The sequence below is a fragment of the Boleophthalmus pectinirostris genome, unplaced genomic scaffold, assembly GCF_026225935.1.
Source record: "Boleophthalmus pectinirostris isolate CB_2022bp ecotype Guang Dong unplaced genomic scaffold, ASM2622593v1 HiC_scaffold_10, whole genome shotgun sequence".
NCBI classification, from domain to species: domain Eukaryota; kingdom Metazoa; phylum Chordata; class Actinopteri; order Gobiiformes; family Gobiidae; genus Boleophthalmus; species Boleophthalmus pectinirostris.
The window spans coordinates 14,020,067-14,083,699 of NW_026570971.1; the positions used below are offsets into that span (position 1 = coordinate 14,020,067).

A 63,633-nucleotide genomic window follows, 5' to 3' on the forward strand; every position below is an offset into this window, starting at 1 on the left:
TGAGTTATTGTACAATTGTAGAGAGTATTAACTGTTACATAAGGGTGAGTTATTGTACAGTTGTAGGGAGTATTATCTGTCCCTCTATAGTCTGGTGCAGTGGATGAGCAGGAGTGTCCATGATAGAGAGAATGATGGAGAGAAAGCCCCACTCACGGTAAAAATCTGCGTTTCATCTCCACGGAGACAGGCTGGTGAAAAGTTATACAGTACACCTCTAATCATGCAGCATTTTCCTGATGGCTGTCACTCACAAATACAAAAATAAAATCCTTGCAGCCAACTTCATGTGAGGAACAAAGATCAGAACTGTAACAAACGAGCCAAAGAGTTACACACTGGGTACAAGTACGAATAACAATAGACACCAGAGCAATTATCTAGCATCAATTAACATGCAATGGTGTGATACAGTAAGACCAGGAGATGGATGAACCCTATTAACGTAGCCGCCCCTAGCTAACAGACTCGGCTCACTTAGTTAACTTGCAGCTGGCGGCTCTTCTCCAAATCGCTGCTATCAGTTTGTGTTGTGATAATGCCTGGCTCGTGTACATTCGTCTTTGAGTACCGGCGGCGCATCACTTCTAAAAGACCCCTTCTTCCTTTTACGTCTTTGATCGCTACATCTTCCCCCCGCTAGGTTGAAAAGGTTACAGGCTGCTTATATGTTAGAGATGCAAACATAAAGCGGTGAAAGACAACCGGGAGATAGCAGCATCGTCGGTAACCATGGTAACAGGACAGGAATAACACGGCATTAGACGCGAGCGAGGCTGGGATGTGCGGCGCGCAGTCACTTCACTCACTTTCTCTTCTCTTCCCTCTCTCGTTTCCCGGCATTCCTCTCTTTCAGGTTATAAGTCACGTCCGTCCGCCTTGACGACCTCAGCCTACTGTTGCCATGGAGATAACGACCCCGCGATCTCCATTAGTGAAATTTAGTTAGCGTCTCTGCATCTTCGCAAACACGCTCCTGTCTCAGCAGATGGGAAAATCCACAAATATCGTTTAACTCCCGCTGGTGTGACAGAGATATAAGTGGATTTGCTTTTGTTTTCTGTCTTGTAACATAAAAGGGGTTCAGTTAGAAATGCTCTGATCAATGAAGCAAGGAACCAATTAAGAATGTACAGTTGCCTTCAAAGAGCTAGGTTCAGGCAGCAAGATTAAAGAACACATTTTTTGCTATATCCTCCTGACTACCAGAGAAAAAAATATATTCCAATTTAAATTTTTTTTAGTTTCCCCAGTTATTTAGAAGAGTGACTATACTGAAAACTTTTTTTTTCTTTTTCAAGTTTTTATCTTGAAAAATACAGCATGTTCACTATAGCGGACATCAGAACTTTATTGATGTACAAATTTAACAATTTCCATAGAATTAAATTCCATAGAGAGTAACTGAACTCCGGATTTATGTCCCTCAACAACCTCAATACAGATGTGTAGTGCATTTATTTTGGAACATTGCACTTTGAACTTTTTCTGGTTTACTTTGTGTGATATTTGAGGAAGCAATTCCCCTTTTTTGAAACACACAGAAAGACTTGACACTTAGTGCACATCACATAGGTTTTGCTGTTACAGCCAGATCTACGACACCTTGATGCATGTGGTTCATCCACCATTTTTGCAAGATGTAGCGCTCCATAGTGTCTTTGAAGCCCAATACATTTGAATGTTTGGAAACCCAAACAGGCCATGTAGATGGAGCACCCAAAGAAAGTCTTCAACTCTCCAGGGGTAGTGTTTAGTGATGTTCCAGAATGAAGGACTTCACGTTGGTTTGTGCACATAGCCATTTTTTCAAACACAGAGTGTTTAAACTTTTCCATTGCTTTTAACTCTGATAGTGTTCTCAGTACTGCAATCTTTCATGGCAAATTTGTTAGCTATTTGTGTAGGTTTTTGTTGAGTCTAAATAACTCTAAATCTAAACTAAGTCTATATATTTAAAAAAAAGGACAATAAAAAATATTGTAAATAAGATGTTAAATTTGTAAGTAAAGAAAATACAAAATTATGAAAAAGAAAAATTAAATGTTATTGTGACAGTGGAGTTTCTGTCATGGACATTTTTATTATATTTAAAAAAGCTAAAAAAAAAAGTGAGACATTGTTTGTGAACGTTGGGGGCTTGGTGGTGGGTTGTGTGAGGTCGGGAGCACCATGTTGGAGTCGATCAGTCACACTGTAAAGTACAGGCAGCGGGGAATTAACAAGTCTTGAATACCAAGAATGGATAAATGTGGAAGTACAAGTGTAAAACTTACTGATGGCCGTGGGCAGCTCAGAGCGGCTGTGGTGGCATCCTCTGGGTGGTGTCTGCCAAAAGCTCTCCGACTGGCTTCACCCGGCTTATATTGGTTCCAGGTGAGTTATTTTCTGAGAGAAATGGCGGGTATTTATATAATTTAATGTTTATGCTTTTATTAAGATGTGTCTATTATTTGTGGATATTTATTTTAGTGTATGAATTATGTTTCATTGTAAAAGGGGTAGGACTAATTGGTCACCTGAATGATTGGTAGTGGACAGCCAATGGGAATCTGTGGGCCCTTTTAAAAGTGAGACCAATTTTATTGTTGTGTTATTCGAATAAAAAGCTGCCATGTAAAGAAACCATCCTAGGTTGGCTCCTGGCTCCTCCAAAACCGCTTGACCACCCACAGTTATGTTCAATCACTACCTTAACATAGTAATGTATATCTACACTACAGCATCTCTTTTTCAGCATTATGTTTTCAATAAATATGCTGCTATGTTGTCTTTCAAAATATCCACAGACAAACAAGTTACCGGTGCGATTCCAGCTCACACAGATGAATGGCATTGTTGTGTTCACGGGCAAGACACTTAATGCCCCTTGCCCCAAGTGTCTGTGTACACTGGTGTGTGTGTGAATGGGTGAGTGGTTCCTTGATGTAAAGTGCTTTGAGTGCCTTGAAGGTGGAAAAGTGACCATTTACCATTTTCTTAAAGGGACAGTCCGGAATTTTGGACATAGGACCTCATTTCCAAGTGAGTCAGAGTGTTGGAGACGTGTGGAGCATAGATGGAGCATGTATATATGAGTGGACATAGCTAACACACTAGCTGCCGCGTGCCAAATAGAAAGTGCGCCAAGAGGCTCTTCTCGCTCCTTCTAACTCTGGCTCCCATTGACTTACATAAGAATCTGTTGGCAGTCAATAAATATGCTGCTATGTTGTCTTTTAAAATATCCCAATCCCCACTTGAGCCAGCAGAGGGCACCAGAAAACCAATACAATTAAATGGAAAGTTATAAACCAACTTTACATACTCTAAAGACTTTTTCTATAGCCTACATACACATTAGCATTTTGTTTTGTTTTGTTTTGTTTTGTTTTTTTCTGATGTCCTGACTGTGAGTGGGCTTGCATCTCGATAAAACCTGACTTTTATTTGGCCAGGAGGTGGGCCTGTGCTGTTTCCACAGAGTCATGCAGGTGACTTGCCACCGACAGATGGTTACACACTGAGCCTGTAAGAGGAAGTATTACACTTCTACGGGGTATTAATTGCTAACACATTATATATGTAGATCACCATGTTGCCTTGTAAATGCCACAACTAAAAGCAACATATTTCAAATCAAAGTTGTTGTCAGAGCGCTATTACAACACAATCAGCATGGATTTTGCTAATAAAACTACTGCACATCGCATCAAATTTGTGAAGTTGTAATGTATTTCTTTGGATAGTGCTTTTGTATATTTTATGGAAAATATTTGAGCTGGGGTGATGTAATCTTTGGACAGAATCGTAAAGCTGACCATCAGGAGGGCCTAGGAGAGCTCACTATATTATTCTAACATTCATGGATGACATATAAAACCTCTTCAAGCTTTTTTTTTTTTTTTTTTTGATGAGGGAACAACATAACATGAATAAAAGCTGCAAAAAGTCGATTTAAAATAATACAATGCCAATACGCCAATATTAAATCATTACATAGGTTGTTAGTTTATCTCCTTGAAAGACTTGCAGAATAAAGCATTGATCACTTGGGCACTCCAGTTCTCTTCCTTTCCATACTGAGGTGAAGGTGGCTGTCTGGATTTGAGTACAAGAGGATTAGAAGAACTGCTGTCTGCCAAGTTTTGACAAGCCAGCAGAAAAAAACTAATCACACAGGAGCCCATTCAGCAGGAGGCGAGTTGATGTAACACAGCTGAAATATAGAAGAAAAAGCACAAGAGTGGATGGAAATAGTGACCGGCGCATTGAACTAGTAGCTCTGCATGGGCCAGACAGCAAGTAATGGAGTAGAATCAATAAGGAACAATTAAATGGCTCAGTACTTGTAAACAGCTTCACAAGAGTCCCCCAGGGTTCTATTCTGGGACCTATATTAATTTGATTGAGCTGAGAGTTGGAAAGGATGGTGCACCTAGAGCTTTGTATAGTAAGCTGAATATAATGTACGTGTATGTGAAGATATTTATCACAGCTATGTTTATTAAGGTTGTCCATTTTACCCAAAGATACATTTACAACCCAAGCTATAGAACTAATTAAATGGGAACAGCTATATTAATGGAAGAATGTGGGCCTTCCCAAGTTATCTAACTGCTTTGTGCTATATTTTCCATGTAAAGAGTTAATTTCATAATCAGTGGATGTAAATATAGCAAATATGAAAGGGACAGTTTGGAATTTTGGACATAGGGCCTCATTTCCTAGTGAGCCAGAGTGTTGGAGATGTGTGGAGACACTTTTTTAAATATTCCATCCAGTCCTTGAATTTGCAGAGGTCACTCGTACTAGGCTAGTAGTTAGCTTGTCACTAAAAACTTACCCACTCCTCAAAGCACCCAAAGCAAATCTATTATTACACCAGACTGTCGATGTAGATGTTTGTGTTGATAGAATGATTTTAGAAGTAAAACCAACCTTGCATTTGAAGGATTTATGTCTGAGCAGCAGCAGCGAGTTGTACTTCCGGATAGAAAGTTTGGCAGCGGCGGACTGATATATGAGAAAATAGTCCCTCAACGTGCTACAATTCATGCGATGCAAGGTTAGTTTTATTTCAAACATTATTCTATCAACACAGACATTCACATCGACAGTCTGGTGTAATAATAGATTTGCTTCAGGTGTTTTGTGCAGTGGGTAAGACTGTTTTTAGTGACAGGCTAACTATGGCCATTGACATGCACTAGCCTAGCACCAATGACCTCTGCAAATACAAGGACTGGATGGAATATTTAAAAAAGTGTCTCCACACGTCTCCAACACTCTGGCTCTCTAGGAAATGAGGCCCTATGTCCAAAATTCCAGACTGTCCCTTTAAGGCTCAGAGACATTCCTAAACCTAACCTTTATCTGACTGTTAAAAATATATATATGTGTGTGTGTTTGTGTGTGTGCGTGGGTGTGTGTGGGTGTCAAAAATCTTTTGCAAGCATAAAAAAAGAGGATGTTTGGCATAATTGAATTTGGGGGAAGAAAAGTGCTATCCTGATGCATCAAGGGAAAGTCAAAGAAAAACAGAATACGTTTTTATTATAATTTTAGGTCTAATTTAAGATTTGTCTTGTCAAAAAGTCTGGCAGCACTGGTGAATAGAAAAAGTGGGTTGCCAGAATATTAAGTCCTGCCCCTGAACGAAATGCCAAATTTTTAGGGAGTCCTGGCATAATAAAAAAAACTATTAAAAAAACATGTTTTCAAAAATGACTGCATAAAAGATTCTAGCTGAATAAAGGTGACAAAAGTGATGTTTATTAAGTTGTAAAATTATCAACAAGTATACAACATCTCATTCTCATTCCATGCAAACAACTAAATCAAGAGGTGGTCTGAGCCTCCACAGAGATACCAAATTCAAAGGGATCATTAACAGAATAGACATTGCACTGTGAGTTTGATTTCGTGCTTTTCACTTTTGCACTGGGCCTGTGTGGTTCGTGCATAATACATTGCAGGAGAGGACGGTCAGCTATTTTAGAGAGGGCCAGTACACAGAGGACACAGAGGCTGATGGAGATGGGCTTTCCATTGTAAAAGGGACTCAGGAGTTATGGCTGTGATTTCATTGTGACCTCATACCCAGGGTTATGCTGTTAAATGTCATCAGATTATTGTTGCCTCCTGAAATATTGGAGCACCTTCCTATCAGGTTTGAACTCTGCTCTCTTTTAAGCAGTCAGTTCCACAGACAAACAAGTTACCAGTGCGATTCCAGCTCCCACAGATGAATGGTGTCGTTGTGTCCACGGGCAAGACGCTTAATGCCCCTTGCCCCCAGTGTCTGTGTACACTGGTGTGTGTGTGTGAATGGGTGAGAGGTGATTTGATGTTAAGTGCTTTGAGTGCCTCGAAGGTGGAAAAGTGCTATAAACAATGTGACCATTTACGATTTTCTTAAAGGGACAGTCCGGAATTTTGGACATAGGACCTCATTTGCAAGTGAGCCAGAGTGTTGGAGACGTGTGTAGCATAGACCGTATATATGAGTGGACATAGCTAACACACTAGCTGCCGCGTGCCAAATAGAAAGTGCGCCAAGAGACTCTTCCGGCCCCTTCTAACTCTGGCTCCCATTGACTCACATAAGAATCTGTTGGCCCCTCGCTCGGTAACTGTTGCTGTGAGCTTCGTTTTTTTGGTCTTAAAATGTTTGTATTAACCGCTCTACATGATCCTGATGTTTTGTTTTTTTTTTTTGCTATTTTGTCTGTCAAAAAAATCCTTTTCATAACAGAGACTGGCTCCTGATTCGCTCCTGTAACCGTTAGAGTCGCAAGTCTCAGCTGAGCGGCACTGAACGCTATGGGTGATGTCACATTCTCTTAGTAAACTTCTGTTATACAGTCTATGGTGTGGAGACACTTTTTAAATATTCCATCTAGTCCTTGTATTTGCAGAGATCACTGGTGCTAGGCTAGTGCATGTCAATGGCCATAGTCATCCTGCCACTAAAAACAGTCTTATCCACTGCACAAAACACCTAAAGCAAATCTATTATTACATCAGACTGTTGATGTGAATGTCTGTGTTGACAGAATAATGTTTGAAATAAAACTAACCTTGCATCGCATGAATTGTCGCATGTTGAGGGACTATTTTCTGAGTAACGGCAGAATTTTACTTTGCTGGTAAGATAAGTACCAGGTGATATCAGTCCACCTCTGCCAAGCTTTCTATCAGGAAGTACAACTCACTGCTGCTCAGACATCATTTCTTCAAATGTAAGGTTGGTTTTATTTCTAAAATTATTCTATCAACACAGACATTTACATCGACAATCTGGTGTAATAATAGATTTTCTTCGGGTGTTTTGTGGAGTGGGTAAGAAGTTTTTAGTGGCAGGATAACTATGACCATTAACATGTGCTAGCCTAACATCAGTGACCTCTGCAAATACAAGGACTGAATGGAATATTTAAAAAAGTGTCTCCACATGTCTCCAACACTCAGGCTTACTAGGAAATTATGTCCCATGTCCAAAATTCCAGACTGTCCCTTTAATATGATGCATTTTGAATAACTCATGTACTGTGCTATAAACTTGTCTTGCCTGATCATTATCTTGCACTTGAAACCTTGAAAAATATCCTTTCTTATTGTGAGCTCTCCACAGACCTGCGCCTGAGCCAGAGCTTGTGGTGCTTCCTGCTTGTCTCCATAGAGATACTAGTTTTAATGCCGTAATGTGGCCTATTGCTAAACCTAAGCAATAACATCCCTGTGGACACAAGTCACACCTTTCATCAGGTGAAGGTGAGACATCTATACACTGACTTTGGGACGTTGTAGTTGTATAAATAAAACAGAACGGACCTTGCTACTAATATAAAAATGTGCCTTTTGGATATTTCATCTCACAAAACCACATCATGTATACAGGATTTCTACGCCTGAGCCCCTTTAAGTATATCAATGTATTAAATCTGCAAACAAACAATAAAACATCACATTTCATCTCTTGTCTTCATTCCTTTGTATTGATCCAAGTTTAAAATCCCACTGCCCTTACCTGCACCATTACTGATGACCTTGATACCATTGAACGCAGCACAATAGGGCGAAGCCTGCAGCACAGAGGCCGCTCTAAAGGATAATTGATCACACAGCTCAATTATTCTCACAAATTCTCTTCTGTGCTACCCATGCATTGTAGATCACTTTCTCCACTCACTATTAGAATCGTATTACCAGTTGTTCTGAAGCGTGTGCCGTTTAGCTTAGGATTCTGCACCACTAGCTCTTAGCGCTAATCATTCATACTCAATCAATACCTCTCTCCAGCCAACCCAGTTAATCAAAGGGCACATATTATGCTTTTATCTGATCTATGTTATAATAATCTTGTTTCCTCATCACAAACAGACCTGGAGGTTGTTTGATTCATGCATGTTTCACACACCAAAAAAACTGCATATTTAGGCTGTGTTCTTCTCTCAAACTTAAAATATTCTGTTCCACTTTGTCATTTCAGTATAAAAATACACAGAAACAAAGCACTGCACTTAGGCCCAGGTCAACAGCAGCATAAATAATAGTAAGAATAAAAAGTTTAAAATGTTGTATGTCAAATACAGTCTTAAAAAAAAACAGCCTCCACCCGCCCCCATTTTCTAAAGTGCGTTCCAAGTCAGTGCTATCTTGTAAGCGGTGATAAATGAAGTGCTCCACTGTGTTTTTAAACTCTATACACTAGGGGTGTGCAAAAATATCGAAATATTGATATATAGGATATATAGCGTATCCTTCAATGTGGTGATACAGTATCGACGTCGTGGGCTGCTGTATCGATATATTGCCAAGAGCATTTTCTGGTATATTTTACTAAATTATTTTGTTTAGTTTTCTTGCTTGTTTAGAGGAAGCCTGTTGCAACAGCCTGTTGTCGTGGCCTATATATTGAGGTATGTATCGTATCGTGGCCTATATATCGAGGTATGTGTCGTATCATGGCCTATATGCCTAGGTAGGTATCGTACCGTGGCCTATATATCGAGGTATGGATCATATTGTGGCCTGTATATCGAGGTATGTATCGTATCGTGGCCTGTATATCGAGGTATGTATCGTAATCGTGCCTGTATATCGAGGTATGTATCGTATCGTGGCCTGTATATCGAGGTATGTATCGTATCGTGGCCTGTATATCGAGGTATGTATCGTATCGTGGCCTATATATCGAGGTATGTATCCCATCGTGGCCTATATATCAAGGTATGTATCGTATCGTGGCTTATATATCGAGGTATGCATCATATCACGGCATGTATTGTATTGCGGCCTATATATATCGAGGTATTTATCGTACTGTGGCCTATACATCAAGGTATGCATCGTATCGCAACTTCTTAATGATACTCACCCCACTATACACCTTCACTAGAATCATACAACATACACGTCGCACAAATGCCTGTCTCTTCTGAACAAAAGGTAAAAGGTAACAGTTAAGTTGTAAACTATTGCTTCATGACATCACAAGGTGGAACAGAGCATTTTGAGCTTTGGAGATGTAGACAGACTAATAATAAAGGATTACTCAGGCATGTGTGAATGAAAAATCACAACTCCGGGTCTGTTTTTGATGAGGTAACAGCATTATAACATGGTTAAAGCTCATAAAAGTAAAACGTATTATATATATGGGAGCTTTAAAAGACTTTAACATGGTCAGTACACCCTCGAATCTTATAAGCTAACATTTTGTCCTTACACTTTTCTAATAAGACTCTTGGGGAGTATTGAGGCTGTGTGGAGGGTGCTTGAAATGTAGCCAGAAATCCCCTCGAGACTGGAGCAGGATCATGGTTCACCCTGAAGGAAAGTGCCAGGTAATGTTCCCTACTATAGTGGAAGACAGCTCCTCTCTCTCCATGCATCACAATTGGTTCCATTTACAAGAGTGGATCGTACTGTCTTTTGCAGTTTTTCTGATTTTTTTGGGGTGTGCTAGAAATAGTTACGAATCTTGCTTCCCTGCAGTGTGCCGAGATTAAAGAGAATTTTGTCTAACTTTTGTAGCACCTGCCTGGACTTTTGTGCAAGCTTGTTCTTCTGTAAAAGTTAATGTTTCACCCCCGAAATGAACGACAAGACTCGCGTTCATTTTAGCTTTTGGGCAAATTTAATTTTAGATTTCGGTTCATGTGTTAACAAGTATGTTTCGTTTTTCTGCCTCTTTTTCTAACAACGAAGAAGAAAATGCTTTTCCCATAAATCCTTTAGTCTCACATTCTTAAAGTAACAGTACAGTAAATACCCTGTTATTATATAGGTACAATGAAATCATAGAACAAAGAATATTATCAATGAAGTATGTATTTATATCAAATGAAAATTATTTTAGCTATTCAAATGAAACATGAATTTAGTCTTATGAATTTTATAACAGAAATATTGCATTTTAATTTTCAGGGCACTACATTAACATAAATGTGCGTTTGAGTCTTTGAGTTTCTATAGTTTTGTCTCTCAAACTTCATATAAATGCACTCTCTTCACCTTCCTTCAATTTGCCAGTTAACATCTCCACCGCAACAGCATAGCCCTCTTCTTCATCTCCTCCTCTTCACCACGACCATGCCATAGAATTAAAGAATACATTATACAAGTACATTTCTGTAGCTTTAATTTGCGTTTTTGGTCACACTTTATAAACTACACTAAGTCTGGTAAAGGTTTATGGAATTAAAAACTGTTCAGATTTTCGCCTGTGACGCAACAATCTAGACAAAATGCGAAAACACAGCAGTTTTAGTTCTCAAAGAAGACTATTTCAGATGAATGGGTTAATGAAACAATCGTAAAAGGGGCAAAATACAACTCTAGATATGCTTTGCCTTTACAGTCTTTTGCTGTTTTTCACAATTTTTGGAGGGGTGAACAAGAAATAGGTATGATTCCTACTCCACCGAGATCAAAGAGAATTTTGTATAACTTTTGTAGCACCTGCTTGGACTTTTGCTCAAGCGTGTTCTGTGCTGTAGAGACCAAAAGCTTACATAAATGCTTTTTCTGAGAGTTTTCTGTATTTAAATGAATCGTCAAATTTTTTTTTTAATGTTTGGGACCTGCTTCTGACACAAAAACGTAACATCTTTTTACGTTTAAAAAGCCGGCGGTCCCCAGACGGTCACAGGTCCTCTTTTGAGCTTAATTACTCCGGAACACGGAGGAGAAGGTAAATAGAATCAGTCTACAGAGCATGCATCTCATCTCGCAAAGAAGCAAGACAAAAGACGAGAGGAGACAAAAGTTAGCTGTATTCAGAAAAAAGTATTTGAACCAGGAGAGATGTAAACAGACAAATGAAAGAGAGAGGTGGTGAAGGGGAGGGGATGGAGAGGCGGGGGTGGGAGAAGGGAGGGTGGTTCTAATACAAAAAACATTCATTCATTTTCAGTGGAAGAATACTTTGAAATGTATCTAGTTACAGAATACTGATTAGCTGCAGTAAAATGTATTTTGCAATGTATTGTGACGCATGGAGCACTGTATCCTGAATACTTCTAATACTTTTACATTGAGTTGCATTTAAATTATAGTGTCCAAATGCTATATAGTAATAATAACATTATGTTTCACAGAAATTTTGCAGAAACCACATTTTTTCTCATTGAATCTGTGCAGTTTGAAGCCTAAATTACATGATCAAATATCGTAATTTATTCCTTTGATTTTAGAAAAGAAACTGTATTTTAAATAGCACCAAATGAAAAAAGTATTGCACTAGAATACAGTTAATCATAATCCATCCATTTTCTTCCGCTTATCCGGGGCCGGGTCGCAGAGGCAGCAGTCTAAGCAGGGACTCCCAGACTTCCTTCACCCCGGACACTTCCACCAGCTCCTCCGGGGGAACCCCAAGGCTTTCCCAGGTCAGCACAGAGATACAGTCCCTCTAGCGTGTCCTGGGTCTTAAAGCTCATAAGAGTCAATGTTGCGTAATATAAGACCTTTAAAGACAGTATGTCAGGAGATGTATTTACCTTGTTGACAGGTTTCGGCTGCTAGCTGTGAGCCATCTTCAGAACTGTCACCGGTCTTACTGACATGTCATATATCAGCTGTTACTTCCTCAGGGGTGGTCAGCGTGATGGACATGGCCGACTGACCACGCCCCCTGTCCCCCGGTGGTCTCTGGTCCAACATGTCCCGGGTGTGTGATAGGACACCTCCATCATCCATCGTCACGATTGATGTGATGTTATCTGTGCTCGGCTTTCTGCATAAGTGTCCTAGAAAGTGAGGCACAGATCGCATCACCGTTAGAGATGCGCGGATTGCGGTTACAACCGCGGTATCCGCGGTTAATCCGCGGGTCGGGCGGATGACATGACGAAAAATTATATTTTAATTAAATTCGGGTGGGTGGCGGTTTAACTACAAAAAAAAAAAAAAAAAAAAAGAAGTTATTGTTAGCATTGTTACCTACATCTGAAAAGACAAGTGTCATTGTCTATGCTTGTAGTATGAAGTGTACATCATATCCTTAATTAGCCCATTTGACCTCGTTTTTATGTTCTGAAGGTTAAGGTTGTGTCAGGTTATTGATCGCCTAAGGTTTACGAGGCACATATTATATGCAGTTTATTTAATTATGTCTAATTTATTTCAGCTGTTTGCCAACACATAAGTGGCTATAGGGCCATATTTATTTAGTTACGCATATTTTTTCTTGCCTATTTCAATTGGAATATAAAGAGGGCATTGCCTGATTTCAATAAAGGTTCATCTGGATGAGATGATCTGTCTATTTTGTTTCGATATCAGTTATATTTTAAAACACGCAGACATTATAGCGTAGACTGCCACTCGGGGTATTTAAAACTTAAAGAAAGACCAATGGAGTGAGGCTATGACTTTGAAATAACATCGGGTAATGGCAGAATGTTCAGAATGTAACAACATCCAACACGAAGGCAAGTAGGTGCAAAAATAACCTAGTCGGAAAACGTTGTCAATTAGCTGTGCAAGAAAACCTGGTAAGTCTGTGGTTGTTAAGGACAATTAAGAATGCGAACATACACGCTGAGCGAATTTTGGAATGAATGAGCTATAGAGTTTGCATTTTTATCGAGGCTCCTTAGTTTGTTTGCTGTATGATTGTTCTAAAATCTAAAAGCAATCGGCAGATGGCGGGCGGGTGCGGTTTTGAAAACCTTCGGTGCAAAATGGACAGCGGGCGGATGATGAGTTTTGTGTCGCGGTTGCGAATGAAAAAATAGCCCATCCGCGCATCTCTAATCACCGTTACAACAGAGCCTATCTCCTCTCACACACATAGAACATGTTAGCAGCCAAAACATGTCAGTACATGCAAAGACATCCCCTAATGTATTGTTTTTAAAGGTCCTATATTACACAAAATTTACTCTTTTGAGGTTTAATCCATTTTAGAATGCTGTTACCTCTTCAGAAACATGCCTAGAGTTGTGTTTGTTTCATTGATTCATTCACACTCATTATTCTGTCTACATTTCCAAAGCTGAAAATGCTCTGTTCCACCCTGTAACAATTGCCTTTTAACATTTGTTTGATTGGCAATTCCAGGGCTAAAATGATCCAATTGATTCTGGTTAAGGCATATGGAGTTTAAAAACACAATGGAGCACTTCCTGTATTACTACAGGACATCGCAACATAAACTGTTTTCTATTTGAGAAAAGAACTCAGCCTAAATATGCAGGATTTGTGTGTGAAAGATGTGAATCAAACAAAACACAACTCCAGGTACAGTATTCAACAACCAGGCTAGTGCCCCCACTCAATTTCATTTCTCTCCAGCGTCTAGGTCAGGAATCAGAATACACTAGACGGTTTGCAAGAACCCCAGAAGTTGTAGGCCAATCAGCGAAGAGCTGTGAAGCCATGACGTCAAACTCAAGCGTCTGTCTGGGTCCCTTTTGTGGTACAGCACAACAGTAAACAAAGCAGTCGAGATGGATGTAGATGAAGCCATATATTGTGTTGGCAACGAATCCCGAGATTGAGGATTTAAAGTTGGAACAAAGAGAATGTTTGGTGAATTTTATCAAGGGGAAAGATGTTATTGCCCTTCTTCCTATGGGATTTGACGCATTACATACGTCACGACCAAACAGCAATGAGTGGTTAAATAAAAAAAAGTACCTGCCTACCGCCGAGTGAATGAATCTTAATGTTGCAAGGTCAGACGGTTTCCACAAAGTGAAACCGGCTGATGGAACAGGCTACAACATTACAGCATAGATCAGAAACTAGTGAATTATAGGTCCTTTAAAAAAGAACTAAAGTTGTGAAGGCTGCTGTTGTAGAGAAGGAGCAGATGGGGATTATGGTACAAAAATGAAATGGCAAAATGAATGGCAGAGAGAGTGCACGTATATGAGGTTGAGAGATAGAAAGATGTGATTCTCTGACAGTGACAGGTGACAGGAAATACTTTATTTGTTGATTTGATTTCAATCCTCTTGATTCCTTGCTTCCATGACTCCTCAGCTGTCACTCCAATGCACATAGTAAGAGGTGTCCCGAAGCACATTATGCAATTCAGAGGGGAAGGAAAGCATGATGAAAACAAGGGCGAGAGTTTCAGAGACAGAATAAAGCATAAATATTTGTCTCTCAGTGCGAAAATGGCATTGTTGCTACAAAAAAAGCAGAAGCAAAGAATAAAAAAATGACAAACAAGTAGCCAAATAGAATAAAGTTAAGTTGAAATGAATGATTAAAGGGACAGTCTGGAATTTTGGACATAGGACTTAGGGGTGTAACGATATCCAAGTCTCATGATATGATATCATCACGGTATGAACTGCACAGTACAATATTTATTGTGATATTGTGGGAAAGCTCACGATATGATTGGGAGACTCACGATTAGGGATGTAACAGTATTTTCACAATAATCATCTCACGGTACCATATTTATTGCGATATTTTGTGGAGGTTAACAAAACTTTTAATATGCTTCTTCTGCCATCAGTTAAAGTGTTTCCCAACCTAAGCCTCGGCAGCGAGCCTAACATCAAAATGGTCCCAGAAAAGACAGGATGCGGCTTTATGTCTCAAGAAGACCATTTATCCTTTTTTGGGTCTGAATTTGTCTTTGAATCCGTTGTCTACGAAGGTGATTCTCCCTGTCATTTATACATCCCAAATGTGTATTGGCCGTAAAGAATGTACTGCTGTAGGTTTCTAGGTTGAGGTCCTCTTTGTAGACAGGCCCATCATTCCACATAAGATCATACCCCCCCCACTCTCTTTTCTTTGCCACTGAGCCTTCCTTCCATATCAACAACATTTAATGTATCTTCCAGAAGATGACACTTCATCTCATAATCCTCTTTGCTGCTGGCTGTGAGAGATGGAGAAGCGTTCACTTCGATTAACCACGGCTTGAGGTTCTCATCCAGAAGAATGTCGTATCCATAAAGCTCAAAACAGTGTTTATCATTAATGAAAACTTTTTGCACACTCTGTAAGCTGCGGACAAAGATGTTATCTATGTCTTTGAAAAGGGTCTCAATCTTCTCTCTGCCATGTTTGGCTGTCAGATATCTGCGAAGCTGCTGTACCTGCAACTTGCATCCCTTCTCAGGGTCATAGTCAGGAGCAGTTTTTTGAACAGCTACATTGGTCAGGTGCATATATTTATCATCAGTGCTGCTCAGAGAGAAACGAGTATTTGCGAAGCGTGCAAAGCCATCCCTGTAGAGCCAGGCCTTCAAGGGAATGTATGAGGTGACCAGTACATACACCCTCAGGTCAAATTTTCTTCCATTTATAAGATATGGGTTCTCTATATAGCGCTGTGCAACATAGCTCTCAACTTGAGCTGCATCCTCTGAGCGATTACCATCCTTCTTCCAGTCTGTGATGTCTTTTAATTTCTTAAACAAAAAAATACCTTCCCCTTGAGACTTTGCAGCTGGTTTCATGATCCAGGTGCTGCCAGGGCTTCTTTTAAACTCCTCTACAAAAAGATGATATTCACTGGGAAGTGTGAAAGTACAGGGAAAAAAATCACATTTGGACGCCTCCACGGGGTCTTCCTCTTTTTCAGTGCCTTTTCGATACCTCTTAAGATTTTTCACCATCAAGTTTTTGCGAGTCAGCTCATAATAGTTGTGGAAATGGTTTATTCTTACATGCTTCTCCATGTAAGAATGATCAAAGTTTTCTCTTAGCGAGCCCACATCGCACCAGTTAAAATCCCACTCTCCACCATCTTTGACTTCTACCCATCCTGGTCTCTGCCTCAAGACGTCCTGTATGGTGTTGATCATCAGGCCACATTTGTAGTACACAGGTATTCGTCCTCCTTGCTCCTTTTTGTCACAGTCATATGAGCCTTTGTTTCCAGATACCTTGCCTTTTGACATTCTGGATACAGTTGATAGTTTGCGTAAGTTAATGTAGATTAAGGTTAAATGTGTTTGGAGTTAACGCAGTAGCGCGTTTGTGTGGCGTGTAGATAATCTTTTTACTCTTCTGCCATCAGTTAAGTGTTTCCCAACATAAGCCTAGGCAGCGAGCTTAACATCAAAACGGTCAAAGAAAAGACAGGATGTGGCTTTATGACTCAAGAAGACCACTGGACTGGTTACCATGGCAACATTCCACAGAAAGTTCACAGAAAAGCTTTATGATGTCATCTCCAAAATCGTGTATGGGGGACTGGTCTCTGTTTAGACGTCATTTAAAACTAGACTCCAGAGCGAACACAACGTCTCAGACGAAGCCCAGTATAACTGCACTGTAAACCCAGACACTGAACTAACTCATAAGTTTTTTAAACTCTCCAGTCATAATTTCAAAAAAGAGCTCTGAAAGTGCAAATCATATGAGTTCTAAACATTCATACATGAATTTAGTTCCATCTGGGATAGAATTTATGAGTTTGCCGTTTGTGTCTGTCATAATATTTGAGTTAGCTATGATTTTACGTCATGCCGTCATCGAACGTTCTGTCTGCTGGACGCATGGAGTTGGAAAGGGAGGAGCAGGAAGTCTTCCCAATGCCAACGCTACATTTGTAATTCTCTCCAAGCAAACATGTCTGCCCTGTTTCCTGAAGTAACCAAACTCTCCAGTCTGCACCCAAAGCCTCCCGGTCTGGTTCTACAGTATGGCACAGCTGGATTCAGGACCAATGCCAAAGTCTTGGACCACATCATGTTCAGGATGGGACTGCTGGCCACACTGCGCTCCAAGAAAACTAAAGCCACCATTGGAGTTATGGTTACAGCATCACACAACCCAGAGGAGGATAATGGTGTGAAGCTGGTTGACCCAATGGGAGAGATGGTTACTCCAACTTGGGAGGGCTATGCTACACAACTGGCCAATGCTGAAAATGAAGACTTACTCACAGCTTTGAAGGACATAATAGCAAAGGAGGAAATAAACATGAGCCAAGAAGCAAATGTTTTTGTGGGCAGGGACACCAGGAGCAGCAGTGCCAGTCTGTCAAAAGCTGTCCTGGAGGGCGTCTCTTCTCTTGGTGGTCTCAGTAAAGACTATGGCCTGGTTACGACTCCACAGCTTCATTACATGGTTTGCTGCCAAAATACTCAAGGGAAATATGGAAAAGCTACAGTGGAAGGCTACTACAAGAAGCTTTGTCAGTCAGGCATTCATAAAGCTCATCAAGAATGCATCAAACTGCACTGACGACCAGAAGCATCTTTCCTTGGATGGTGCTAATGGGATTGGAGCTTTGAAGGTTAGGGAGATGGAGAGTCACTTAGCCAAAGAGCTACAGATCTCTCTGTATAATGACGGCAGCAATGGGAAGCTGAATTATCAATGTGGAGCAGATTTTGTGAAAGTACAGCAGAAAGCTCCAACAGGATTTGAGATTAAACCTGGGGAACGCTGCTGTTCTTTTGATGGTGATGCTGACCGCATTGTTTACTACTACAGTGACTCTGAAGGACAGTTCCACTTGCTGGATGGAGATAAAATAGCAACACTTATCAGCACTTTTCTAAAAGAACTGCTCACACAGGCAGGCCTGAATTTGAATATGGCAGTAGTGCAAACTGCATATGCTAATGGAGGCTCAACAAGGTATCTTGAAGAAACTATGAAGTTAACTGTAAAATGCACTAAAACTGGGGTCAAACATCTCCACCATGTAGCACAGGAGTTTGACATAGGCGTGTACTTTGAAGCTAATGGCCATGGAACAGTGCTCTTCAGTAAATCTGCAGAAGACAAAATCCAGCAGCTCATTGACAATCCAAACAGTGATGATGAAAATAAGAGAGCAGCTCTCCTGCTTCAGAACACCATTAATGTTATCAATCAGACTGTAGGAGATGCCATCTCTGACATGCTGCTAATTGAAGCCATATTGGCCATCAAAGGAATGACAGTCCAGCAGTGGGATGCGATCTACACTGATCTACCAAACAGGCAGCTAAAAGTTAAGGTAAAGATTTAAGACTTGGGTAATATTTAACTTTACAGTCCTGTATTACTACATTATTAAGTTTAAGTACAGTGTAAGTCACTGAGCAGAACCTGTAATACTTTCCCTAAAAACAATGTTATTGCAAGCATGCCACACTGTACTTTCTGACCTGTGTTGGTTTTATTTTTTTGTACCATGAATAATCTGGCTACTGTTGTGCACGTTGCAGACCGTAGAGTAATTGACACAACAGATGCAGAGAGGCGAGTAGTGAGCCCGGCAGGTTTGCAGGATGCCATTGATGCCTTGGTGAACAAGTATAGTCTGGCACGCTCTTTCGTCAGACCCTCTGGCACTGAAGACGTGGTCAGAGTCTATGCAGAGGCAGACACTCAGGTTAGAAACCATGTTGAAAGTAAATGTCCAGTAATTATCTGGATCACAAACCACACCTACATGAACACTGATAAGATAATCATTATCTGATTATCTGAGATTTTCATTGAAATGTAAATAGCAAAAAAAGAAAGACAATACAACAAAAAGGTGATATAATGTGAGAAAAGACAATTAAAGTAAAGACAATATGTAAATAATTTGAAAGTATTCAAATTTAATACATTCTTTAAAAATAATAATTGTAGTTTCAATACCAAATACTCCTGTAACTTTGAAAACCCATTCATTAACTGCCATTCACCTGATGTTTTGGATTATCTGCTTTGGTCTGTGCATGTAAACACAGATCTGACTATTGGCTTATCTGAAAATGCTATTTATCTCTGTCCATGTAAATGTACTGAATATTGAATGTCAAATAAGTTGCAGATGTCATTGAATTTAAGTAATAATTTGAAACAATGTGTGTTTTAGGAGAGCACTGATGCCCTTGCACATGAAGTAAGTTTGGCAGTCTACCGTCTCGCTGGAGGTGTGGGTGATGAACCAAAGCCATTGCACTAGAAGTAAATAATTCAAATTCAAATTGGTGCTTATTGCAAATCTACATATCATAACACATCTTCTGTTGTATTTAAGCCTTTTCTGAAGTGCCACATTATTAATGGCATAAGATCTAACATTCTCAGAGATATAAGATTCACTTTTATTAACTCAATCAGATGTTTACATGTGGCAGTTGTCTTAATTGCACTTTTGATTGCAGATTTGAATAAAAAAATGTGAATAATAAAAAATAAAAAAAAAGCATGGAGTTGGAAAATTCAAGATGGCTGGCTGAAGCGGATAAGATTGTGGCGCAAAATTTGTTAAGTATCTACTAGTGATGGGCAGATGAAGCTTCATGAAGCATTGAAGCCTTTCATCCAATTGGTTCACTCTGGTGCAAAGCTTCCTGAAGCTTCATTTGCTCTAGTATAGGACATCTACTGGATGCAAAAAATATCAGTTAACACTCTGACTCATAAATAATGGTTCGTACAGAAAGTGCGTTCATTCTTATTTTAACCTTTATGCTGAAAATATGTTGAGAGATGTGGCCTGGTAAAAATGCAGATGTATACAGGATAAGAACCAGTTTGTAAATTTGTGTTACGCAAACAAGTTCAACAATAGGCATGGGCAGGAGGCAGGTGCAAGGGGCAGGTGCATGAGCTGTTGTCCGGGCTGAGTTTCCTTATGTTGTGTTATCCCATTTTAGCTCAAGATTTCTCAAGTCCTGGTTTAGACCTGGTTCTCCCCTCTCTCCACCCTCGAGACAGTTTATACATGTTGATTATCCTGATTTAGATCTGGTTTAAACCTGGTTCAGACCTGTTTTAGGTCTATTCTCTGTTATTCTGGGTCTAACCCCTGTTTAGCCGGGTTATGTTCTGGTCTAAACTGGGTTCAATCATTTCTTCAGTCCTAGTTTAGCCCCTGGTTTAGTCCTGGTTCACTCCTAATTTATCCTTGGTTCAGTGCTGATTTAGCAACTTGGTTTAGTCCTGGTTTAGGCCTGGTATAACCCTGTTTTAGTCCAGGTTCAGCTCTAATTTATCTTTGGTTCAGCGCTGGTTTATCCTTGGTGTAGCCCTGATTTAGCCCTTGTATAGCCTTGGTTTAGTCCTGGTATAGTCCTGGTTTAGTCTTGGTACAGCCCTGCTTTAGTCCTGGTATAGTCCTGGTTTAGTCTTGGTACAGCCCTGGTTTAGTCCTGGTATAGTCCTGATTTAGCCTTGTATAGCCTTGGTTTAGTCCTGGTATAGTCCTGGTTTAGTCTTGGTACAGCCCTGCTTTAGTCCTGGTATAGTCCTGGTTTAGTCTTGGTACAGCCCTGGTTTAGTCCTGGTATAGTCCTGGTTTAGTCCTTGTATAGCCCTGGTTTAGTCCTGGTATAGTCCTGGTTTATCCTTGTATAGCCTGGTTTAGTCCTGGTATAGTCCTGGTTTAGTCCTTATATAGCCGTGGTTTAATCCTGGTACAGCCCTGGTTTAGTCCTGGTACAGCCCTGGTTTAGACCTGGTTTAGTCCTGGTAAACCCCTGGATTAGTCCTTGTATAGCCTTGGTTTAATCCTGGTACAGCCCTGGTTTAGACCTGGTTTAATCCTGGTACAGCCCTGGTTTAGACCTGGTTTAGTCCTGGTACAGCCCTGGTTTAGCCTTGGCTTAGTCCTGACTTAGTCCAGGTTTAGTTCTCGTTTTATCCTAGGTTAGCCCTGCTTTAGCTCTGTTTTAGTCCTGGTTTCGCCTTGATTTAATCCTTGTTTAGCTCTGGTTTACCCCTCTCCCTCTCTCCTCAGAGCTCACTGCTGATGATGATCCTGGGAGAGCTGGTGCCCTCCGAGGGTAAGATCCGGCACAGCGGTCGGATCTCCTTTTCTCCTCAGACTTCCTGGATCATGCCCGGGACCATCAGGGACAACATCCTGTTCGGACTCACATACGACGAATACCGCTACACCTCCGTCATCAAGGCCTGTCAGCTCGAGGAGGTATGGGCTTCAGTCGATTAGTCAATCAGTTGGTCGATGGTGTCTTAGTCAACTAAAATATGTATTGTTTATTTTATTTAGATTATGGGACAACAGCAGGAAGGAGTTAATTTAGTTTTTTTAGATGTAAAAATGATCAAATTTAGTCTGTTTTATTATAAATACATTGCCTTTTTCCTGCATAAATAGTTGATTTTGCAGGTGTAGTCTTGTGAGTGCAGTTTGGGTCAGATACATAGATACGTAATAGTTTTGAGAGCTTTTGCCACGCCCCCTTTTCTGTGTCAGCCATCCATAGTGGTCCATACTGATACCTGCTCAAATGAGTATCTATCTAGTTTCAGTACTAGTTTTCATATCAATTACAACCAGATTTTTCCTTCTGACACCTTAGAACAGTTCAAAAATAGTCACATTAATAAATGAGTTCCACATGTTTGTTGTATTGCACAGTTTGTCACAGATGCCCCTCTCTCACTGCTGATAGTTTGAGTCCCTTTTACTCAGGTCTTGTGTTTCTCATAAAAGTGTGTGTTGAGAGACAACTCCTGTATCTGAAACTGGAGACTTATCCTCCACAGCAGAACTAAAGTAACTTCAGTTTCCGCAAACATAACTCTGAGGTGTAAATATGGACAGGTTTCATAAAGCACTGGTTACATTTGGATGACCTTTAAACTTTATGAGTTATTAAAAATTAAAGGTACTTACTTTTTTATTTTATCTTAAAAATATGACTAAAACCTCACTTACTTCATGCTGTTCCGAGCATCCAAATTATTCACTGTGATGAGTTTATGAGCACTTTCAGTTGCGAAAACGCTTATAAACTTTGCATTGGTTGCAAAACTTTGCGACCAGCGTGAAGTTTTGCCGGGTAACAGTAAAGCTAGCAAGAAATATCATGCTAACATGAATTTCCTGAGTATCAGACAAAACACTTTATAATTGGATGCAGACATCTTATTTTTAATTTATTTGTTAGTGTTTGTTAATGCGTACATTGTGTCACCAGAACTGCAGAACATTCTGCCATAGACATACATGGAGAACACCAGCTCATTGTGAGGTTACTGTAGTTTTTGAGTAGTATTACTTCATGTTTTCATGTATGAGACTCTTGAACCTGACCTGTATGTCCTGGTCCTGTATAACAGAAGTGAGTGTTGTGAGAACAAACAGAGCTGCGTCACACTGACACGTTCTGTAACCTCCTTCTGTCCTGCATGACAACAACAGATTCAAACTACAACCAAATATCATCAGTTTAATGCAGAAGACTCAAACACACTTTTACACAAATATAAAGACATAATATTACTGTCTGTAAATGTCCACACACACACGTACTGGCACAGCACCTCTAAACCGAAGCACTTAGGTTAAAATTATAGTGGAACTACTAGTAATATGCAAAAATAGACTTTTTATAGCTGTTATAATTGTTTCCCTTCTCATTGAGTTTCTTAATGTTGTATTTTACATAATGCGTGTAATCTTTACACTCCTGTATTCAAAATGTTATTGCTCCAATCAACCCCTGTTTTCACCACCACACGCCCACTGTACTTATTTCGTTCTGCAGTTTGTGTTCTTCATCACATAGCCATTTTGGTACAAATGAGCACAAGTACAGTATGTCTTGTTTATGATTAGGTTAGCCTTGTCTTCGTTGGGAAATTTGTCCTCTGCATTTGACCCAACCTTCAGTGTTTCTGGGTAAACCTGTCAAGAGCAAACATGCAACATGCAAACTCCACACAAAAAAGCTCAAGCCTGGGACTTCTTGCTCTGAGAAGCAGCAGCAGTTGTACCAGTAATAGTATTAGTAGTAGTAGAAATAGTAGTAGTTGTTATTTTACAGTCTTGTCCTGTGTCCTCGTGCTCTTTTGTGCGGTGCGTGTTCAGACAGTGAGCTCGGTGGTTTCTTTTGTCCCGTACAGACTGGAGCATGTGTCTGAACTGTTTATAGACCTTTAAACTGTGTGTTGTGCTCCTCAGACTGCAGACGACAGCAGCAGGTACGGACTGTGTATGTGTGTATGCTAAAATACATGTGTGTTTCCTGCTGTTCCATGTTACAGTTGTGGTCTTTGTGGTCATTTTTAGGTTTGTACTTGCTGTAACCACCAGTCAGTCCAACTTTTTCAGTGTCATACCTGCCAAACAGAGACTTTTCTAGTGGATTCAGTAAATTACCAATACTGGTGCATCCTTGATTAAGTCTAGTTGCTTTGTATTTTATTTCACATCTACAGTTTGTGTGCATGCATATTTGTACTACAGACAAAAACACCTTACAATTTAACTTAAAGATGGGGTATTATGCGAAACTGACTTTTTTTTTTTTGAGCCTTCTACCATGTTATAATGTTGTTCCCTCATCAAAAACGTGCCTGAAGTGGTTTTATAGTATGTCATCCATGCATGTTTGAATAATCTAGGGATCTCTCCGGGGCACTATTTGAACTCTCCTTGAACTCTCCTCAGTTAGCTGTAAAATTCTTTCCGATGCTCAGCCCATAAGTCGATGTTACCCATGCTCCCACACAACAATTCTCCATAAGTATACAAAAGCATGACACAACAATGCGCTATAACATGACAAACCTGATGCGATGTGCAGTAGTTTCATTAGCCGGATGCACGCTGATTGTGTTGTGATAGAGCTGTGAAGGGGGAGTGATTTAATGCAGGGAGCAAATGGAGCCAGGACAACAAAGTAATACTTATTAAACATGTTATTAGGTGTTTTTCGTAAAAGAGCATTTTCAAAACAATAAAAGGTAACATGGTGTTCTAAATGTTATGTGTTGAAAGTTAATACCCCATAGACGTCTAATACCCCCTTTTTAATTTCAAAGGTTCAGTATTATCTTCAGTAATTCTCACTCAGACTACAGTAGCATTTTAAACTCTAAACTGTTTTTTTTTTTTTTTCCAGGACTTTGCTCAGTTCCCGGACAAGGACAGGACTCACCTGGTGGAGGGCGGGGTCACTCTGAGCGGAGGTCAAAGGGCAAGGGTCGGTTTGGCCAGGTACTTCCTGTTTAATCCTCCTGTCATCTGTCCTCACTGCAGTTATTCTGAGACTTTATTAAACAGGAACGCACAGGGAACGCTTTGTGCGTGTTACTGGAATAATCCCAGGTTCAAACGCACCAGTACACAAAGATATGAGCAGAACAGGAAGTAGCTTTGAGGAGTGAACTGATTATAATTAACTCCAGATTAAGTGAACCTCTATGACTAAAGCAGACTAACAGTTTTGACCTTGACTAGTCATACATTTATTAAGTAAAGTGCGCATGATCGGTTTTTCATGTTTTTATATAGTTATGACTTGGTTTGTTGGGTTAGGTTAAGTGGCAGTTTGCGGTAAAAATGTTGACAAGTAAAGTACAAAAAACAGAGGAAGTAGCAATAAAATATAAAACAGAATACCTTTACCTACAGTATGTCATCAACATGAATCTAAAATGTAAAGGCAACCTATGCACAAGGAAGGCATTTTCTGACAGTTTAAATCAATATCAAAGTGTTAATTTTCTTAATCGTATCAAAGCTATTGTGGAATTTTGACAGGCCCTTGTTATCGTTATAGTTGCTAGGTAACAGTTATGGAATTACCTCTATGTATGTCATATCGTCTGCCCAACAAGGAAGTAAAATTATAAACATCAACGAAAAAAAAAAGGCAGATCTAAATCAGGACAAAACAACTGGACTAAAGTTGGGATCAAACATTTGTTCTATGATACATTTAAAACATAGCTAAACCTCTGATTCTGTTCTAAACAAGAACACTGAGAACAAGGTGTCATGTTATATTTTTATGTATCAAATTCTGTCTAGTCTTTCCTTAGTCTTTGTTTAACGTATTACAGTATTTTCTGATCATTGTTATAATGTTGTTCCCTCATCAAAAACATACTGTACCTGGAGTTGTGTTTTGTTTCATTCACACATGTTTAACACACACCCTGCTTTCCGCAAACAGGAAACTGGTAATACAGGAAGTTCTCCACTGTGTTTTTTAAACTCCATACACCTTTACTAGAATCATTTGAATCATTTCAGCTCTAGAATTGCCAAGAACAAAAGTTAAAAAGCTGTTAACTTGAAAACTACTTGCCTGATTCATCAGCTGGTTTTACTTCATGAAAACCCTCTGACCTCGCAGCATTAGGATTTGTTCGCTCGATGGTAGGCGGGTACTTTTTTGATTAAACCAATTGCTGCCATTTGGTCATGACGTATGTAATGTGCCGCTAACAGGGCAAACTGGTATATTAAGCTNATGTTGCAAGGTCAGACGGTTTCCACAAAGTGAAACCGGCTGATGGAACAGGCTACAACATTACAGCATAGATCAGAAACTAGTGAATTATAGGTCCTTTAAAAAAGAACTGAAGTTGTGAAGGCTGCTGTTGTAGAGAAGGAGCAGATGGGGATTATGGTACAAAAATTAAATGGCAAAATGAATGGCAGAGAGAGTGCACGTATATGAGGTTGAGAGATAGAAAGATGTGATTCTCTGACAGTGACAGGTGACAGGAAATACTTTATTTGTTGATTTGATTTCAATCCTCTTGATTCCTTGCTTCCATGACTCCTCAGCTGTCACTCCAATGCACATAGTAAGAGGTGTCCCGAAGCACATTATGCAATTCAGAGGGGAAGGAAAGCATGATGAAAACAAGGGCGAGAGTTTCAGAGACAGAATAAAGCATAAATATTTGTCTCTCAGTGCGAAAATGGCATTGTTGCTACAAAAAAAAGCAGAAGCAAAGAATAAAAAAATGACAAACAAGTAGCCAAATAGAATAAAGTTAAGTTGAAATGAATGATTAAAGGGACAGTCTGGAATTTTGGACATAGGACTTAGGGGTGTAACGATATCCAAGTCTCATGATATGATATCATCACGGTATGAACTGCACAGTACAATATTTATTGTGATATTGTGGGAAAGCTCACGATATGATTGGGAGACTCACGATTAGGGATGTAACAGTATTTTCACAATAATCATCTCACGGTACCATATTTATTGCGATATTTTGTGGAGGTTAACAAAACTTTTAATATGCTTCTTCTGCCATCAGTTAAGTGTTTCCCAACCTAAGCCTCGGCAGCGAGCCTAACATCAAAATGGTCCCAGAAAAGACAGGATGCGGCTTTATGTCTCAAGAAGACCATTTATCCTTTTTTTGGGTCTGAATTTGTCTTTGAATCCGTTGTCTACGAAGGTGATTCTCCCTGTCATTTATACATCCCAAATGTGTATTGGCCGTAAAGAATGTACTGCTGTAGGTTTCTAGGTTGAGGTCCTCTCTGTAGACAGGCCCATCATTCCACATAAGATCATACCCCCCCACTCTCTTTTCTTTGCCACTGAGCCTTCCTTCCATATCAACAACATTTAATGTATCTTCCAGAAGATGACACTTCATCTCATAATCCTCTTTGCTGCTGGCTGTGAGAGATGGAGAAGCGTTCACTTCGATTAACCACGGCTTGAGGTTCTCATCCAGAAGAATGTCGTATCCATAAAGCTCAAAACAGTGTTTATCATTAATGAAAACTTTTTGCACACTCTGTAAGCTGCGGACAAAGATGTTATCTATGTCTTTGAAAAGGGTCTCAATCTTCTCTCTGCCATGTTTGGCTGTCAGATATCTGCGAAGCTGCTGTACCTGCAACTTGCATCCCTTCTCAGGGTCATAGTCAGGAGCAGTTTTTTGAACAGCTACATTGGTCAGGTGCATATATTTATCATCAGTGCTGCTCAGAGAGAAACGAGTATTTGCGAAGCGTGCAAAGCCATCCCTGTAGAGCCAGGCCTTCAAGGGAATGTATGAGGTGACCAGTACATACACCCTCAGGTCAAATTTTCTTCCATTTATAAGATATGGGTTCTCTATATAGCGCTGTGCAACATAGCTCTCAACTTGAGCTGCATCCTCTGAGCGATTACCATCCTTCTTCCAGTCTGTGATGTCTTTTAATTTCTTAAACAAAAAAATACCTTCCCCTTGAGACTTTGCAGCTGGTTTCATGATCCAGGTGCTGCCAGGGCTTCTTTTAAACTCCTCTACAAAAAGATGATATTCACTGGGAAGTGCGAAAGTACAGGGAAAAAAATCACATTTGGACGCCTCCACGGGGTCTTCCTCTTTTTCAGTGCCTTTTCGATACCTCTTAAGATTTTTCACCATCAAGTTTTTGCGAGTCAGCTCATAATAGTTGTGGAAATGGTTTATTCTTACATGCTTCTCCATGTAAGAATGATCAAAGTTTTCTCTTAGCGAGCCCACATCGCACCAGTTAAAATCCCACTCTCCACCATCTTTGACTTCTACCCATCCTGGTCTCTGCCTCAAGACGTCCTGTATGGTGTCGATCATCAGGCCACATTTGTAGTACACAGGTATTCGTCCTCCTTGCTCCTTTTTGTCACAGTCATATGAGCCTTTGTTTCCAGATACCTTGCCTTTTGACATTCTGGATACAGTTGATAGTTTGCGTAAGTTAATGTAGATTAAGGTTAAATGTGTTTGGAGTTAACGCAGTAGCGCGTTTGTGTGGCGTGTAGATAATCTTTTTTACTCTTCTGCCATCAGTTAAGTGTTTCCCAACATAAGCCTAGGCAGCGAGCTTAACATCAAAATGGTCAAAGAAAAGACAGGATGTGGCTTTATGACTCAAGAAGACCACTGGACTGGTTACCATGGCAACATTCCACAGAAAGTTCACAGAAAAGCTTTATGATGTCATCTCCAAAATCGTGTATGGGGGACTGGTCTCTGTTTAGACGTCATTTAAAACTAGACTCCAGAGCGAACACACAACGTCTCAGACGAAGCCCAGTATAACTGCACTGTAAACCCAGACACTGAACTAACTCATAAGTTTTTTAAACTCTCCAGTCATAATTTCAAAAAAAGAGCTCTGAAAGTGCAAATCATATGAGTTCTAAACATTCATACATGAATTTAGTTCCATCTGGGATAGAATTTATGAGTTTGCCGTTTGTGTCTGTCATAATATTTGAGTTAGCTATGATTTTACGTCATGACGTCATCGAACGTTCTGTCTGCTGGACGCATGGAGTTGGAAAGGGAGGAGCAGGAAGTCTTCCCAATGCCAAGCGCTACATTTGTAATTCTCTCCAAGCAAACATGTCTGCCCTGTTTCCTGAAGTAACCAAACTCTCCAGTCTGCACCCAAAGCCTCCCGGTCTGGTTCTACAGTATGGCACAGCTGGATTCAGGACCAATGCCAAAGTCTTGGACCACATCATGTTCAGGATGGGACTGCTGGCCACACTGCGCTCCAAGAAAACTAAAGCCACCATTGGAGTTATGGTTACAGCATCACACAACCCAGAGGAGGATAATGGTGTGAAGCTGGTTGACCCAATGGGAGAGATGGTTACTCCAACTTGGGAGGGCTATGCTACACAACTGGCCAATGCTGAAAATGAAGACTTACTCACAGCTTTGAAGGACATAATAGCAAAGGAGGAAATAAACATGAGCCAAGAAGCAAATGTTTTTGTGGGCAGGGACACCAGGAGCAGCAGTGCCAGTCTGTCAAAAGCTGTCCTGGAGGGCGTCTCTTCTCTTGGTGGTCTCAGTAAAGACTATGGCCTGGTTACGACTCCACAGCTTCATTACATGGTTTGCTGCCAAAATACTCAAGGGAAATATGGAAAAGCTACAGTGGAAGGCTACTACAAGAAGCTTTGTCAGGCATTCATAAAGCTCATCAAGAATGCATCAAACTGCACTGACGACCAGAAGCATCTTTCCTTGGATGGTGCTAATGGGATTGGAGCTTTGAAGGTTAGGGAGATGGAGAGTCACTTAGCCAAAGAGCTACAGATCTCTCTGTATAATGACGGCAGCAATGGGAAGCTGAATTATCAATGTGGAGCAGATTTTGTGAAAGTACAGCAGAAAGCTCCAACAGGATTTGAGATTAAACCTGGGGAACGCTGCTGTTCTTTTGATGGTGATGCTGACCGCATTGTTTACTACTACAGTGACTCTGAAGGACAGTTCCACTTGCTGGATGGAGATAAAATAGCAACACTTATCAGCACTTTTCTAAAAGAACTGCTCACACAGGCAGGCCTGAATTTGAATATGGCAGTAGTGCAAACTGCATATGCTAATGGAAGGCTCAACAAGGTATCTTGAAGAAACTATGAAGTTAACTGTAAAATGCACTAAAACTGGGGTCAAACATCTCCACCATGTAGCACAGGAGTTTGACATAGGCGTGTACTTTGAAGCTAATGGCCATGGAACAGTGCTCTTCAGTAAATCTGCAGAAGACAAAATCCAGCAGCTCATTGACAATCCAAACAGTGATGATGAAAATAAGAGAGCAGCTCTCCTGCTTCAGAACACCATTAATGTTATCAATCAGACTGTAGGAGATGCCATCTCTGACATGCTGCTAATTGAAGCCATATTGGCCATCAAAGGAATGACAGTCCAGCAGTGGGATGCGATCTACACTGATCTACCAAACAGGCAGCTAAAAGTTAAGGTAAAGATTTAAGACTTGGGTAATATTTAACTTTACAGTCCTGTATTACTACATTATTAAGTTTAAGTACAGTGTAAGTCACTGAGCAGAACCTGTAATACTTTCCCTAAAAACAATGTTATTGCAAGCATGCCACACTGTACTTTCTGACCTGTGTTGGTTTTATTTTTTGTACCATGAATAATCTGGCTACTGTTGTGCAGGTTGCAGACCGTAGAGTAATTGACACAACAGATGCAGAGAGGCGAGTAGTGAGCCCGGCAGGTTTGCAGGATGCCATTGATGCCTTGGTGAACAAGTATAGTCTGGCACGCTCTTTCGTCAGACCCTCTGGCACTGAAGACGTGGTCAGAGTCTATGCAGAGGCAGACACTCAGGTTAGAAACCATGTTGAAAGTAAATGTCCAGTAATTATCTGGATCACAAACCACACCTACATGAACACTGATAAGATAATCATTATCTGATTATCTGAGATTTTCATTGAAATGTAAATAGCAAAAAAAAGAAAGACAATACAACAAAAAGGTGATATAATGTGAGAAAAGACAATTAAAGTAAAGACAATATGTAAATAATTTGAAAGTATTCAAATTTAATACATTCTTTAAAAATAATAATTGTAGTTTCAATACCAAATACTCCTGTAACTTTGAAAACCCATTCATTAACTGCCATTCACCTGATGTTTTGGATTATCTGCTTTGGTCTGTGCATGTAAACACAGATCTGACTATTGACTATTGGCTTATCTGAAAATGCTATTTATCTCTGTCCATGTAAATGTACTGAATATTGAATGTCAAATAAGTTGCAGATGTCATTGAATTTAAGTAATAATTTGAAACAATGTGTGTTTTAGGAGAGCACTGATGCCCTTGCACATGAAGTAAGTTTGGCAGTCTACCATCTCGCTGGAGGTGTGGGTGATGAACCAAAGCCATTGCACTAGAAGTAAATAATTCTAATTCAAATTGGTGCTTATTGCAAATCTACATATCATAACACATCTTCTGTTGTATTTAAGCCTTTTCTGAAGTGCCACATTATTAATGGCATAAGATCTAACATTCTCAGAGATATAAGATTCACTTTTATTAACTCAATCAGATGTTTACATGTGGCAGTTGTCTTAATTGCACTTTTGATTGCAGATTTGAATAAAAAAATGTGAATAATAAAAAATTAAAAAAAGCATGGAGTTGGAAAATTCAAGATGGCTGGCTGAAGCGGATAAGATTGTGGCGCAAAATTTGTTAAGTATCTACTAGTGATGGGCAGATGAAGCTTCATGAAGCATTGAAGCCTTTCATCCAATTGGTTCACTCTGGTGCAAAGCTTCCTGAAGCTTCATTTGCTCTAGTAGGACATCTACTGGATGCAAAAAATATCAGTTAACATGAATTTGAAGTGTGTTGCATTTTGCAAAAAGCCTGTGAATAAAACTGTCAGCAAAGTAAAGAAGTATGCAAAACATGTATATTGTAGTGATGTATACTGTGTGTGTATATATATAAATATATATGAATATAAATACTTTTATATATATATACTGGCAGTATGGAAAATTATTATTTGGAAATTATGAAAAAGCTAATGATCATTTACAGTGAGGTGAGGGTGGTTGGGGTTGGAGTATGGACATTGATTGTGCTTTTGTAACGTTGGGTGATTATGGTTCAGGGGACACATCATTGGTTTTTATTTAAAAACAACAGTTTCTCCACTGTGGCAGGTCTCAGGCGATTTCTTTTTTTTGACAATATTTCTCCTGCTTTCGAAAACACCCGCTCACAGGGCACAGATGAGGCAGGCGTACACAAGAATGCCACTGCTAATTTATATAAATGGGGATAGACATATTTCTGTCTCTCCCAGTATTGAAGGGGGTCCTCCAGCCTTCCAATATTTGGCTCCATCATGCACCGTTGGACCTCAGTATTTGCGTCTGCTATTACATTTTGTGTTTGTGTCTGCCTGACTCTGTCATCCAGGCGACACCACAGGTTGTTACCTAAGAAATAAGAATTGTTTTTTTGTGAGTTTAAACTGTCTCCAAACTTCCAAACTCTCACTGATCGCAACTCTCCATCAAACACCCACATTTTGAATGAAGACTGAGCAGTTTATATCGCTGTCAAAACTTGCGGCAAAACCTTAATAGATCCATGGGCAAAACCCGAACCACTTCCTGAATCAGTCACGTGGTACAGCCGGGCAGCGAGGCTTCGGACGTCATCATTTTCAGCTCCTCCCCTAAATGAATCAAGCCTCGATAAGCGCTTCGCGGAAACGCCAACTCCCTACTCGGCACACGCTTCGAAGACTCGACACGGAACGTCACATCACTAGTATCTACTTTAAATTGCATATTTTCTGTCAGGTTCTTGTTTTCTTGATCAAAAATAGAAGTATAACTTTATTTGTTTGCCAGTGTTTAACGCAGCTAAGTTCGCCGTTTCTGAGAACCTGTGGTGCTAGCAAGTTGAAGTCCACGTGGTGCCGCGGACCGCGCAGATCAGCAATCTGCTCCCCTGATAGTGAAAAGTGTGGCAGCACTCCCCCTCATTTGTTACCGTCTTTGGTAGGTAAACTTTTTATGCAGTTCAGATTGTGTTTTTAACAATGCGGTCGGTGCGGCAACTTCACATTTGATGAGCGGACTCGGGTAGCCGCCCTCCCCGCTTCTCAAAGCGGCTCCGGGACATGGGACGTGCGCGCACCCGTGCAAACTTTCCATGTCCCGGCAGCACATCACTTCAGAGCGCCGCTGCGGGGAGAATGGCAAGCCCCACACCGGGCTCTGATCCAGAATCTGCGGTGATTGGTGAAGTCTGCCACTCCTAGACAGGCGATGAGCTAACTTACGCGGTTCTGAATGTGTGCGGAGGACATGCGGGTTCTGATGAAATGTAATTTAGGTTAACGTGATAACAAAATAATTTAAATGATAGTCATTTGTTAGTATGATGTGAAATTTAGCATGCCAACACACCACAAGTACACGCATTTTACTTATTACTTATTTTATTTACTGATTCTTCCTATCCACGAATTCAATTAAATGTTAATTACACAGTACTGAATTTATTTTTAATTGCGATCATGTGTTTTGCAGGATAAAGAGGAAGTTTGAAGTTTGATTTTGTGGTAAAGTAGAATAATTGTATATATTCTTCCCCTTTTTATATAAATGGTCTTATTCTCTTCTCATTGGTAATGTTTTGCATATATGTATTGACCAGTTTCCATCAGTAAAAGAAATCTGAAGAATCTAAAATCTAAATCTAATCTTCTAAAATTTTTTAATGAAAAGTAATGGATTGCGTATTGATATACTAATACTGAATTATGCTTATGGTACTTTTACATCAGTGCTGCTTTGGTGCTGAGTTAATAATACTGATTGCTTTCAAGTAAATATATATATTACAGGAACCAAAATAAACCAAAACAAAAGGGAAGTATTGCATACATTAACACACATTTTTCTTTTCTTTTCTTGCAGCAACACATTGGATCAGACGTTCACTGTCCAACATCCGCTTTTCAGTTATATGGCTGAGGTAAGATTTAATTGATTTCTGCAGAGATCAGGGGGATTTTTAAAATTGAGCAGATGTATTTAGTTTGGCTGCCTTTTACATATTTCAGGGAGGCTGTGATTCACTGGAATGGAAGTGCAAACTATGTCCTATATCTTGGGGCACACAAGCAGAACTCTTTAGACATTACCGCCTAAAACATGGCAGTTACTCCAAAGTCAGCCCTTTGCCCTGTTTGTATGACAATTGTATTTGCACATTTTCATCTTTTAATGCCATCAAAGCCCATGTATCTCGCTATCATAATGCAAGAAAATTGGAAAGAAAAAAGAATCAAGTCCCTTTTGCATGTGACCTGTGCAACTTTTTTCAACAGATTTTTTAAGAGAGTTGTCCATGACACACAAAACTTTAAAAATGTTTTGAAAACATTAGCAACTAGACATCAACAAATGGTCGCATTCTACCTTAGCTCTCCATCATTCTTTAAACCTCACCAGCAAGCTACCAGTGTCACTTCTGTGCTCGTCTCAACACTTCCCAGAGTTGCAATGGAATATGTTAAACAAAAGACTCAAAGTAACATGATTCATTCTACATCAAAAGTAAATGTTAATGGCTCTGACTATGCTGTTGGCATGTTTGTCTCTGTTGGCCATGAAGGGGGCTTGCCACGATTTAGCAAAATTGAAAGCATTCTTCTTGTGGATAACCAGGTCACTTTTCTTGCACGAGATCACAAATCCAATTAAGTTGAGCATTTACGATCTTTTGAGCTCTCCCCTTTGAATATGATAGTATGTACCATAGCTGAACTAAATGATGCTTTGCCTTTATTTGCATACAACTTGGAAGGGAGACTCCTCATAACACAGAGAAGATTTCATATTGCTAAATGGAGTCTAAATCTATGCAACTAATGTCCTTTTTTTGTACTGATGTAACCCAATGCAATGACCATTAAAATGTGCATCATTTTTGTATACAGACTTATCAACAAAGGATGACTACCACCCAGAAGTACTTGCTCCGTGTTTATGTGTCAACGGATGTAGCCATGAAGCTAACACTTACACAGCGCCCACAATCTGTAGAAGAACTGAAGACCATAATGAGAAACAAGTTCAGACCAAGACTCGATGGTGACTTTTCACTTCATTATGAGGACCCAGACTTTGATGGGATGCTAAGTTGTCTTGTAGACATTGATGAACTTCCAGAAAAGGGAACATTGAAAGTGGTCCGCTCTGAGAGTGATGACTCTTCAGTGGCCAGTTCAGACACTGATATCCTACCTCATGTGCCATTGCACCAGCGTCAAAAGCACTGGCTTAGCACTTTTATTGTGCCTGTATTTCCTATGGATGTTGAGTATGTGCTTGAAGAAGGAAACAAAGTGTTTAGAGATTCTGGAAAAACACTGAAATTAACTAGGAACCAAAAGTCAAATATTTTAGACAAAATGGCTGAAACGATTTTTAGTTACAAAGCTTATCCAAATGACAGAGAGGTGGGCAAAGCAGCTGAGGCTTTAGTTACTGCGCACCCATGAAAATCCTTTTAAAACACAAGATGGGAAAATCCTCATTCTGGCTGTGCAGAAGTGTCAATTAACACAGGCAAAAGAAGCAAAAACAGTCCAGCAAGTGAACACCCCCATTCCAATATCAAGAAACCAAGGAAGTCTGAAGTCAACTTTCTTCCAAACTTTCCCAGAGGCGAGAACCAAATATTCCTGGAGCAGACAAGATTAGAAGTGATCGAAGAAATGGAAAAGACAGAACGAAATCAGCTTCTCATTGGAAGAGGCATGCAGACAACATTTGCACCTAGACGGCAGGAGATTGTCACTGGAGATAAAACAATAAAGGATCTACTGGCTCGATGGCCCGCCCTTAACATGGAGTCACAGGTACACTTTAAAAACAAACGTTTTTTGATATGTCCAATTTGAAAATATAACTACTTGTACCCATATTTTGTGTTTTCAGGTGTTTGCGGAGTTCCATCGCATCACCAATGTGAATCTCCGCAATACATTCTACGCAGAGCTTGATCGTCATACAAAATCACTGGTTGCTCTGTACAGGCAGAAGGCTTCTCGCACAGGAAAGATTCCAGAGGCCCTGCAGAGAATCCTCAGAGAATATGATATGCAGGTATTATATTCTGTGGAAATGTGTTTACTATCTCAGATGTATGTAGTACAGTCCCTGACAAAAGTCTTGCCGCTTATCCATTTTGTAGAAACAAAAGCTTATAACCTGACTTTAAATTAATCGATTGGTTTTAGAAATGTCTCATATGAAAGCTAAAACCCTCCCAAATTATGCTCAATATACTAAAATTAATTTGCTTCACGGAAGAAAGATTGATCATTTAATGAACACAGAAAGGTCAGATTTTGGAAAGACAAAAGTCTTGTCGCCTTGTCATATGATGCACCCAATCCTAGATTACAGCCTCACCTGTGATCAGTTACTGGGTGTGTATAAAAAGAACCCAGCACACTAGACCTTCACATCAACTGCAACTTGACCTCTGACAACATGCCTAAGATCCACCCTGAGACCAAAGCGTTAATTATCAAGAGGCTGAAGACCAGATCCACTGCTGAGGTGGTGACACCTTCAATGTGTCTCAGCGTCAAGTACAAAGAATAAGAAAAAGATCTGAAATGACTGGAGATGTTTTTGACAAGCCCAGGTCCGTCAGACCCCACAAGACAACTGCTCGGGAGGACCGTTTGTTGATTTGAAAATCCAAGGCCCCTTTTCCACTGCAGCAGAGCTCCACCAGGCCCGGTCACCTCAAGTCCCTGTGTCAACCACAACAGTTTGTAGAATTCTGTCTCGAAATGGCCTCCATGGTCGAATCAGTGCACAGAAACCAGCACTAAACAAAAGGCAATTAAAAAACCGTGTGGCATTTGCCAAGGCCCACAGCCTGCTAAAAGGATGGACACTGGAAAAGTGGCAGAAGGTGGATTTCTCAGATGAATCCTCAGTTGAATTACATCACAGCTGCCACAAATATTGCAGGAGACCTACTGGAGCCCCCATGGATCCAAGATTCACCCAGAAAACAGTTAAGTTTGGTGGCGGAAAAATCATGGTCTGGGGTTACATCCAGTATGGGGGTGTGCCAGACATTTGCAGGGTGGAAGGCAATATCAATAGCTTAAAATATCAAGAAGTATTAGCTCCTCTTACATTCCCAACCATAAAAGGGGTCAGATTTTGCAGCAGGATGGTGCTCCATCGCATAATTCTATCTCGAAATCAAAGTTTCTCAAAGCAAAGAAGATCAAGGTGCTCCAGGACTGGCCAGCCCAGTCACCAGACATGAACATCATTGAACATGTCTGGGGTAGAATGAAAGAGGAAGCATGGAAGGCAAAACCAAAGAATCTTGATGAACTCTGGGAGGCATGTAAGACGCTTTCTTTGCTATTCCTGATGACTTCATCAACAAATTGTATGAATCATTGTCAAACTGCATGGATGTGTCCTTCAAGCTCATGGAAGTCATACAAGATATTAAATATGGATCTCACAGCACCACTACTTAATTCACTGACGTTATGCAACATATTTTTGTATTTGAAGTAAATTTATTTGTTCAATTTTCTGTAGGCGACAAAACTTTTGTCTTTCCAAAATCTGACCTTTCTGTGTTCATTAAATGATCAATCTTTCTTCAGTGAAGCAAATTAATTTTAGTATATTGAGCATAATTTGGGAGGGTTTTAGCTTTCATATGAGACATTTCTAAAACCAATCGATTAATTTAAAGTCAGGTTATAAGCTTTTGTTTCTACAAAATGGATAAGCGACAGGACTTTTGTCAGGGTACTGTATTTTAAAAGTAATTTTTTTTTTTTTTCAAAAGGAGGAACAGGATATAAATTTGAGGCGCACACTGTCACTTCGTGCGCTTTCAGTCTACTTGAGAGAGGATGACACAGACTTTTATAAAAGCTGTAATGTAAGTAATCTCAATATTAGAAAACTATGATTGACTGCTATTTGGTTATACTGTCATTTATTATTATATTAAGTTTACTTTCTCTGTGATTGTTCATTGTGAGCACTCTCATACTGACTGTAACACTTGTATTTTGCAGCAAGATGGTCAATCAGATGTGTCGGACTGCCCACTTGGTCTACTATCGTCATCTCCAAACCTGTTCATACCAGGAAATCTCTCAATTGTCATTGAGGGAAACGTCGTGTTTAGTCAGCTGTCGACTGTGCCAGAGGCATTTCTGCTGCTGTTTGGACTCATCTATGTCTTTAATATTGAGTATCCAAAAAACCTTGTGAACACTTTTACCTTCATCCAGAATATTCTAGTATGTCTTGATGACAATTCTGTGATGAAACCATGCCTTCGCGCACTGAAAAATGAGCTCTTTAGAGATGTGTTCCCGATTTAAAACATTCAAAGAGCAGTCACCTTAGTTTGATGCCACATTTTATTAAGTATGCTATATTTGCTAAGAGAGATTTTTGTTTTTATGTTCCCTTTATTGTACAAACCTTAAGCACTTTAGCAATGCTGGGCCTAAATGAATGTTTGAAGTTTCAGAAGTATAACTGTGAACATAGAAATCTATTGGGAGATGATTATATTTGCCACTAAACTAGTGTAAAATGCAGGCACTTGTTTTGAAGACTTGAAGTTCTAAAATGTTTTTTTATTTAGAGTGAAGTTCCAAGTTTGTTAACTCCTCAATTAATGTTGATTGTTTTAGCTTAATTCTCAAAACCAATTTCTAAGATTAGATTGAGGGTCATGGATATTGTTGCACTTTATTTTCCATGCACATGGCTTAATAACCATAATTGAATGCCAAAATCTCTGCAATACTGAAGACACTTAATGTGTATTAAAAACTATTTGTAATGTTAAGGACAGTTTTAAATAAATGTCCAAATTTTCAACCATGGATTGTTTGTCAACAGAAAAATTAATTTACATAATTATTTAAGTCTCATGAAACTATACAATTTTAGTTGAACAAAATTAATATATAGCATACAATAATTATAAACATTAAGTTATTTAAACGTAAAATAAAAACATTCTAATCTGTTGAGTTTACTAAAAATTTAACTTTTACATTCAATTAAACAAAGATTTTTAAACATATTACCCAATAAAGTTTGAGTTAAAGTTACGACATAATTTTTGAGTTGACTCAACTTATCCGGGTTTACAGTGTGCAAACTATAAGAATTTTATTATTCATTTTACAACCGAACACCTTCATTGAAGAATTTCAGTTGGCTTTGCAGTCTCAAATGGAAATTACCCAGGAACTAAGCAGAGATCAGGACGAACCTGAGGAGATGGACAAACCAAAGGAAGAGCAGCTAAATATTGAGATCCAACAGCTGAAAGATTCACTCTTAAAGCTACAGTCTACAGAGGAGGAGCATTTGAAAATAATTTCAGATTTAAAAGAGAGATCAGTGCAAGACCAATCAAAGTTTGAGGCACAGATTCAACAAATGCAATCCCAAATTGACAGACAGGAAGACTCAATCATAAATCTGAGAGGGAGAGAGGAGGTACATTTGAAAATGATAACATATTTTGACAATGTCTCGCAGAAAGCTGAGGCTAAAGTTGAAGAACTGCTGAAAGAAAAACATATGCTCCAATCTCAAATTCAAGAGCAGGAAAATTTGATTAGCTCTGCAACGCAAAGAAGAGGAGCATTTGAAAACTATTTCTGAATTAGAAGAAAGATCAAGGCACTATGAACCTCAGATTCAAGAAATGCAAACCAAAAATGTCCAGTAAAGTGATCCTGAAATTGAAATTGGAGGAACAGATCATGATAATAGCAAAGACACAAGTTTCAATTGGAAAAAAGTACTGTTCATTGGTGGAGGTCGTGCACTGGCAACTGCAGCTTTCTTCAAATATAATCCATCAGTGAGCTCCTCAGGACTGTTGAGCGCTTTCAAGTTCTGGTGAAGTGTCTTTAAGCTGCAATGATATGTTGGCAGGAGACATTTTCTGCTTTCACTCTCTTAGCCTAAACTTGACTCAAGTTTATGTTACTAAAACTGAAACTCTTGTAATGTACATTTAAATGTGTTTGTTGGAGTTGGGTTCTGGTGGAATCCCTCACATGATATGTTAGATGTGTGTGTTACTAATGTGTCCCTTGATGCAGGAGCTTTGGCTTTATGCTGCATATTGTAAATAAATAAAATGAAATAAAACTTAAAAACTATTTATTTGCATGTTTTTATTTATGGTTTGTTGACTTGACCAGAGATCTGCAAACAGAATTGCCATTTCTTGATGAATACAGTTTTTCTTGTTTGAAAGTGCAAAAAGTATTGCTCCATAGTTTTCCTCGTCAATATTCTTCAGTGAAAATGAAAAGTACAGAACTATGTGTCAGTATTAGAGCAGGTGCATATGTGGAGGAGAGCATATGTCAGTCAAGATTAGTGCACTTTCTTTGGGACTGTAAGTTTCAATAAAATCAGCTTTAACTTTGCAATCAAATACAAGGTACGGTTCAGCTAACAGGCAGAGAGGTGCATGCTGGGAAAACACAGCTGTTTAATTTGCCCTGCAGTAGGAGTGTAACGATACAAGTCTCACGATACGATATCATCACAGTATGAACTTCACGGTACGATATTTATTGCGATATTTTGTGGAGGTTAACAAAACTGTTAATATGCTACTTTTTCTTCTTAAAATGCCTTGACAAAGACTTAATCCAAAGAACTAAGACTTAAAAGTGTTTAGAACTGTTATTTTTTCTTGTAGTCTGCACTGAAATGGAGCAAAGCATCATGGTCTGTGTAGTTCCCTCTGTCTTTTTTGCGCTATTGCTGCACCATAACTCTTAATTTAAGCAAAGAGATTCGATATATTGTGATGGTCCACGATATTACGATGCGACCTTTGACGATACGATATCACGATATTTCAGTTATCATTACATTCCTAATAAGACCCATTTCCTAGTGAGCCAGAGTGTTGGAGACGTGTGGAGACACTTTTTAAAATATTCCATCCAGTCCTTGTATTTGCAGAGGTCGCTGGTGCTAGACTAGTGCATGTCCATCGTTATTCTGCCACTAAAAACAGTCTTACCCACTCCACAAAACACCTTAAGCAAAACTATTATGACTCCAGACTGTCGATGTAAATGTCTGTGTTGACAGAATAATTTTAGTTTTTGCATTTGAAGGATTTATGTCTGAGCAGCAGCAGTGAGTTATGCTTCCTAATAGAAAGCTTGGCAGTAGCGGGCTGATATATGAGAAAATAGTCCCTCAACATGCGACAATTAATGTGATGCAAGGTTAGTTTTATTTCAGACATTATTCTACCAACACAGACATTTACATTGACAGTTTGGTGTAATAATAGATTTGCTTCGGGTGTTTTGTGGAGTGGGTAAGACTGTTTTTAGTGGCAGGCTAACTATGGCCATTGACATGCAGTAGCTTAGCACCAGCGACCTCTGCAAATACAAGGACTGGATGGAACACATGAGGTGCTCCACTGTGTTTCTAAACTCCATACACCTTCACTAGAATCATTTGGATCATTTTGGCTCTCGAACTGTCAATCTCTACTGAACTAAAGGTAGATGTTAACTTGAAAACTACCACTACATGACATCACAAGGTGGAACAGAGCATTTTGAGCTTTAGAGATGTAGACAGAATAATTATAAAGGGCTACTCAAACATGTGTGAATGAAACAAAACATAACTCTGGGTATGTTCTTGATATTCTAACACGGTTTAAAGCTCACATTTAAACTCCATTTTGTATGATATATGGCTTGGGCATAGCAATTAGCATGTATTATGTGTATGTCAAAAATATGTTACACTTTTAATTTAATTTGCCCACATAAATAAGAACCTTCACCCATGTTAATTTTTATAGTAGCTTTTCATCCCAAACGCTTTTGTAGAGTTCCCTTCAGGAGAACTTTGACATTCACAATAGCAGCTTTTTATTTGATTTCTCCACGCTTCATTTTTAATACGCCTGGCTAAAATGAAACCCACAGCTGTCTCTCACCGCATTAGTTTAACAACAGTATGTGATAGCTGATAAAAACGTTGCTTAGTCGGCCAAAAGAATCGCTTGCCTGTGAAATTCTGGACACTTTCGCATAAAATTACCAGTAAGTGAACCCAAATTGAACCGTTCCAGCTGAGATCACAGATGGACAGAACAGGGTAGCCTACTGTGTATTATTGTGGTACTAATTATGTTTAGACTGCAATAGTTGAGTTTAATATCCTGTGAACCACACGTGCCAAATGGTGATTGTGAATGAAATGATCTGTATCAGAGAGAGCCGCCTGAGAGCTTCCTTTAATCAGATTGGAGGCTACACTTGTGAGCTTCTGGGCTTGTTTTATGCACATGGTAAGAACTCCGATAAAATGACGCCTGGCTGTCCCCAAAGACTGGAAATGTTCAAACGTAAGTGAGTAATGTGCTTGTAGAATGATTCTATTTTCATACTCTGTGACGTGAGAAAATAACCTTTGAGAATTCTGAAGCTGAGGAATATTTATAAGACTGGATTTAGCTTTTGTCTCTCAAGCTGTTCATAAAAATGCACTGTCTTTCATCTTCTTCAATCTGCTGTTTCTTTGCCCTTGTCGACCATAGCTGTAAAAACCATCAGCCACCTCACCCGTGCCATCTCCTCCTCTTCAGCAGTCAATACTATGAAAGAACACATTATGCAATCTTGTGGCTTTAAAGGGACAGTCCAGAATTTTGGACATAGGGCCTCATTTCCTAGTGAGCCAGAGTGTTGGAGACGTGTGGAGACACTTTTTAAAATATTCCATCCAGTCCTTGTATTTGCAGAGGTCGCTGGTGCTAGACTAGTGCATGTCAATGGTCATAGTTCTCCTGCCACTAAAAACAGTCTTACCCACTCCACAAAACACCCGAAGAAAATCTATTATTACACTAGACTGTCGATGTAAATGTCTGTGTTGATAGAATAATTTTAGAAGTAAAACCAACCTTGCATTTGAAGGATTTATGTCTGAGCAACAGCAGTGAGTTGTACTTCCTGATAGAAAGCTTGGTAGCGGCGGACTGATATATGAGAAAATAGTCCCTCAACATACAACGACTCATGCGATGCATTTAAAAAAGTGTCTCCACACGTCTCCAACACTCTGTCTAACTAGGAAATGAGGTCCTATGTCCAAAATTCTGGACTGTCCTGTTAATTCTCTTTTAAGGTGTGACACTGCAGGTAAATAGGAAAAAATTTAAACTTATTGACTCATATAAACATAAGAAAGAAAATGTATTACAAGTTATGCATTATGTAATGTTACATCTTATTTAGTATTTGAGTAAAACTCCCTCTTAAACATGCTTTTGAAATGAATCACCTTGAAATGAATAATTCACATTTTCCAACTTATGTTTGTCCCATTTTATAAACTACGTCTCTGTTTCTAATGAGGCATTTCAGCATTGCAGCTCCCCCTATTGTCAGCAATAGGAATGAGCAATGAGAAATAAAACAAATGGAGCTAGTGAATGCGATGTTAATAAAGTTAAGAGTGTAACAGCTGTGAACGCAATTTGACTGAAGAATGAGTCCAGAGATGGTTTATCTCAAACTGGAGAAGGAGAAGTCTGGGCTTTTACCTGTGACGTAACAATCCAGGCAAAATGCAACAACAGAGCAGAGTTTTCCGAGCAGACTTTGGATTAATGGATTCATAAAACAACAGCATAACTCAGAGGTGTCCAAACTTTTTTCATGAAGAGCCACATATCTAAACACAAACGAAGCAGAGGGCTGATCGAGGGCCGTAGACTGGTGCTCAATACAGTGAATAATTAAAATATGTGTGTGAGGGAGTTATAGACCACACCCTCACTCATCAGGTGTAAACCTTCATGTTTTCAGTTATATACATTTGATGCCATGTTCATTTTCCCTGTTTCACGCCTCTTTTCCTTTCCTTCGAGGTGATTGGTGGAGGCACTGATTTGGAGGCGGGCCCTTATCAGTGCAGGCCAGGTGCATCCCATCACCCTGATTTGGACTCTGCCAAGTGCTGCTGGGGGAGGGGAGGTTTAACTGCCGAAATGGTTTTAACTATCTATCTGTACATGAAATAATATTTAAAAACTAATAATTCTAATGTAACAATGTGCAATATTAGTTTATGAAATGTAAATAGTTGTAAATAGTATAATCATATATTTAGTAATTTTTAAATGTTCATATTTACCTGTCTGGGGCTTAGTGGTTTAGGCCAGGCTATATAATGGGAATTTTTTTTCACTGTGTTTGTTGCCTCTTGTCTGTCATGGGGACATGCTGTCAGATCCACTAATGGTGTGGCCATTTTTGTTGACCCCTCAGGTGCTATGGCTTTCCTGGGCTAGTAAGAGGCCAGAGTTACATCCGTAATCTTATAATGTGCATGTTTAATATGTTAGAATGAGCAATCAGTCTTTATTCATGCTAAGATCTTTAAAACCACACATTAAATACTAAATATTAGCTTTATCAAGGTAGATTTTTTTTTTTTTAAACTTGCATTAAATTTTTTTTTTTTTTTTTATTGATGCCAGAGTGTGGACATGCCTAGCGTAACTGAAGCAAAATATAGCAGTCAAAAGTTTGGACACACTATCTCATTCAATGTTTTTATTTATTTTTACTACTTTCTACATTTTATATACATACAGAAGACACTGAATATATGAAGCAGGATGTATGAAATAATGTAACAAAGACTAAAAGTTAAATAACTCTGCAACACATTTTTCAACTAAGCAAAATCTGGCTACTAGATTTTGAATATGACATATAAAAACAAATATTTTGATTGAGGGGGACAAAAATGTCATTTATTCATAATATGTCCCCTTGGAGATATTTTCCCAAACATTTCTTCATTAAATCATCAGTGAGGACGGTGCCAGGATGAGCAGCTCCACCATAAGGACACGGACTCATTTTTATTTGTAGAGCATTGATAAACACTGAACATCTCATGGTACTTATGCCAGCAATTAACTGAATAGTGTTTTTCAAAAAGCTCTTTACAGTGTATGAATGCAGCTGTTGACTATACATGGTGGTGAGTGGCATGTTCTATTAAATCCCACATTATTGTAAGCTACATACCAAACGGCAACACGGACCATTGAACACAAGCACCGACGTTCATTTCACTTTACATTATGAGTTGGTTTACATCTATTTCCTCTCTCTTTGCATCATGGGATACAGCTTTTGCCACTTTAAATATGTTTTAATACCTGAACATGGGGTTGTGTAATTCATCTAATTTGAATCAAGCTGGAGATTGAAGTGTCAGTGATCTCCTCCTTTTTTGCATAATTATATAATGACTAGTCCCACTGGCTTTTCCTAATTACGTTTAACATTATGGAGATGGGTTGAGTAAATGTTATATTGACTTACATTAACCAGTTTAAAAACGCACTACGCAGCTAATTCTGGTCAAGGATCCGCCACCCGTTTTTGATTTGACTAAAATGTTCCACAGTTTGGCATTAAATTTACATTTCCATAAACCTCCAAGACGAGCAAATGATTGCACCAGACCAAGTCACAGCTCAGATCTTTGGAGAGGCGGCACTGCTGAGTGTATTTTTGAGCAGTAAAAACACCAGCAATTGAAGGAACACAAGAGACTTTAAGTTTAATGCCACACTTTAAAGAGCCCATATTACGCTATGTTCTGATCTATGTTGTTTCCTCATCCAAAACAGACCTGGAGTTTTATTTTCATCCACATGTTTTACATACAAACCCCGCAGATTTAGGCTGCGTTCCTCTCTCGAACTGAAAACTCTGTTCTACCTTGTGATGTCATCTGGTAATACAGGAAGGGCTCGACCATGTTTAAAACTCCATACTAGAATAATTTTGATAATTTCCGCCCTGGAATTACCCATCTTTCCTGGACAAAATGTAAAAGATAGCCGTTAACTTGAAATTTACAGGTGGAACAGAGCATTCTGAGCTTTGGACATGCATGTAGTCTAATAACGAAGCAAAGTTGAAAAGGACTGAAGGCTGTACCAAGTGGTGAAGTTTCTTGAGTGCATCACATGTGCATATTAAACATTGAATTTATAATATTTGTTTGAATATTGTTTAATGCAGTTATTTTGAAATCTTATATACTTTTAAAAGGTACCCCTATATGAAACATGTATGCTTTTATGGTAATCCCTGCAGAGATATGGGTTGTGTCCTTTTAAGGAAATTCATTGTAAAGCAGCAGCAGCGGACATGGTTCGGCCTGGTGCGAATCTAAACAAACTGGCAGTGATTTACATTTGGCTGCTGTCATCCCCCCTTACCCCAGAAGGAATGCAGAGATACTCCAAGGAAGATTCAAGGCGTGAACCTGTTGAACATATTATTTGCATATTCATATGGGTGTTTTATATTTCTGGGTTCAGGGATGCACAGGTATTCAGACGGCCTGATATAAGTCCTGTGTAGCTGTAGGCTGTCAGGGACAACGATTTGGCCCAGAGCTCTGGATTAGAATTGTACTGAATAGGGAATAAATTATTTTTGCTTTTAATTGATCCATTCCAGTTGTCATTTTTGGGAGAACACCCTTAAACATTTTTTGAACATGCCTAACAGGATTTTATTACAATTAGGGGTGTCAAATTATCGCGTTAATTGCGATTAATTAATTACAATCATATTTAGCGCGTTATGTTTTTTAATCGCGTTAATCTCATTTTTAATCTCTAACTTTAGTGTTTCTGTATGTGAGTTGCTTTATTATAAAACCTGTTTTTATGTGTTGTTGGGACAACAATACACACACACAAAAAAAAACACATTTATAAATTTTTTTATTTCGGTAATTCCACTCATTGCCGGAAACCCACACAAAACGCGCGCAGTAACAGCGATGTAAACGTCACGTTAACGTTGGCGGCGTCAGGCACAATGGACGAGGTCGAACAGCCAGTAGAACAGAGGTCAGCAGTGCACAGGTAAAAACGCATTCGTGTCTTGGAAATTATTCTCCCGACGTGAAATATAAAAGAAAATAACTAATATAATATCGCCTACAACTTAAATGTCACTGGTGAAAACAACCTGCATAGACTCATGATGTCTGCACTACTGTCCTATAGTGACCTGCCACATCAGGGGACACACACACAAACACACACACACAAACACAAACACACACAAACAAACACAAACACACACAAACACACACACACAAACACACACAAACACAAACAAACACAAACACACACCTTCATCGTCATTAACCTGAGAACGCGCGGACCACGTTTCCTTCCGTAGACACTGCGCGGACACCGCTGTCCTCCCATGAGCCGCGTGTGGACCGTGTTTTCTCGCGTACGCTGCGTAAACCGCGCTTCCTCCTGTGCGCCTCTAAACCAGAACTAACACCAAGACTAAAACCAGGACTAATCCAGTCCAGGACTAAACCAGGACTAAAACCAGAACTAAAACCAGGACTAAACCAGGACTAAAACCAGGATTAATCTATTCCAGGACTAAACTAAGACTAAAGTAGGACTAAAGCAGGTCTAAACCAGGACTAAAACAAGGACTAAAACCAGTGATCTCATATATAAAACATTTCTCTATCAATAATATTTTTCATATGGTTAAGGAAAGACTGGACTTTTTATTGTCTTTAAGTAGACAAAAGTTATTATGTTCAGATTTCCTCGTCTTTGCTGCTTTACAGCAAACAGTTTCTTATTCATGGAGACTTGGGCTCAACAGCCAATTTGGGGAGATTTGTTAAACAATAAATGACTTTATAAAGTCACTTTTTTTTTGTTCTATATCAGTCTTTTGATCTGCCACAATAATGTAATAATGAATTTAAATGAAAATACCTCAAATTGAAGGCTTTTCTCAGCAATTTTTAGGTGAGATTAAAATGAGATTAATTAGATTAATTAATTACAGATCATAATTAATTAATCTCTCAATTTTTTTAATCATATGACAGCACTAATTACAATAATCTACAGTCGTTTTAATTTAAAAGGGGAATCAACAGGTCACAAGGGTTGGAGAGGTCTGTTGAGTTTGTCAAAAGGTTAAAAACTTGGAGAGCTAGTCCAGGCCTTTAGTTGGCTAGCGTGACTTCATGGCAGGCAATTGAGGCCTGGCATGGCTGGTGTGGCGCCTTGTCCCCACTGTGTCCCAGTTTCACCCATGTGGAGGCTGATATGTCTTAGGACTGCCCAAGGACCTTCTGAACGAAGAGATAACCAGGTGTGAGAGAGAGTGGCATGGACATTCAGTTCAGTTCAACAAAATGAAATCAGTTAAAACCCCATTTAACATTAACCCCTTTAATATTTCTGGTGAGTCCTATAAGTGCCATGTGGTGAGATGCGTCTTACTAACCTAAACAAAGAGACAACCAGGTGTGTGAGAGAGAGAGGGAGAAGGTCCACAGGGTTTTTAAGCAATAAGCGCCGCCCCTCATCTGCCAATTACATGCCCATTGACCCACAACAAAAAAGGAAAAAAAAAACACACTCAGAAAGAAAAACCACACCCATTAAAGTGGCAGAGGAACGATACTATTACCCCTGTTACATTACTCAAACATGTGTGGATGAAACAAAACACAACTCCAGATATGTTTTTGAGGAGATAACATTATAATTGAAAGCTCACACAACACAATTTCACGTAAGATAAGACTTTTAAAGACAATAAGTCAGGAGATGTATTGATGCATTGGTGTATTGCGTTTTTAAACTCCATATACCTTCACTAGAACCATTTGGACATAGACAGACTAAAAAGGATTACTCAAAAATGCATGAAACAAAAACTCCAGGTATGTTTTTGTTGCGGTTACAGCATTCTAACATGGCTTAAAGCTCACAAGAGTCAATTTTGCTTAATATAGGACCTTTAAACTACTCGACATAATTGAAATCTGAATTAACTTTCCCCCAATCATTTCAGTGCAGCCTGGACTTAATAATAAATGCACATCCTATAACTACAAGAATAGGTTTTTCCTCATTTTTCCCTAGCCATAACCTCATAGTGCACGTCCTCCCTGCTCTGCTCAGACCTTAACAGCTTCCCACTTACAGTCTGAAGATGCACTGCAGTTTAATTCATGACGCAGCAGTGGCCTTTAAACTGCGTGTGCATAAACGTGGATCTGTTTAGGTACCAGAATGAGCTGGCGGTGTAGTTCACGGACCCCACCTCTCGAACGGAGCGCAGGCCTCTATGCGGATGAGCCCTCGCTGAACCAGGGAGTGCGCTGAGAGTACATTTGGCAGAGTTTCACGATGAATGGAGCGTGGAGTGTGGAGTTTTTAAAGACTAGAGATGGATGGGGCCATTAAGCGACCAGCAGCATTGGGGACAGTAAAGGGAATCTAGGCTTGTTCAGAGGGACTTACCGGCAATGTTAAATTAAATGGCTGCACTCAATATGACAAATTTAGTTTATGCTTTTTAATCTTTTTTGTGGGCTAGTCATTTTAGGTTGTGCAGTTTTGGGTATGGTTCAATTTTTCTGTTACAGTGGCCCGTTGTTTATCGCTGGGGTTATGTTCTAAAAATAACCCACGATAGGTGAAATCTGCAAAGTAGTCAACTTTATATTTTACAATTTTTATATCTGTTTTAAGGCTGGAAAACCACCACACACTTTATACACTTTTCTCAGACAGGACAGTTAACCCTTTTTGCATCCTTCTTAAAACTTATTGCTGCTGTTGTCCTTATGTTATTTTTCGTCCTTTATGTAACGATTCATTTAGGCATGCAAAATTGCACGAAAAAAATCAGCGAAACAGCGAGACTCCGAAAAGTGAACCGCGATTATAGCGAGGGATGACTGTACATTTTTTGTGTGGATGATGATTATTAAGGTTTTTACACCTGATGCTAAAAACTAACTAAAAACTAACTAACTTACTAAAACTAATTACTAGGAATGTAACAATAACCGAAATATCATAATATCGTATCGTCAAAGTTCTCACAATAATATCTTGGACGATCACAATATATCGAATTACAAGTCTCTTTGCTTAAATTAAGAGTTATGGTACAGCAATAGCTAAAAAAAATGACAGAACTACATAGACCATAATTCTTTGCTCCATTTCAGTGCAGATTACAAGAAGAAACTAAAAAAGCACTCAGAGAGCGCAGACCTCCGCCAAGGACTACAGTCCCCCTCATATTAATTGTGTTTTCCATAAATATTTGTCTCGTATCTTTCAATTTGGAATATGAAAGAGGATCCCATTGTCCATCCCTGAGTCAAATTTCATGGGGTTTGGTCAATAATTAACCGAGATATTGAGAAACAAAATTTTTGGCCCCATTTACCACAATGTTAACTAAAATTTCAAAGTGATCCAGAATCCAGGATTTCTTCCAGATCACCCCCAAAATGAAATCAGTTCTTCCTTTTCACATTTCCAACAAATCCTGAAAATTTCATCAAAATCGGTCCATAACTTTTTGAGTTATGTTGCTAACAGACAAACAAACAAACAAACAAACAAACAAACAGACAAACGCCGGCAAAAACATAACCATAACATAACCTCCTTGGCGGAGGTAATAACACTTTTTAAAACACTTTTAAGTCTTAGTTCTTTGGATTAAGTCTTGTCAAGGCACAAATCGCTACACCCCTAATCGTGAGCCTCCCCACCATATCGTGAGCTTTCCCATGATGTCACAATAATATCGCACCGTGAGGTTCGTACCATGACGATATCGTATCGTGAGACTTGGATATCGTTACACCCCTACTAATTACATGTAAATTCTAACTGAAAACTGCATATACTGCACTGTACGTTCAGGTGAGAATAGAAAACGTGACTCTTTCACTTCTAACTAACTGACTCTAGGCCTACTTAAACTGATTAAAACTAAGGAACTTTAACCTTGGGGCGACAGTGGTTCAGTTGGTGATTGGAAGGAAATCTTGCTTTCAACATAAACATCAGTGGTTGAACGGTTTAGATCCACTGACCTACAGGTTGGGGGTGTGATTCCAGCTCCTACAGATGAATGCTGTTGTTGTGTTTTTGGGCAAGACACTTAACCCGCCTTGTCTCGAGTGTCTGGTATATGAAAGTTAGTGTGAATGGGTGAGCAACGCCTTGATGTAAAGCGCTTTGAGTGCCTTGAAGGTGTAAAAGTGTTACAGAAAAGTGTGACTATTTACCATTTCAGTGATAAAACTCCCCCTGAAAATACACTGTCAGGGAACAGACTCCAAAGTGCTTTTCTTCTTTTATTTTTGATTAAAATAAGGCACTATAAACACAGAAGCGTACAGTAATGTTGCTATATATACAGTGAACTCTCTTCAGATCAGGTGGGTTTTGTCATGGCTGATGTTGATATTGATAATTTAGTAGGGATGTAACAATAACCAAAATATCGTGATATCGCATTGCCAAAGTTCTCACAATAATACTGTGGACCATCACAGTATTATTGAATTACAGGTCTTCTTTGCTTAAATTAAGAGTTAAAGTAAACATTATTGGTTGAGCGGTCAGATCCACTGACCTACAGGTTGGGGGTGTGATACCAGCTCCCACAGATGAATGCTGTTGTGTTTCTGGGCAAGACACTTAACCCCCTTTGTCCCGAGTGTCTGCGTACACTGGTGTATGAATGTGTGTGTGAATGGGTGAGCGACTCCTTGATGTAAAGTGTTTTGAGTGCCTTGAAGGTGTAAAAGTGCTATAGAAAAGTGTGAACATTTACTATTTCAGTGTTGAAACTCCCCCTGAAAATACACTCTCTTGGAACATGGAACTCCAAAGTGCTTTTCTTCTTTTATTTTGGGTTAAAATAAGGCACTATAATTGCACAGAAACATACAGTAATGTTGCCAAATATACAGTAAACTCTCTTCGGATCAGGTGGGTTTTTTCATGGCTGATGTCGACATGGATTATTTAATAGGGGTATAACAACAACCAAAGAATCGTGATATCGTATCGTCAAAGTTCTCACAATAATATCGGGACCATCACAATATATTGAATTACAAGTCTTCTTTGCTGAAATTAAGAGTTAAGGTAAACATTATTGGTTAAGCGGTCAGATCCACTGACCTACAGGTTGGCGGTGCAATTCCAGCTCCCACAGATGAATGCTGTTGTTGTGTTTTCAGGCAAGAAACTAAACTCCCTTTGTGTGTGTACACTGCTATATGAATGTGTGTGTGAATGGGTGAGCGACTCCTTGATGTAAAGCACTGTGAGTGCCTTGAAGGTATAAAAGAGCTATAGTGCTATAAATGTGACCATTTACCATTTCAGTGATAAAACTCCCCCTGAAAATACACTCTCATGGAACATGGAGCTCAAAAGTGTGTTTCTTCTTTTATTTTGGGATAAAATAAAGCACTATAATCACATAAAAACTTACAGTAAAGTTGCCAAATATACAGTGAACTCTCTTTGGATCAGGAGTATTTTTTTTTTTCGATGTCAATACTGATTATTTAGTGTCCAAAGAAACCGATGGATGATAAGCTCTGCTGAAATTGCGTCTTGTATTTTTTAGGCAGCAGATTTACCAAAATAAAATATCGACCTGTGAGATTAAAAAAAGTAAAAAGTCCAAATATTGGCCGTATCTTTAAATGTAAGACTGGTTTTCCACACAGAGAAAAACAGGGAGATGGAAGACTCTGACAGACAGATTTAACGATCAGAAAGAGAAGTTTATGTTACTTAATAATGCTATAAAGTGTTACTTATAGATGCAAGTAAAATGGCAAAAAAATAGAGAGAGAGAGCTGGTTGTAATGACCATTTAAAAACAGAAGAACGCCTACAGCAAATAGGACTGCACTATATATCACAATCAAATCAAAATCTCACTTTGAATGTCGCAAGTATTCAAAAGCAAAGGCTGCATTTTTTTAGATAATGGAGCATCTGCAAAGAACAAAGCACAGTGTCTTTGTAAAGAAAAAAAAAAGCCTCTACAAACATGTTCTGAAATGCATGAGATTCTTGAATGAGCTTGTATGAGCATATTTCAGTTTTCTCTCAAATGTGAACACTTCTGGAGTTGTTTACATACAGCTTTTCAAACACGTATTGCAAATCTCAGTGTAATCGTTATACTTGACAGAAGAAAAATAGCGCAAATAATTAACTAGTGGCAAATAATTGGCAAGACGCAAATGCCATTTTGACTGTATATAGCGATCGTTACTGCAGGACATGAAGCAATTTATAAGGTCTGAATTGGGCTTCGGAATCAATAGAATTTTAATCAAGATGGCGATTCATTCATTTCAAATTGTCAATGATCAGCTCGGGGCTTTTTAATGGAGAGATTTACAGCCATTCCTGTCTGTAGAAGCATCTGTTTTATAGAGGAAAATGGCACCGAGCTTTAGTACAGTCATTCAAAAATCGATACTGAAACTTACATTGAAATTAGATACTCATTTGTGCAAGTACTGATACTAAAAACTCTCATTTAAAGAAACAAAACACAACTCCAGGTCTGTTTTTGATGAGGTAACAAGATTATAACACGACTTATAGCTGACAAGAATCCATTTTGTGTAATATAGGAGTGTTTTTACGATCTTCATGGTGTAGAAATCCGTACTGAGTATCAAATTTATTCTTTAATATCAAGATTGAGTTTGAAATTTGACTATTGTGACCACACTAGGACCACAGAAGAAGAGATCCCGCCATTTTAGCAGACTTGTAACCTATGTAGCTGGAGCCTTGGAGCAGATAACCGGACACACCGCCTGGAGATCACAGAGAAAAACATAAATCAATAGCCCACTCCTCCAGTTTAATAAAGCACATCGGCCGACTGAGACATTTCATTAGAAAGCACTGACCGATGTGGAACTGCAAGGCTCCTTCTGCCATCTCCAGAGGTTCCAAAAAAACAAAACAAACGCGGTGTCTCGAAATGGAAAAATGGAAACCCTCTGAGAAGATAGTATCGAATTGGGCTTATCTTTGTGTCTGTATGTGACAGACGTGTCCTTGTTTTCACTCTGTCTTCTAATACAAAGACAGAAGGGCTGCTTTATTCTGCTCACCTCCAGAGACGAGTCAGGGGAGGTAAAAAAAAATAAAAAAATAAAAAAAGTCTGCATCTGCGTCAGACAGCTTTTGGTTCAGGCTCAAGGCAGCGCCAAGGTTCTCACACTCCAGATTTAGTCAAACAGAGATGGAATGTAACAAAGTAAAAATAGTAAAACACTGTACTAAAGTTTAAAAAATTGTAGGTATCTGTACTTTGCTCAAAGGTGCATTGTGTACATTTGCTCGTGGAGGGTTTGTCAAATACTTTTCTCCATGGAGATGTTATTGTTTTGTCTGGAATGTTTCGCAGTGTGGCCTAAACCGTTCTATCTTTGTGGAAACAGACCAAGTTAAATGATAAAAATGGTAAATGGTCACACTTTTTCTACAGTGCTTTTCCACCTTCAAGGCACTCAAAGCGATTTACTTGGGTTAAATGTCTTGCCCAAGGACACAACTGTAGAACTGAAGCAACCAGTGATGTTTATTATATCGGGAGCCGGAAGTTACAAATCAGATCTGTGGAGAGGCAACCCCGCTCACAGTCACAATGCCTTTTTTCTAGGTATTTTTGAGCTATGAACCTATAATTTATAAATATAATGTAGAGTCATTTAATGTCATAATGTGGAACATTTTAGGCAGAGCAATGACGTCTCCATGGGGGAAAGCATTTGATGAACCCTCTACCAGAAAATTTATATAATGCACCAAACACATTTTAAACTGGATACATTTTACTTTTACTTTACTACATTTAAAAGAAAGTATTTGTACTTTTCTACTCTACTACATTTTGGAATAGGACTGAAAAGTAAATATTGTTTTATTATTGAGACCTTTTACTGAGACCTGCTGAAAAGGCTGGGGGTTATTTTAAACACATTTTTAACACAAAAATATATAAAAACAGCTAGAAAAAGCTATAGATTCATTTGTTTGTAGTGAGCAAAATCCAGCATAAATCTGTATGAAAATCACTACATCTGAAGCTTTATTAGATCTCAAACTCTGCATCAAACACTGTAACTTTTTACTCTTTAAGTACATTTTTAAACGGGTACTTCAGTATATTTTTGCTCTGGTATCTGTAGTTTTACTTAAGTAACAAAATGCAGTACTTCTCCCACCATTGGATCTGAACAATGTGGAGGGGAACAGACATTGCGAGCACAGTTGCTCTATTTTCACAAGGCCAAAAGAAGAATCTAACTACACAACTGCATCCGTCCACACAATACAGAGCTCCAGACAACCCACAAATACAGATGTCAAGAACATTGCGTTAGAATCAGAATCAGATAACTTTATTCAAGAGCATCTCAGCTTGTACCTGTCGCAATAACAATACAACACAGTGTCATGTCTGCCACTGTCAGTTCAAATGGTAAATACAAGCAGAGTTTCTAGAGTAGTGCAAAAACTTAAGTGCTCTTACGAAAATAAACTATAAGGTGCAGACATGAATATAACAGTAACAAGAGCTGTCTACTCAGAAAGTTTTTTAAAAGCTCGATTGCAGCTGGAAAACACTATTGTGAGAACCTGTAAGTTTTCCTACTGCCACGATGGTGCTGGCAAGAAGGCCTTAGGGAAAACTCTTCTTTAAAACAGAGCTATTCTGCAAAATTGACTCTTTTTAGAGCTTTTAACCACATTATAGTTGTCTCCCCTCACCATGTATCCACTCAAAGCTACATTTGGAGTGATTTGTGCAGTGTTTCAGTCATCTTTAATCGCTTATGTACTTACTTTGTTTATTTTTATTTTCGTAAACTGTGATACATGTAGGATTAGGCAGCTTATTTTGGAACAAATCAACAAAAATTCCCCTTTTTGCTAGTGTGATGTGCAGCGATCCATCCATCACAGTTTTCTAACACAGAAGTCAGCGAACTTGTTTCTTTTATTAAGTCATTTTAGATGAATGTTGCAAAAGTGTAGTAATCCCCGGGTCATAGATAAGTAGTACAGCAGACACTAGTAGAATAGGTTTTCTTTAAGGATATGATCACGATGTGGACCCCATACCCGCTCCACAGGGCATCTCAGCATGACATCTGCACACCTTTGATTTTGGAAGTGATTTTCACAATACTGTTTAGACTTTTCTTATCCTTAATTGGCACATTCTAAATCCAACAAATACAAGAACTCTCAATACAGGAGAAATAACAATGACATATAATTTAATGTAATAAATGACTCTACGCTTGAATGTTTTTTTATTTGACTGTTTATGTCACAATGCTCACTGTCACTTTCATTTATCATTTAGAAAATTTGAGTTCACAAAGCTGGTCACATACTGAAGGAATGTAGTAAACAGCTGTAATTATGGATTTCGCTGTCGTTTAGTCACGGTGTCAATACTTGTGAATAATTGTGATTAGTGTTGTGATGATACTAACATTTCAAAAATTATTTCAATACTAAATACTAAGGACTTGCAAATCGTGACTTGGACTCGAGTCAGACTTGAGTCACTATGTTTAGGACTTAAGACTTGACTTGATGAAGTGGACTAAGACTTGGGACTCGACTTGGACTTGTAGGTCAGTGACTTGGGACTTGACTCGGACTTGAGGCTTGTGACTAGAGAAACACTTTTAAATCTGAATTCTCTGACTTTAATGATTCACACTAAGATCTTGTCAAGACATTTAAAAAGGAAAAATTTACTAGATTCATTTCTACAACTCTTATATACTCTATAAATACACATACATTTTAAGTACAATTTATCTTAAAAGTCATCTAAATTTAGCACTTTGGTTTCAAGACTTGAAATGACTTGAAGCTCAAAGCAAACGACTTGGACTTGACTTGGACTTAAGGGCCAGTGACTCAAGACTCGACTTTGACTTGCCTGTTTTTGACTTGAGAATTGACTTGGACTTGAGGTCAAAGACTTGAGACTTACTTGAGACTTGCAAAACAAAGTCTGGGTTTCACCTCTGATGGATACTCAGATACTCAGTACTGATTCTAATACAACCATGATAATAAAAACCACCAACAACCGAATGTGATTTTTGATATAAAATCATACTACTTTCTTTTATATTACCATGTGGTGATATATCTGTGTAACCTCAGACATCCAGGTATGTTCCATAGTGGTCCATGGGCTTATACTGGTCTTCCAATATTCTGTTTTTAGGTTCTTTTTTTCAGACCTAGAGTGTTATTTCATACCTGACAGTTTCGACTGTTCACTAGCGTCTTCCTCAGAGTCACGTGTAAAACCTGTTTAAATGAGATGACCAGACACGTCACAGCAACATCACGTGACCCCTCTGAGGAAGACGCTAGTGAACAGTCGAAACTCTCAGGTATGAAATAACACTCTAGGTCTGAAGAAAATAACCTAATAACATATGCTCTTATACTTGTTCTGATACAGCTCAAAATTATTCTAAAGTTATTCTGGAAAGGTTCATTTCTGTTCTGTGAATGTGACTTCTTAGTATCAATACATGCTCAAATCTAGTTAATAATCGGTACTAGTTTTGGTATCGATTAGAATCTGATTTTCGATACTCTAATCATAATATTTCTTTTCACAGTAGGTACAAATATTCTTCTATGCAATGCAAAACCACCTTTTTAGATTTGTTAAAGTGTTATTTCGTCATCCAGGCCATAGACGGTATAAAAGAAGTGGACTAAGCGAGTGTGACGTCACCCACAGTGTTCCGCTTCACTCAAATGAAGCGACTGGTGCTAACGGTTTCAGGAGCTCATCTGGAGCCTGTATCATAGCGACCACCAGAGCCAATCATGACTGAGGCTGTAAAATGTGCCCGCCCTCCTCACCGGAAAGTGGGAAAGGGGCTTACTTAGCAACAAAACACACTAGCTGTCAATCAAACCTGTTAGTTGTCAACGCTAGTGGGAGCGACCTTGGGGAATGAAGCCGTCTGATTGGTCCATTTTTTATGTTCACATGTTGATTTAGGGACAAAATCAAGCCCTGGGGTTTCAAAATGGTCGCCCATGCAAGTCAGTGGGCCGAGCTCAATAATGCATGATTCCAGATTTGCCTTTAGCTCGGCGAGGTACTTCTGCTGGCTGTGGGCCGATTGAGCATGCGCAGTAGTGCTCTTTTGTCCCGCGCACACACAAATTCATGCGAGCGAATGTATGGAGCACAGTGTCGTGTATCACGTGATCGCCAATCAGAGCTAGAGTAGAGCCAGAGCTAACGATTTTTTTAAGACAAATGAAGGATTTTGAGCTGAAAAAAGTATATATCTAAAAATAGTTCAAAATCACCAACAAATCCAACATTTTTAAAACTTCTAGGTGCCCTGTCAGCCGAACATGAGCAGTTTGTGATTACATTGTGCTCTATAAGAAAAATCCTGTCTCGGCCAAGGGGATTTTTTTGCTGAAGAACCAGTGAGTGTCCACTACGTCAGCTGGAGACAGCTACAAGCAGCAACACTCTATCCAGTTATTTTAATAGATCCATGGACAAAATAGTGAAATGAAAAATTCAGGATCAAGTAGAGCAGCTTAATACGAACATTTTAAGACCAAAATGACGAGGCTCACAGCAGCAGGTACAGAGAGAGGAACCACGAGATCCCAATGTAAGTCAATTGGAGCCAGCGTCAGAAGGATTCGGAAAAACCTCCTGCTCTCTTCCTAATTGGAACATGGCTGGTAGCGCCTTAGCTGTGTCCATTCACATATACGGTCTTTGATCCAGACACAACACTGACACCACGGCGATTCAATGCATACAACACTATACAATACAACACACGGATTACTTCAAAATGAAAAATAGAATTGATGAGTCATTTGTTTGTTTGTTGACAGGTGTGAAGCATAAGTACGTGGGAGCCTGAGTGATGGAGCAGTGCTGTATCTCCTCTGCCGCTATAATACCACACACATCCACTCACTGCAAGCTTGCTGAAGGGCACTATTCCTGCTTCTGTCACAAAGAATATGACAAATCAAGAGCTCATATACTGACATCTCTGCGCTTTTAACCAATTTACAGTGCTGTTCCTTCAGAATTCAGTTTTGTATTCAGTCTTTGAATAATTCAGTATATTAAGTCTGTTTCGTTCTAAAGAGCTCCTTTGTTTTTGAATTTGAACAGCAAGAACAAGAGTTTTTGTTTTTGGCTTTAATAAAACATTTTAGTGATGATGATGAGTGCAACTTGGGAGTGTTGAGATGAATTATTTTAATCAGTTTCAGTCTAGTGCATCATATTTAGTACTAAAAATATGAAGAATCAAGAGCCAAGAACTTAAATGTACATATATATCTTTTCAGGTGACGGGGCGATCACCTACTTGTTTCCATGGTACATAGACAAGCAGGTGACATCAACCAACTAAGTTACAGGTCAGATCTATTGAAAGGCCATCCCACTCACTGAAAGAATGCAAGTTTTTCAAGCTTGTAGGCAATAAATTACAGTCTAGTCTTAAAAACATAAAAAAAACAGATCTATTTCTTTTTGTTTGCCTTGGCCCGAAGTTCTTCCTCACTTACCTTATGCATTCTGAGCATCCTAATTATTCACTGAGATGAGGTTATAAAAGCTTTTCACAACTCTAAGAGACCAGAGCGGAGTTTAGCCTTCATGGTAAAGCTTAAAACAACTAACATGCTAATGTACACTTCCTGATTATCATACAATAAAAGGCTTTCTGATTCAAAGAGTACACAGCAGACTATTTTGCCCTCAAGAGCAGCTTATACAATATATCTGTACTGTACTCATTTACGTAGAGCAGACCTGTCAAACTCAGGCCCAGGGACCAAATGTGGCCTGCAATATAATTATACTTGGCCCACGAGATCATGCTACATGATCCGGCTACAGATTATATGGCTATAGAGACATTATTTATTTAAAATTTTGTCATTATTTTATTACACATTTATTTTAATAAGAAAAGGTTTAACATTACATATCTTGAAAGAAGAGAAAACATGCAGATGGTGTTGAAATTTTTTCATTTTTTTAGTTTGGCCCACGAGTTAGTCCCAGTTTTTAATTTTGGCCCTTTTGGAATTGGAGTTTGACACCCCTGACATAGAGCATATAGTCATAGTCCAATATAAAGAACTTTTAAAACATTTTGGTACTAAAAGAATATTGAACTATGAAGTTATTCACAATTTACAATTTAAAAAGGGGTTCATTTTTATGGATGTACTTCATGTACTATATCAACACAATACAGAAAAGTTCACTGGATTGGGTATTGGTTCATGATACTGGTTCAGCTAACACCTTGACTGTGCCTTTAGTTGGATGAAATAAGACTATTTACAGACTGATTTGAACCTTTTATTCATACAAAGCTGTTCAGTAGTTATTTGCAGAATCAGTAACAGTTACATAACACAGTTGAATCTCTTGTATAACACGTTAACTGTGTTTCAAGGAAATAAGTGCCTTTTTCCATCCCTACACTAGATCAGTAAAAAGATACAATAAAAACAATCGATATAAAAACTGAAAAGCTGAATCGGTGCATCCCTAATAATTCTGCACCAAGACATTGTTCTCTTTTTACTGATGCCAAACTGTAAAGTGCTCCTCGCTCATGGTGCGTAAAAGCAGGGCTAATAAACCCCGGCCTGTGTGATCCAGGTGATCATTGTGACATTTCACTTTTGTCACAGCGCCCCCTCCACTAACTCCTCTTCCTCCTTATCACACTCTGTAATAGCAGCATGACATTTTGAGCGCTCTCACGGAAGACACAGAGAAGATATTTCCCCCGGTACTGAGTTAACCAGCGTTTCAGACTACATAGTGATATAGTGTAATAAAGTCCAATATTCTTCATCATTTTTTCTCCTTTACATGGCCCCTAGGACTCGACAGCCCTCCTCTCCTCCTCCTCACGATGCTCATAATAACATCAGATGGATATGAAAGTCATAATTAGTGCTGGTTGAAGTCTGTTGGAGGAGCGGACCTGCCTGTGCCCTTGGGACGTGTAACTGGGATTGTCGACAGTAATAAGTCAGCTAAAAATAGAATAGGCAATTATAATGGATCACAGGTAGAGAGAGAAGTCACTCAGTATCAATCTGAAGTTTACACAAAGTACGTCTGAAGTCATTTTTCTCGTCTTAAAGGAAAAACACTATGTAATGTATCTGGTCACTCTGTTCCACCTTGTGATGTCATGTGGTAATACAGGAAGTGCTCCACTGTCTTACCTTCACTAGAATTATTTGGATCATTCCAGACCTGCAATTGCCAATCTCTATTCAGTCAAATGTAAAAGGAGCTGTTCACTTGAAAACTACACCACTACATGACATCACAAGGTGGAACAGAGCATTTTGAGCTTTGGAGATGCAGATAAATAAAAAGAGTTACTCAAACATGTGTGAATGAAACAAAACACAACTCCAGCTATATTTTTGAGGAGGTGACAACATTACAACATGACTAAAAGCTCACTAGAGTCAATTTTGTATAATATAGAACCTTTAAAGAAAACATGTGCTTTTGTGTACTTTAGGTTTATGACACTCATGGCTCATTATGTTATACTTTGGACATTTGAAATCACAATGCTGATCAAATAAATCTTAATAAAAAAGAAACAAGTCTGCTGACTTCCGGGTTGGATTGTGATGTCACTATAACAAATTTTGAAGTGTGATAATGTAGATGATAAACAATAACAGTGAAATGAATTTATGCCACTGACACAAAAACCCTATCTGGATTCATCAGACGGTTTCCACGAAGTCGCTGCTATTTGGTCATGATGTATGTATGTATATTAAACTTTTCCCAAATCTTGTAGGAAGAAGGGCAAAAATGTCTTTCCCCTTGATAAAATTCACCAAACATTCTCTTTGTTCCGGCTTTAAATCCTCGATCTCGAGAATCATTGCCAACACAGAATGTATGGCTTTGTCTACATCCATCTCGACCGCTTTGTTTACTGTTGTGCTGTACCACAAAAGGAACCCAGATAGATGCTTGAGTTTGATGCCATGGCTTCACAGTTCTTTGCTGATTTGCCGGTGTGCAGTCTACAGCTTCCAGGCTTCTTTCAAACCGTCTAGTGCAAGGGTGTCCAAACTTTTTTCATCAAGGGCCACATATCTAAACACAGACGAAGCAGAGGGCTGATCGAGGGCCATGGACTGGTGCGCAATTGATAACTGACAATTGAAATATGTGCATGTTTAACACGTTAGAATGAGCCATCAGTCATTTATTCACGTTAAGATTCTCAAAACCACACACTAAATACTAAATATTAGATTTATCAAGGTAGATTTAAAAAAAAAAAAAAAAAAACTTGCAATAAAAAGTTATTTTTTCATTGATGCAAGGTAATTTGGGCCAATTCTCCTAGAAGCCTGAGGGCCAAGAAAAAATTTGTCTGAGGCCCGCATTTGACCCACGGGCCATAGTTTGGTCATTACTGATCTAGTGTATTCCAATTCCTGAACTAGTCACTGGTTGAATACAAAAACCCAAGAGCAGATTCAAACCACAGAAACTATTCTAAATGCACAATATTGAAGAAAAAAAAAAAAGCAAGCTACAATAAATAAACAGAAGAATGAACACGTTTTAGTACTTCTATAACTAAGACTTATAGAAATGATCAATTCAACCTTTTAACTTTTAGCTTAAATGTTATCATATAGTCAAAAAATTACCACAAATTTCCCAGTAGTGCAGAGAAAATGTACACAGAATATAGTGACCCCCCCAAAAAATACTGTTCCAGCGTTCATAAACTGATAAGTCGAGATAGTAATTATGGCGACAGGCCCAGTCATCACAACAAATTGCCACCCTGCTGGACCACGCTCTGTACATCATTCTAGCTGTGCCAAAATGACTATGTGACAATGCCCATCACTTTATCACAGATTAAGGAAATATAATTAGAGAACAAAGTCAGAAAAGAGCAGTGGGCGTCGGTGAATAAAGATCACTCAAACATGCATGAATCACAAAACAGCCTACACTTATAATAGTCCACCTTTAATATGCTTTGCCTGAACTCTCCCACAATACAAGTTTCCCAAAGTATTATTCACCAATTAAGACACCAGTAATTAAGTAAAAGCAAGATAGATAGATTTAAAACCATATTGTGGAACATTACAGGGAAAGCAGCAACATCTCCATGAACACAAGATGATGGCAAAAGCTTCATAAGAACATTTGCATATAAACAAAGGAACACAAACGGTTAGATAGAAAAAAAAAAAAAAAAACAGAACCAGAAAAACAAAAATAAAATGGAATAAAAGAGTGCAGATATAGTAACATTACCATACATCAGGGGCATAACAGAAAAAGTGCAGAGGGCGATGAGAAAACACAATATTAACACATCAATGAAACTGTACAGAAAACTCAGGCATTTACTCGTCCACCCAAAAGACACAATAGAATCGGAGAATAAATGTAATGTCTTCATGTTCTGCAATAAAAGACACATTGGGGAAACAGGGAGGGTGTTCAGTCCACACAAAAAAAGGAACATAGAACAGAATGCAAGAAGGAAACAGCAAAGGCATGCACATGAGCAACAAAACACAAAGCAGAACAGGAACAACTCAAATCGGCCATCTCTGACCACTGAAAAAGAGTGAACCACGTTATGGATTTTGACAGAGCAAACCTCATTGGGACAGAGGAAAACAAACACCGTCGCTGGATTAAAGAGGCAATCGGAATATGGAAATGTGTCCATGGGACGATAAACCGGGACAAGGGGGGCTTTTTTACTCTCACACACCTGGGATATTGTCCTGAGGAAGTTGGACTGCAGATGGTGCTGTCATCCTGCCTCCACCGGTTGGAAGACAGCGCCAAAACCTGCTTAAAACAGCAGACTGGACGTCACAGAAACATCACGCGACCACTCTGAGGAAGACTAGTGAGCAGTCGAAACTGTCAGGTACAAAAACAAACTCTTGGTCAGAAAAAAGGAAGTGCTCCACTGTGTTTTAAAACTCTCTTCACTAGAATTATTTGGATCATTTCAGACCTGCAATTGCCAATCTCTACCCAAA

General features: G+C 39.0%; 3 protein-coding genes, 1 long non-coding RNA gene and 2 pseudogenes across 4 annotated transcripts; 4 read left to right on the top strand and 2 right to left on the bottom strand.

The window, feature by feature from the left end:
- Positions 1–15,040: 15,040 nt before the first annotated feature.
- LOC110155434 (tubulin tyrosine ligase-like family, member 9) lies at positions 15,041–16,440 on the bottom strand. Its single transcript, XM_020919534.2, is given in 2 exon segments — positions 15,041–15,235; positions 15,237–16,440. Coding segments are annotated over 2 exon segments (1,323 nt in total). The 5' UTR covers positions 16,365–16,440.
- Positions 16,441–16,990: 550 nt separating this feature from the next.
- LOC129411325 (phosphoacetylglucosamine mutase-like) lies at positions 16,991–19,510 on the top strand (annotated as a pseudogene).
- Positions 19,511–26,523: 7,013 nt separating this feature from the next.
- On the bottom strand, positions 26,524–27,901 carry LOC129411074 (probable tubulin polyglutamylase TTLL9). The gene has a single exon (XM_055160873.1). It carries the CDS (start codon positions 27,838–27,840, stop codon positions 26,524–26,526), a length of 1,317 nt encoding a protein of 438 aa, XP_055016848.1. The 5' UTR covers positions 27,841–27,901.
- Positions 27,902–28,495: 594 nt separating this feature from the next.
- Positions 28,496–30,848, top strand: LOC129411075 (phosphoacetylglucosamine mutase-like; annotated as a pseudogene).
- A 1,443-nt stretch (positions 30,849–32,291) lies between these two features.
- Positions 32,292–34,981, top strand: LOC129410737 (uncharacterized). The gene is made up of 4 exons (XR_008633006.1): positions 32,292–32,480; positions 33,015–33,046; positions 33,405–33,462; positions 34,430–34,981. It is a non-coding gene; the product is annotated as an uncharacterized LOC129410737 (long non-coding RNA).
- Positions 34,982–35,054: 73 nt separating this feature from the next.
- Positions 35,055–38,392, top strand: LOC129410412 (uncharacterized). Its single transcript, XM_055158536.1, has 4 exons — positions 35,055–35,353; positions 35,433–35,600; positions 37,333–37,428; positions 37,568–38,392. The coding sequence occupies exons 1-4, from the start codon at positions 35,210–35,212 to the stop codon at positions 37,877–37,879; spliced, it is 720 nt and encodes a 239-aa protein (XP_055014511.1). The 5' UTR covers positions 35,055–35,209; the 3' UTR covers positions 37,880–38,392.
- Positions 38,393–63,633: the final 25,241 nt, after the last annotated feature.

Bases quoted from the DNA above. Each gene is read 5' to 3' on its own strand.
- LOC129411074 (XM_055160873.1), bottom strand. From the start codon at position 27,840: ATGTCAAAAGGCAAGGTATCTGGAAACAAAGGCTCATATGACTGTGAC.
- LOC129410412 (XM_055158536.1), top strand. From the start codon at position 35,210: ATGGAAAAGACAGAACGAAATCAGCTTCTCATTGGAAGAGGCATGCAG. The intron at 35,354-35,432 runs GTACACTTTAAA...TTGTGTTTTCAG, and splicing joins CCCTTAACATGGAGTCACAG to GTGTTTGCGGAGTTCCATCG. The intron at 35,601-37,332 runs GTATTATATTCT...TTTTTTCAAAAG, and splicing joins TCAGAGAATATGATATGCAG to GAGGAACAGGATATAAATTT.